Source organism: Eublepharis macularius, chromosome 13 (genome assembly GCF_028583425.1).
Source record: "Eublepharis macularius isolate TG4126 chromosome 13, MPM_Emac_v1.0, whole genome shotgun sequence".
Classification (NCBI taxonomy): domain Eukaryota; kingdom Metazoa; phylum Chordata; class Lepidosauria; order Squamata; family Eublepharidae; genus Eublepharis; species Eublepharis macularius.
The window spans coordinates 56,155,152-56,211,279 of record NC_072802.1 but is presented as its reverse complement, the minus strand read 5'-3'; the positions used below and the strand labels follow the sequence as shown (position 1 = coordinate 56,211,279).

Below are 56,128 nucleotides of genomic sequence, written 5' to 3'. Positions count from 1 at the left end.
CCGGCTCAGTCTCAAACATGCGGGACATATAGTCCGCGTCCACATGCCGTGCTCCCCGGCGGTATTTGATGGTAAATTGGAAGGGTAGAAGGGAGAGGTACCAGCGTAGCATCCTGGGGTTGTGCGCCTTCATGCGATGGAGCCACTGCAGGGGTGCATGGTCCGTCAGCAGTATAAAGGGGTTGTTGGCCAGGTAGTACTGCAGGGCCCCCACCGCCCACTTGACCGCTAGGGCCTCCCGCTCCACTGTGGCATAGCGCTTCTCGGCGGGCTGTAGCTTCCGACTCAGGAAGAGAATCGGGACGTCTGCTCCATCACGTTCCTGGGTCAGCACAGCCCCGAGGCCAGTGTCCGAAGTGTCTGTGGCTAGTGTGAAGGGCCGGTCAAAGTCCGGGTTCCACAGGGCAGTGGCGTTAGAGAGGGCGGACCGCAGGTCTTTGAAAGCTGCCTCTAGTTCTGGGGTCCACCGGACTTGGTTGGGCAGCCCCTTCCTTAAGCTGTCCGTCAGGGGCGCCGCTCGGGAGGCAAAGTGGGGGATGAACCGCCCATAATATCCCAGCAGTCCTAGGAATCGCCGAACCTGCTTCTTGGTCTTGGGCTGTGGGGCATCGGCTATTGAGGCCACCTTGTCCGGTGGTGGCCTGACTTGTCCTCCCCCGACCACGAAGCCCAGGTATTGGAGTTCCTGGAACCCCAGGTGGCTCTTTTTTGGGTTCGCCCTTAGCCCCGCTCGTTCGAGGGCCCTTAAGACGGCTTCCAGGTGTTGGAGGTGGGTGGGCCAGTCGGGGCTGAAGATAATAATATCATCAATGTACGCCATGGCGTACGCCCGGCACTCTCCCAACACCTGGTCCACCAGCTGCTGAAAGGTGGCTGCTGCCCCATGCAGGCCAAACGGCATCTTCTTGAATTGGAAGAGGCCTTGGGGGGTGGCAAAGGCCGTCTTCTCCCAGTCCTCCGGCCGTACGGGCACTTGCCAGTAGCCCTTTGTTAAGTCCAGGGCCGACAGGTAGCGGGCGGACCCCAGGTGGTCCACCAGCACGTGTGCTCGGGGCATGGGGTAGGCGTCGAACTGGGCCACCTTATTCAGTTCGCGATAGTCAATGCAAAACCGGGTGGTCCCATCTGGCTTGGGCACCAGGACTATCGGGCTCCTCCAGGCACTCCGTGAGGGTTCGATTACACCCAGCCGGAGCATCTCGTTTGTCTCCTTCTCCACTGCCTCCCACCGCTTCCTGGGGATGGGGCGCCAGGTAGCCCGGGCTGTCTGCCCCGGGCTGGTTGGGATGGCATGTTAAATCAGGCTGGTGCTGCCCGGCCTGCGGGAGAAGACCCCGGGAACCCGTGCGCAGAGGTCTCGTAGCTGGGCCCGTTGAGCTGGATCAAGCTGGGGGTCCACCTTGGGCGCCTCAAACTCCGGGGCTTCGGAGGTCCACGGCAGCTCACTGTCAGGAAGCTCCAATGGGTCCTCAGCCATGCCACACTCCTCTTCGGGGCGCTCGTGCCACTGCTTCAGGAGGTTCACATGCAGGGTCTTCCGCCGACGTCGGCCGACCCCGCACTGGACTTCATAGGTAGTGGGGCCCAGCACCCTCCGAATCGGGTAGGGGCCCCTCCAAGCGTCCCCTCCCTCTCTGGGAAATACCGAGTGGTGCACCAGGACCTTCTCTCCAGCCTGGAAAGTCCTCATCCGTGCACCCTGGTCATAGGCGGCCTTCTGCTTCGCCTGGGTGCGAGTCAGTCTGCGGTTCGCCTCGGCTTGGGACTGTTGCACCCGATCACGGAGCTGGCTCACGTACTCCTGTGGGGTGGGCGCAGGGCTGCTGGCCTGGGGCCCCCAGCGTTCTGTCAGCCGGGAGAGCATCCCTCGCGGCTTGCGCCCATATAGCAGCTCGAATGGGCTGAAGCCAGTGGAGGCCTGCGGGGTCTCCCTGAGGGAGAACATGAGCGGGTCGATGTACAGGTCCCACTGGTGAGGCTTGTCCCGTGTCATCTTCTTCAGGGCCTCCTTGATGGTCTGGTTCAGCCGCTCTGCCAAACCATCTGTTTGAGGGTGGTAAGCCGAGGTGAACACCTGCCGGATCCCCAAATTCCGGCAGAGTTGGCGCATGGCTGTGGCACGGAACGGGCCCCCTCGATCCGTCAGGATTTCATCTGGCAGCCCCACCATCGTGAAAAACTTGGACAGGGCCCGGACCACCCCCGGGGTCTGCATGGTCTTCAGCGGGATGACCTCGGGGAACCGTGTGGCATAGTCCACAATCACCAGGGCAAAGCGGTGGCCCCGGGGTGTGCGTGGCAGCAGTCCAATGAAGTCCATCGCGATCCGTTGGAAGGGTGTCTCCATGATGGGTAGCGGGGAGAGGGGGGCATTCGGTGGGCGGCAGGCTGCCACCCGCTGGCAGGTGGGACACGAGTGGCAGTGGGCCTTCACATCTGCATTCATGGAGGGCCAGAAGAACTGTTCAAGGATCTTCTTCAGGGTCTTGTGGTGCCCCAGATGCCCGGCCCACGCATGCTCATGGGCCGTGCGGAGGACTTCGGCCCGGTAGGCCGCCGGCACCAATAGCTGGCGAACCTCCCCCTGGCCATTTGGGGCACGAGCTATGCGAACCCAAACCCCTCCTTGCTTCTCGATGCGAGGGAGCCGCTGGGACCTCCGTTCATCCCGCACCTGCTCCTCCTCACGAGCGGCTGTCTCCCGCAAGCGCTGCAAGGACTCATCTGCTCCTTGGGCATCACGGAATGGGCGGTCTGCCAGGGGTCCCGCTGGGTCCTCAGCCTGTGGTTCTGCCCCTGGTCTGACAGAGGGACCCTCGCCCGGGTCGTTGGCCTCCTCCACTTGCAGAGCGGTGGCAACTTGTGGGCCTGCCAATTCCCCTGCCGCCTCCAGCAGCAGCCCAGCATTCCTGGGGGCGTCTCTTCCCAATTTCTCCGCTGCCTGCTTGAGGAGCCTGAAGAACCCCGGGGCATCTCTTCCCAGCAGTATTGGTACGGGTAGGTGAGCTAACTGGGCAACTTCCATCTGGTGGCAGACCCCTAGGTACTCTATCGTGATTAGGGCCATAGGGTACGGCTGGGTGCGGCCCATCACATCCGTCACCAGGATCCAGCGGTACACTGGGGTGGCAGCTGGGAGGAGCTGGGGCCGAATTGCTGAGACTGCACTCCCAGAGTCCAACAGGGCTTGTAGGATCAGCCGGCCTATCTTCACGGTGGCGCATAGACTCTGCACCTGCTTGCCAGGCGGTGGGTTATTTTCCCAAACGAGGGCGCAAACCCTTGGCAAGGCCTCAGTGAGCACGCCGGCTTGCATCTGCAGCTCCGCTGTCTGAGCTAGTTCCACTGGAGCGGCTGGTTAGGCTGCCTCCAGCTTTCCCCACATCCTATCCTGGCGTTCCTCCAGCCACGGTCCGAGCTCCGCTGGGGCGGTGGCCTTGGGAGGCCGCCCCTTGACTGGCGCCTGCGTCGGAACGTCTCTCCCCGTATGGACCACCAACTTGTCAGGGCTTGCCGCCGCTGCCGCTGAGCGTGGCACTGGGCAGTCTGCTCCTGACGTCACAGGGGGGCCAGGGATTCTGCAGAACCCTGCTCTGTGGAAGGAGAGGCGGTATACCTCACCCAGACTCCCTCTCAGTCCACTCGCTGGCCTGCTCAACCTGGCCTGCTTACCCTCTGCATCCTCCTTCATCTCCTCCTTCCAGGACTCTCCTCCAAGCCTCCACCCTTGCATCTTACTGCTCTCACTCCACATCAACACTCCTCACTCACACCCACCACCGCAGAGCTCTTCCCAGCCACCCTTTATAGGGTTTCCTTTCTCCACCCCGCCCTCCTTCCAGGCTTGTTCCCTCTCCTGACTGGGCCCAGCTGTGCATTCCTCCAGGTGTTTCCCTCCAACCACTAATCCCTCCTGGGCTCTTTTGCCTTGCTGGCAGGGTGGGGTTGAGTGCGAGCCATCCCCAGCTGAGGGCTTCTTGGACTTGCTCACGAGGAGCTGCCCCAGCCAGCCTCTGTGCTATTGAGCTTGCCTGGCCTTGCTCACGAGGAGCTGCCCCAGCCAGCCTCTGAGCTACTGAGCTTGCCTGGCCCTGCTCACGAGGAGCTGCCTTAGCCAGCTCCTGCGCTGCCTGCTCAGCAATGCTGGGCGTGGTTACCCATCTCTTCCCCCAGAATGCCTGTGGCAGCCCCCCCTGGAGTGGCTTGGCTTCTAGCAACTCCTGAGCCAGGATGCTGTCTTCTAGCCATGGTGTGGCTCTGGGCTGCAGCAGCGGCGTCCTCTCCCTGCCAGGTAAGGGCTCTGCCTGGGCTGCTGCTGCTGCTGGACCCACCTTCCCCCTGCTGTGGCCCTTTCCCTCCAGCCTGCTTAGCCCCCTCTCTTCCCCCTGGAAGGTGGGGCTGGCTGGTCTCTCCTTGCCCCCTCCACCCCTCTGAGGTCCTGGCCTTTTGCCCCTTCCCCATGGAGTAGGTAGGTTCTGGCCCTGGTTGCCAGCTTGGGGGGTGGAGTTGCTGCCACCCTTTTGTCCCCTGCTGTTCCCTCTTGTCAAGTCTGGGGGCGGGGCTCAGAACCCAGACAGATATCACTCTCTCTTTGCCATAATTTTATAACTTGGGGGGACCATGGCCGTTTCCACACATCTTCTCCCCCTCCCAAAATATGGTGCAAAACTTACAGAATGACATGTCTTCATGTTGCCATTTCCAGACATGACTTTGCTTCATGGTGCGATGATGTCAGAAAACGTGCCACGAAGCGAATTCATGATGGAAAATCGCGCTATGAAGGCGCACCGTTCCATAAGTTTTGCACTATTTTTCAGGAGGGGGGGATGTGTGGAAACGGACCGTGTGAAGTTGTTGGGCAGGACATACAAAAGAAAGTAGTTATTTCAAAACACCTGGAACTCAGAGCCACAAGATTTAGTGATGTTCCCTGGCTTAGACGGCTTGGGAGGAGAGGCTCATCGATAGCTACTAATGACTATTAGCCACAATAACAAAATGGAGCTTCCACGTTCAGAGGCAGTGTACTTCCGATGGTTTAGTTTGTGCAGTTGAACAAAAGATAATGAATTAAAACTAGTCTTAAAAACAAACCCAAAATGATTCCAAGATGATTCATTCAGTTAGATCCCAGGGGTCAGTTTCACTAGCATGGGTGCATTACTCTGGCACAAGGACCTTCCTGTAGCACAAGAGGAGGGTCCTGAATGATGCGACTGCTTCTTGTGCCAGAGCAAACCTTCATTGCCAGCAGACAAATTAAAAAGCCAAGGGAGAGAGTGTGGCTCAGTAAATGAATGTGGTAAACAGGAAACCAGAGAAGACCTCACAATTCTGGGAGACTCAGAGCCAAACTACAAGTGACACCTGACACAGGCTGGACACTTGTCAGCTTCCCTCAAGTTTGATGGGAAATGTAGGATTCCTGGCCTTGCAGCTGTAATGGAGAGCCAGGCTGTAAAACCAGGATGCCTACATTTCCCATCGAAACTTGAGGGAAGCTGACAAGTGTCCAACCTGTGTAAGGCGTCACTTGTAGCTTGGCTCTCAGCCAGTAGTCATTGATGTGAGATTCGGGTACTGGAAATACACAGCAGAGTGTCCCTATTTTCACATGTAATATGTTGAAAGGTATCTAAATGCTGCAACATCTGGGCAGCTGCAGGGACATAAGCCAATCCAGCATGAAGAACCTGAACAGGCTGCAGACAGAAGGAGCTGGGTTTTTTAAGGATGCCCACACTCCTGTAGGTTTGGATCACATTCCATACTATACATCTCAGAGTATTTTAGGAGACAGTGCTAGTCAGTCAGCCTCACCCTTTACCTGAATGCGAGTGCTGGTTAAGCAACCAACTGGAAGACTCTTTAGAGGCAGAGAGATGATCAGGGACCACGCAGCCCTGAGACTCATTGGAGTCTCTGGTTTATCGTGTTAGGTATCTTAGGCTCTGTCTGGTTCTTTGCTGAAACAGAAGTGAGAAGCCAACAGATCTTTCCCCCGTCCCCATCACTGATTTTTCTCATGTCTGCTAAATATGTGTGCATATTGGGTGGAGTCTCTGCTCCTATCCCTCCCCATTCTGTCATGAGTAGAGGAACAAACATAGGATATTGCCACTGCCTAGGAAGCACAGACCCAGACAATGAAATAGCTTCTGCAAAGTCATGCTTTCCTACATCCTTGAGAGAGTGCACTAATTAGCAGAAAGTGTAAATGCAGTCTACAGAAATTCTCAACTGGGTGATCTTGCATGACTGGAAGTTTGGTTAACCATCCTAAATGGAGAATGTCACTGTAATACACCTGCCTCCTCAGTTGCCTCCCCTAGATGCTCCTCTGGCTTCCAGCTCCCTGGGAAACTGAAACCAGATAGAGAGCTAGCTAAACATCGGGCAGATTGGAAGGTTTCTCATAGCTAATAAACATCTGCGATGATTCCGTGTGGATTTAGAGCATCTCTGGTATTTATAAACGGGCATTGTTTGAGCTGGATCTTAATACATTTCGACTGCACAATTTTAGAGCTCCCATCTTCTCAAATGTGATGTGTCTATAGCTCTCATGATGGGCACCCATCAAAGTAAACTTGACATGATTCTTCACTCTGGGGAGGAAGAGCAAAGGTTTTTGTCTCAGTTCCTCATTAGTTTTTACCACTGTGGAACTGGCTAGCACTGCTGTACCACTTGAGACAGTAATAATCTGCCTCATCTTCAGGCTGGATGTTGGTGATGGTTAAATAGCCAGTGCTGCCAGAGACAGAAGCCGTGAATCGATCTTGGATCCCGTCTCCCCTGCTGCCTCCTGGATAATGGACATAGCGAGGGGCCTGTCCGGACTTCTGCTGATGCCAAGAAATGGTGTTACCTTCACTGTTGGTAGTACAGGAGATTTTGGCTGTTTGTCCGACGGAGGCAGATTCTGAGGCAGGCTGACTCCAAGGTGACTGTGAACTGACACCTTGACCAAAAAAGAAGCAAGCAAAATTTAGAATATTTTCTATGCCCTCAAATATCACAGCAGAATTATTTTAGGATACATGTACAAAACAAAGACAGGTTTTTGTTGGTTGGTTGATTGGTCTATGAAAGTTATACCTCCACACCTTTACCTGAGTAGTAACTGAGAACTGTAAGGAGAAGCAGGATCCAGGCCATGGTGAGAGTCAAAAGGAGTTTCTAGGGCAAAAGGAAATCTTCAAGAGACTTTCCCCTTTCCTTTCTTAAATTCCTCCATATCTGAGAAATGGGCCGGCCATGCAAATGTCATCCCACCCCTTGGCCTTGCTAGAAACTGCAGACTTCCCATAAGGAGATGCAGCATTCTCTCTGGACCAATGACTAGAAAACAAATTAACATGAAGGGGAGTTTTTAAAAGGAGGAAGGAAATTTCTTCACTTTGAAAGATGTAGCAGAAGTGATAAAAGGCGAAATGATAAAAGCAAACCAGGAAATGAGGGAAGAATTACATGTTATTTCAGCAAAGAAATCATTGCTGATTAAAAGCAGCATGGAGGAATTAACCAGAGAAAATGAGCAGGTAGGAAGGGAAATGCTTATCCCTTCTCAGATCCAACAGTTTGGAGTGATTGCAAGAGAGACTAAATAGACTGGGGGGGGGGTCCTCAGATGATTTTCTCAAGTTACCCTTCCTCCTGGTCTTTTTTCCACGTAGTCATTTCTGGTTTCATAGATAGCTGGAGATAAAATAGCAGGCTGGAGAATGGCTACAAGGAATATGGGATGAGTGGATAAGGAAGCCTGGGCGTTGCACATCAATATGTAGTATTCGGGGGAAACAGCCACATTTGTATAGTACAGTTTCCTGCTTCCCATCTGCAGGCAAGGGCTTTCTGTGATGATAACCAGTCAAACAAAAGTGGGAAAGAGAGAGACCAACATCTCCCCCTGCAGGCCAAATCTCTATTTCACAGCAAAGCCTTCATTGATTTGCATGTTCTTCCTTTGTCTGATTCTACAACTGAAAATCTTGTCAATCAGACAAAACTTCCGACTCCCCAGTAAAATAAAAGACTCGGGAAGAGATGCAGGTGAGTGCAAAGGGACTTACTCCTAAGTAACTGGGCATGAAATTGCAAGGAGTTTTTTGTTGTGTGGTTATAGAGAAATTCACTGATGGCTAAATATTCAGTTGTATGTTTTTTTCCATTTCTCAGAAGATGTGGAATAGAAATTGTAACGTTCATCAATAAACCTGAACATAAATGTAAGTTATAATAATCTGAATGCAACAAAAAGGGGGTCAAAATCTTTGGAAAAAAATTTTTTTAAAGTATCCCTACGTTGCATTATTACATTATTGCATCAGAAATGAAATGAGAAACTCCATTCCTAAAATGTAGGTACTAAGGAAGTGGGAAATTACATTGTCAAAACTCCCTTCTCAAACAAAGTCCCATATTTCTAATGGTTTTTCTCTTTCTACTATTGTTTTTATCTCAGGCCACAAACACCTTTCAATTCAGTTCAATAAGATGGGTTGGATCTAGCCAGCTTTTTTGCTGGTATAAAGGAAGGAGGGCGTCCCCTTTTGACCACCATAAACAGCTATGCCAGGTATCATGGGAACCACATGGTCAACAGCCACACCGGATGAGGGCTGCAGTAAAGGGGGGAAATGGGTGAGACTGAGTGTAAATGCTGAGTGGATCCAACCTGATATTGCACATGCTTGCCACCGTTCTTTTTCGTTCAGCTCAGCATGATTAGTGTGTCCGGGGTCCAAGGCTTGGCCCCCAGACTTACCAGGAGGAGGGGATGGGAGACAGATGGGAGACAGCTACTCAGCCACCCAGACAGACACCAGGGCCCTGCCCATCCCAGGAACCGTGGAGGGAAAAAAGCACCCAAGCCACAGCGAGCCATGCGAGGCAGGTGGAGGCCAGCCAGCCCCGCCTTTCAGGGGGAGGCTAGAAGCCCAGGTGAGGAAAGAGAAGGCAACCAGGAGAGGGCCCAACCAGGGGAAGAAGGCACAAGAGACAGGGACAGCCAGCCAGCAATAGAGAAAAGGCAGCACTGGGCCACACCCTTACCAGCAGTCAGCCTAAAGGAGGGTAGAAAGGACAAGGGGTGGCTGGGAGCAAAGCGGCCCCAGGTAGGGTTGCCAGCTCCAAATTGGGAAATTCCTGGATATCTGGGTGGTGAAACCTGCAGAAACCTGGAGAAAGTGGGATTTGGGGAGGGAAAGGACCTTGGCATGGCACAATTTCATAGAGTCCACCCTCCAAAGGAGCCATTTTCTCCAGGTGAACTAAGCTCTGTGGCTTGGAGACCAGCTGTAATTCTGGGAGATCTCCAGCCACTACCTGGAGGCTGGCAACTCTACCCCAGAACATTGTCCAGAAGTTTGCACCAAGCCTACAGGAGGCCTCACAGAAGCCCTTGACAGGCGCTAAGGCATCACGAGCAGCTGAGTCCCAACCAGGGTTGGGCAAGGCCACTTATAGGCAGCCCATGTGCAGTGCTGGGGTGCCCAGCACAGCAATGGGCCAGACAGGGCTGGGTGGAGATGACGCCCAAAGGCACTCAACAGGTAGCAGGCCAACAGATGCAGCTACACCCAGGCGCGGATCTGACAAAGTGTTATAATTAGGACAGAATGTGTCAATGAGATAGACCCCATGCAAATACTATGAAAAAAGACTGTGTGTGTTTGCATACAAACATATAGCCTGCTGCCTTGCCAGTGATGCAAGATGCAGACAAAACTTTTTCCCACTTCTAGCTCTACATGCACCCAAATGTGCATACCCATGGTGCTCCAGGGCTGGGCTCTGCGCACTCCCTCTCCTGAACCCAGAATGACCTGGTCCACCAAGACTCTGGACCATCTGTTAATTGTGCCAAGAGATCAACCAAATAGTATGGCTAGTAGCAACAAAAAGCAACTGGACAGCCACCAACCAGTTCATAAGGACTTCGCTCCCATGGAATATGTTACATTCAAGGCATTTTAGCAACTTTTTCAGACGAGAGTTCAAGAAGAAAGATCTTAGAAATGGCCAGACAATAGAACTCACTTACTTATAATGGGTCTTATATTGCTGTCTTTGTTGATCTACCAAAAGAAATCCTCAACAAAAGAAGAGAACTTAAACTGATCACAGGAACTCTTAGAGAAGCAAGAATTGAATACAGATGGTCAAGCTTTACAAAGCTCCGAGTCACACACAAAGGGAACACTTATCTGGCAGAAGACCAAGAATCGGGTTTGACCCTGCTGAAGAATATGGATCTGGAGATACCCATAGACCCAGAGACTATATCTTTTAAAAGGAAAAGATCTCAGCCTCCTACCCCCCCCAAAAGGGTAGTAAAATTCCTATCAGACATACTTAATAGTCATTTTCCTCATTGTATCCTGCTTATAATTCTAACTTTTCTGCATAGAAGCAGCTGTATATATTCTAACAAATACAATGTTCTAGTTTACTAATTAAGGTTCGGAGGTGGGAAAAGTTAAAGCATTATGTTATTTCAGGTTCAGCTCCAGGAAGTATTACGGCTCTTCTACCTTGGTAAGTGATACCAAGTACCTGAGTGGGGTATATACCCACAAGGTATAGAGAGCTGTTTAAATAACATGATCAAGTGATTTAAGTTTAACTGTAATTCTGCTCTTTTTTAGTTTAGTGCATAACACTTGATTAGCGAATCTAGCAATTTATATCGATCTTTGTAGGGGTAGGGGGAGGTTAGGGAGGGAAGGTTTGTTAAGGATGGAGGGAGGGGTGGGCAATTTCAGCAGGAGGGAGGGTAGATAACTGTTTACGTAAATGTTAAGGCATGTTGGTAAAATTTTCCAAATGCTTATTTTTCATAGCTCTAACTATAATCACTTTTAGATGTAGAATCCTTGTGATAATGTAACACTAAAAATCGTTGTACAATATCTTATTTTGCTATTGAATATCTTCCCTTTTGTTGTTATTGAAAAAGTTAAAAATAAATTTTTTTAAAAAAAGAATATGTTATGTTCACCGAACAAGTCCACTCATGCTGAAGTTTGCGCCATCCCAGGCATTTATCCGAGTTCCTCATCTGGCTATCCAGTAATTTTATAACCAAGTAGTAGTCAGTCTCCCCCTCCACCTGGATGCTAGCGAAGGTTAAATAGCCACTTGGAGGAATTTTTAGCACTTGCTGGAGTCTCTGGAATATCTCACTAGGTTTCTTGGGCTCAGTCTGATTCTCTGCTGAAACGGAAGTGAGAAGCCAACAGATCCTTCCCCAATCCCCACTGGTGATTTTTCTCATGTCTGCTAAGTATGGGTGCATGTTGGGTGGTGTCTCTGTTGCTATCCCTCCCCAATCCATGGGACAGGTGGGTTGTCTGTCAGAGGAACAAACACGAGATATTGCCACTGCCAAGCAAGCACAGACCCAGATAATGAAACAGCTTCTGCAAATTCATGCTTCCCCAGAATCAGAGAGCCCTTCCAACATCTCTGAGAGAGTGCAATAATTAGCAGAAGCTGTAAATTCTCAAGTAGTGGTCCTACTTGATTGGAAGTTTGGCTAACTGTGCTAAATGGAGAACGTCACTGTTATATACCTGTCCACTAAGTCACCTCCCCTTGATGCCCCTCCGGCTTCCAACTCCCTGGGAAATTGAAACCAGCTAGAGAGCTAGCTGAATAATGGATGCACTGGAAGGTTTCTCTGCAATAATTCTGTGTGGATTCAGAACACCTCTGGTATCAATGGGCAAAGTTTGAGTTAGATCTTAATACAATTTGACTGCACATTTTTAGAGCTCATAGCCTTTCAAATGAACTTTGTTTATGGCTCTCGTGATGGGCACTCATCAAAGAAAACTTGACATGACTCTGGGGAGGAAGGGTAAAGGTTTTTGTCTCAGTTCCTCATTAGCTTTTACCACTGTGGATCTCGCTACCACTCCTCTCCCACTTAGCACAGTAATAATCTGCCTCATCTTCAGGCTGGATGTTGGTAATGGTTAAATAGCCGGTACTGCCAGAAGCAGAAGCTGTGAATCGTTCAGGGATCCCATCTCCCCTGCTGTAACCTGCACCATGCACATAGCGAGGGGCCTGTCCAGACTTCTGTTGATACCAAAAGATGGTGTCACTTCCACTGTCGGTAGAGCAGGAGATTTTGGCTGTTTGTCCCGGGGACGGAGATGCTGAGGCAGGCTGACTCCAAGGTGATACGGAAGTGATACCTTGACAAAAAAAACAAGCAAGCAAAATTTAGAACATTTTCTATGCCCTCAAATATCACCACAGAATTATTTTTATAGAATTTTCTTTATCTGAACTATAAGCTATAAATAAGTTTTTATGTAATAGCAGAATTATTTTTAGAATACATGGACAAAGCAAATACAGGTTTTTCTGGGTTGGTTGATCTATGAAAGTTAGACAGCCACAACTTTACCTGAGTAGAAATTGAGAACTGTGAGGAGAAATAGGGCCCAAGCCATGGTGAGAGTTAAAAGAAGTTTCTGTGACAAAAGAAAAATCTACAAAGGACCTTCCCCTACCCTCTCTTAAATTCCTCCATATCTGAGAAATGGGCCGGTCGTGCAAATTTCAGCCCACCCCTTGGCTGTGCTACAAACTTCCGACTTCACATAAGAGATGCAGCATTCTCTCTAGACCAATGACTAGAAACAAAATCATATGAAGAGGAGTTTTTAAAAGGGAAAAGGAAATTTCTTCACTTTGAAAGATGTAGCAGAAGTGATAAAAGGCAAAATGATAAAAGCAAATCAGAAAATGAGTGCAGAATTACATGTTATTTCAGCAAAAAGATGTTTGCTGATTAAAAGTAAGATGGAGCTGGAGGAATTTATTGGAGAAGATTAACTGATAGGATGGGAAATGCTCATGTCTTCTCTGACCCAACAATTCAGAGTGATTTGCAAAAGAGAATTATCGGGGGGCAGGGGTGTTCCTCAGTTTATTTTCTCCAGCCATCTCTATAAAGAACAATTACAAACCCTCTCCCTTTTCAAAGTTCCTGCTGGCCCCAAATCTGAATTGCAGCCAAAACAATTCTAGGACTGCACATGGGACACTGCACACTCACACGCTTGCAAGAAAAAAATGCCCCCTTCTGGCTCAGGGTGCACCCAAATGTGCACACCCATGGTGCTTCAGAGTTCCATTCTGCACACACCCACTCCACAATGGCCTGGTTTACCAGGACTCTGGACCCATTTGCTAATTATGACCAGAGAGCAACCAAACAGCACAGCTAATACCAAAACAAAAAATCACCAAACAAACTCAGTCATGGTGAAGATTGTGGAATGCCTAGGTTTTGAGTTCTTTATCCAGCTGTTCCATAGTGTACATCTCAGAATCTTTTAGAGGACAGTGCTAGTCAGTCAGCCTCACCCTCCACCTGAATGCGAGTGCTGGTTAAGCAACCAACTGGAAGACTCTTTAGAGATAGAGAAATTATCAGGGACCTCGCAGCCCTGGCACTTGCTGGGATCTCTGGTGTATCGTGTTAGGTATCTTGGGCTCTGTCTGGTTCTTTAGTGAAACAGAAGTGAGAAGCCAACAGATCTTTCCCCAATCCTCATCCTGATTTTTCTCATGACTGCTAAATATGTGTGCATATTGGGTGGAGTCCCTGCTCCTATCCCTCCCCATTCTGTCATGACTCACGAGTAGAGGAACAAACATGGAATGTTGCCAATGACTAGCAAGCACAGACCCAGATAATGAAAGAGCTTCTGCAAAGTCATGCTTTCCAACATCCTTGAGAGAGTGCACTAATTAGCAGAAAGTGTAAATGCAGTCTACAGAAATTCTCAACTGGGTGATCTTGCATGACTGGAAGTTTGGTTAACCATCCTAAATGGAGAATGTCACTGTAATACACCTGCCTCCTCAGTTGCCTCCCCTTGATGCTCCTCTGGCTTCCAGCTCCCTGGGAAACTGAAACCAGATAGAGAGCTAGCTGAACATCGGGCAGATTGGAAGGTTTCTCATAGCTAATAAACATCTGTGATGATTCCGTGTGGATTTAGAGCATCTCTGGTGTTTATAAATGGGCATAATATGAGTTAGATTATAATACATTTCGACTGCACAGTTTCAGAGCTCCTATCTTGTCAAATGTGACTTGTCTATAGGTCTCATGATGGGCACCCATCAAAGTAAACTTGACATGATTCTTCACTCTGGGGAGGAAGAGCAAAGGTTTTTGTCTCAGTTCCTCATTAGTTTTTACCACTGTGGAACTGGCTAGCACTGCTGTACCACTTGAGACAGTAATAATCTGCCTCATCTTCAGGCTGCATGTTGGTGATGGTTAAATAGCCCATGCTGCCAGAGACAGAAGCCGTGAATCGATCTGGGATCCCGTCTCCCCTGCTGCCTCCTGGATAATGGACGTAGCGAGGGGCCTGTCCAGACTTCTGCTGATACCAATGAATGTTGTAATTTTCACTGTTGGTAGTACAGGAGATTTTGGCTGTTTGTCCCGGGGACACAGATTCTGAAGCAGGCTGACTCCAAGGTGACTGTGAACTGACACCTTGACCAAAAAAGAAGCAAGCAAAATTTAGAATATTTTCTATGCCCTCAAATATCACAGCAGAATTATTTTAGGATACATGTACAAAACAAAGACAGGTTTTTGTTGGTTGGTCTATGAAAGTTAGTCTTCTACACATTTACCTGAGTAGTAACTGAGAACTGTGAGGAGAACCAGTGCCCAGGCCATGGTGAGAGTCAATAGGAGTTTCTGTGGCAAAAAGAAATCTACAAGAGACCTGCCCCTATCCCCACTTAAATCCATTCAAAACTGAAAAATGGACCGGTCATGCAAATTTCATCCCACCCCTTGGTCTTGCTAGAAACTGCAGATTTCCCATAAGGAGATGCCGCATTCTCTCTAGACCAATAACTAGAAAACAAATTAACATGAAGGGGAGTTCTTAAAATGAAGGCAGAATTTTCTTCACTTTGGAAAAGATATAACAAAAGTAATAAAAGTAGAAATGGTAAAAAGAAACCTGGAAATGAGGTCTGTATTGCATGTTAGCAAAGAAATCATTGCTGATTTAAAGCAGCATGGAGGAATTTACTGGAGAAAATGAGCAGGTAGGAAGGGAAATGCTTGTCCCTTCTCGGATCCAACAGTTTGGAGTGATTGCAAGAGAGAATAAATAGACTGTGGGGGGAGGTTCTCAGTTGATTTTCTCAAGTTACCCTTCCTCCTGGTCTTTTCACATAGTCATTTCTGGTTTCATAGATAGCTGGGGATAAAATAGCAGGTTGGAGAATGGCTACAAGGGGCTGGGGGATGAATGGACAAGAAAGGGTTAAGAACCCTTTCCCCTTCCATCATTTTCTCCCCTATAAAAATCCCTGTTGGCCCCATACTTGTATTATGGACAAAAGAATTCTGGGAATGCACATCTTTGTCAATGTAACATGTCATTTTGACCTAGAACAAAGGGCATTTTCATAGCTGACATAACAGAGATGACACTGAAGGTTTCTAAAGGTCAATTGAAGTTTGATATTTACCAGGTGGAGAATATTCATTCAAATGATCTCCATCTCATTCTACCCTTTCTGTGTCTATTAACCCAACCCTTCTGAGGCTGCAGTATCCAATCTGCAGCCTTCTGAAAAAGGGACCTACATATCTCCCAAGCACAGAGAGTATCAACAGAGGTCCTCCTACATGTGCTCCCATCTGCTATATGGGGGTAACTATGAAAGAATTGGGGTGTTTGGGGGCAGCAACTTTCCTAGCCCCAGCCCTTTTGCTGTCCCACCGCTTACTGAAGTGGTCTTTCTTTAACAGGGCCTTTGGCGTGTAAACACAAGTTGTACTTTAGCCACAGAGCAGCTGTTTGCCTTAATGACTGTTTACAATACTTAATGTGTTTTTTTACTTAATGTTTTTTTGTATTTGGTAATGGGAGGCTATTTTGGAATTTGAGTCCAGTGGCACCTTAGAGACCAACAAGATTTTCAGGGTGTAAGCTTTCAAGAGTCAGACTCCCTTCTTTGGACACAAGTAGGAATGGAGAGCCCTACTTGTGTCTGAAGAAGGGAGCTCCAACACTCAAAAGCTCATATCCTGAAAATTTTGTTGGTCTTTAAGGTGCCACTGGACTCAAATACTGCACGACTAACCACCTAAAACTGTTCCTTGTGTTTACAGATTACCAGTGATGTTACATTAATTATGGATTCATTGTAGCAGTAATCTACCCCAGGGGTCCATTGCAGGATGGAAGAGCAAAATAAAAAAAACATTGTGAGTGAATGGGTGGATAGATGGATGATTGAATCAATGAATGTATCTGGATGTATCTGGATCATGCCCTTTTGCCCTGCCCCAGATAGAACCTGGATGTGTTTGAAAACAGTACATGTACATGCTGTGGAACTACAGACTGCAAAAATGCCTGCACTAAAAAAATAGTTATTCCTTGCCCCCCACATACTGCCATAAAAAATTGCTGGCAAGAAACCCAAAAAACTTAATCAGATTGCACCATGTTTTCATTCCAGGTTTATTAGTTAGCAACTGGGCAGCCCTACTTACCTAGACAAAAAGAGGCTGGGTTGAAGCGGGGGTTGGGGGGGGAGAAGAGTAAATGTTTTTGTCTCAGTTCCTCATTAGTTTTTACCACTGTGGAACTGGTTAGCACTGCCATACCACTTGGCACAGTAATAATCTGCCTCATCTTCAGGCTGGATATTGGTGATGGTTAAATAGCCCATACTGCCAGAGACAGAAGCCGTGAATCGGTCCGAGATCCCCTCTCCCCTGCTGTATTCATCACATTGTACATAGCGGGGAACCTGTCCAGGCTTCTGTTGATACCAACAAATGCGCTGTCTTTCACTGTTGGTAGTGCAGGACAGTGTCGCCGTTTGTCCTCGGGACACAGATTCTGAGGCAGGCTGATTCCAAGGTGACAAGGAAGTGACACCTTGACAAAAAAAACAAGCAAGCAAAATTTACAATACTTTTTGTGCCCTCCAATATCACAGCAGAATCATTTTTTAAGATTCATGCACAAAACAAATAGGAGGTTTGTTGGTTGATCTATGAAAAGTTGGTCTTCCACACCTTTACCTGAATTGTAACTGAGAAGTGTGAGGAGAAACAGGGCCCAGACCATGGTGAGGGTCAAAAGGAGTTTCTGTGGCAAAAGAGAATCTACATGGGACCTTCCCCTATCTCTCTTAAATCCCTCCATAACTGAAAAACGGGCGGGTCATGCAAATTTCATCTCATCCATTGGCTTTTTTAGGAAGGGCAGACTTCCAATAAGGAGACACAGCATTTTCTCTAGACCAATGGCCACAAAACAAATTAGCATGAAGGGGAGATCTTAGAAGGAAGAGGAACTCTTTTTCACTTGGCATTCACTTTGAAAAAGATGTAGCATTAGCTTAACTGACAATGATAAAAGCCAACCAGGAACTGAGGGAAGAATAATATATTATTCTTGGAATTCTTATTTCCTGGAATTATTTCCTGGAGATAATTGACGATTAGGAGGGGAAATGCTTAGCCTGTCCCAAAGCTAACAGTTTGGGGGAATTTGAAAGGGAGAGACAGTAGGCAGGAAAGGGATGGCCCTCAGTCGATTTTCTCCAGCCACCTCTCCTCCAGGTTTCATAGGTCTCTGGAGATAACACAGTGGAGGTCTGTGGCAGGGGGAGAAACAACTGATGGGTTAGGGAAGGGTTAAGAGCCCTTTTACCCTCCATCATTTCTCCCCTGCAAAAGCCCCTGCTGGCCCCCAAACAATTCTGGGAATGTACATCTTTGTCATCGAAGTTGCTTGTAGTTTTGACATTAGATAATATTTAATATAATAGGAAAGAGGGAGAAGATTTCTAAATGGTGGTGGAATTCCTTTCAACACACATTTGGTGTTTGCAAAGATAAGAATGATTTCCACCACACCCGACCCCTGTTCAGCATGTATTAATGCTAAAATCCTCTGGGGCCACAGCAGCCCATTGACAACCTTCTCCAAAATGGACCCACAGAACTGCCCAAGCACAGAGGCCTTCACCAGAGTTTCTTGTACATGTCCCTTTTCCCTTTCTGAGGTTTGGGGGTAGAGAAAGAAAGAGCGTGCGGCAAATTCTCACCTGGCTCAGCCCTGTTGGTGCTCTAGTGCCTGCTGAGGATGAGCCTCTTTAACAGGTTCTTTGCTACAAACAAGCTGTGTTTCAGCTGCAATGCTGCCATTTGCCTAGACAAATGCTTAAGTTGTTGTTGGTAAATGTGGAAGAGAAGTACAGAAAAGATTCTAAATAAAGAAACAATGCATGGAAATAGAAATGTTGTCCATTCCAGATGGCCAGACCTCTAAGCCTGTTAAATATCTCATATCGGTATATTTTAAAGCAACCATAAGTACAGTACGTGCAAGTACACTACATCTACACCTCTTTTTGATTGAAAGAATAGATCAATAACGCAGAGGAAAGGACCATAAATACCCAGCCAATGTAGTAAAAGAATTTATAATTTCGAGACATTCCCGTATAGGACACAGTGTTGACGAATTTGTGGATTTGCCCTAGGATTGCATGAATTGTTCAAGAATAAGGCTTAGAGATTGCTGTACAAGGGGTTATAGTTGTTCTTCACATTAAAGTTGTTTTAAGCCATTCACAAGCTGAGAGTCTTTATCTGTTGACCCAAAAATATTACGCCCAAATAAGAAGTTTAAAGGAGATCTTTCCCAGATGGCCAAGTGTCTGACACAACCGCATTTGTGTTAAAATTTGCATCATCCATGAAAGGGCTTCATTTTCATTCTGTCTACCCAGCCACTTTGATAGAAAAGCAAATAATCCAGTAAAACTGAAAATACTGCTTTCTATGCAAAAAAAAAAGAATTAAAATCCACAGCTGTTTAAGAGCCAAGCTACAAGTGACACCGGACACAGGTGGGACACTTGTCAGCTTCCCTCAAGTTTTGAGCTTGGCTCTCCATTTAATAGAAGTTTACAGAGCGGCAGTCTATGGGAGGGAGAACATGTGGTCAGGAGGGTAGTGCAGGCATCGGGGTCTCACTAGGTGCCCCACTTCCCCTCCACTGGGTGTGGGGGGAGGTTTCTATAAACTTCAATTAAACGGAGAGCCAAGCTGTAAGACGAGGATGCCTACATTTCCCATCAAAACTTGAGGGAAGCTGAAAAATGTCCAGCCTGTGTCAGGTGTCACTTGTAGCTTGGCTAGCTGTTTTGCCTAGGTCAGAAGTGAACTTACCTAAGGTCGACTGAATTTGGTTTCTGCACATGAATGAGCAAGGAGGAGGAGGAGGAAAAAGCACATGTTTATATTAAAGGATTTCCTGTTTCTCTTCACCACTACAGGTGCTGGTCAGACTAGGGTTCTATGTGAGGCTAATATTGTAAAAGATTGATAAGGATGGACCAATAGCTCCTCCTGCAGGCAAAAGGCAGAACAACACAGGCTGTGTGCAGCATTTCACACATACACAAACTGACGTAAAGGATAAATTGGTGCTCAAATGAAAGTGGAGTTATGCAAATCCATGACTTGCCTTGCTTTGTGTGAAGCTGCTGGCTCACCCAGAACAGTAAACTATCTAACCCAATGCTGAACAGCTCCAGTGATTGGCAGGGGCTCTCCAAAGTGTCAGGCAAGGTTCTTGCCCAGCTCTGCCACCAAAGAGCCTCTTAATTGTAAATTCCAGGAAGGGATTGAATCTGGGACCTTCTGCATGCACAAAGCCAACATCTTAGTATTTAGCTATGGCACTGTCTGTTAAATTTACAAGTGTATTGTCCAGCAGTAAAGGAGACAGCCACACACAAACCCCCTGTCTAGACGTTTTCTGCACATTAGCAGCCAATCATGTGCAAAAGCCCTTTAAAAAGTTCCTCGAACTGCCTCATAACCTCTGCCTGACAGCTTTTATGTAAAGGGGAGGGAGTACATCCAATACTACAACCATGTATTTCAGAGGACTTAGAACAGTTCGTGCATTGTGATCAGTCACTTCCATGTTCTTCACACCAGTAGTTTTATTAAATAAGCTTTTGATATTTACAGACTTTGATTTTGACTACAGATCATTTTTGGCACTCTTTTGATAGGAAAACTCCCAGAGCAATGAAGCTTATAACAAGACCTCAAGAAGTATACATACAGCATACCCGTCCCTTTTAACTGGAATGTATTTCTGTGCAGCAGGCAAATTACACTGCATGTGCACACAGACAAATCCACAGAGACTTCAAAATCACAATGAGCTTCCAATGGAGGGGACCTCGATTTAAGACTTCTTGTAATCGAGTCTTTCCACCTTCACATCATCTCCGATAAGACGGTACACGTAAGTTACAACTGTGGAAGCCTGGATGTCCATCAGGACAAAAGAGGGAGTGATGTTTCTGTAAAGATTTAGAATTAATGGCAGATATTAAAGTAGTACTCAAATTGACAATCCTAGTATATCTGTAAGCCATTAGCCTTATTGGACTTCCTTTAAGAACTATTCTTACTGGTTCTTAGAACTACACGCCTCTTGCTACAACTATGCTTTTGCCATTGAAGTAGGACGTTTTTGCCTTAAAAACAGGATTTATTTTGTTTTCTGAGTGTCAAAATCAATTAACCACATGCGATCCATGGCTTGCTATCAGTGAACCTGATCCTTAGGGTGTTACTTCTATAGCCCTCATCCGTTTAACCAGACACTTACCAAGTTATTTCATGTGCATGTAGATGGAAGGATTTTTAGATATAAAGGTTTGACAGCTTATGTAACCAAAAATACTATTAAGGCTTTTGTACTCTTATCTTTCAGAGGTGCCAGGATTTGCTTTGTCTCCTCCTAATTTGATTGATGGATTGATCGATTGATCGATCGAATTTATAGCCTGCTCTCCCCACGATCGAGCTCAGGGTGGGTTACAATAAAATGCTCAATAGGCATTAAAACATAAAATACAGTTAAAAACCAGAAGGATCATAAATACAAGCATTCTAAGTTCCCTCCTACAGCTGAAGTTACCTTTCCTTTTCTACTTTAATAAAGTGATTATTGGCAAATCATTTTCCAAAATACAACATGGAGACTTGTTCATCTTCCATGAGAATTGGCAATGCAGTGTCTGGTTGGGTATATGCATTTTAGACGTGGGGGCAAGCAAAGATGAAGATATTCCAGAAGATCCTGTTAGGTACATCACACATGAAACCACCACCATGGAAGACTACAGAAGAACTATCACATTCATCCTCTTGTAACAATGAGGTTTAGAAACATGCCCACTTCCTTCTCCCTGCCCGCAACAGCCCAGAGGACAAAGTTCTCACAATTCTGCTTCCAAGAATATTAGCCTCACCTATCCAGGGCATTGTAGGCTCCTGTGGCAGATCCTGGGTTGATAAAAAACTTGTTTTCATGCTCAACAGCTTCAAATTTGTGTGTGTGCCCTGAAATTAGGATGTCCACATTTAGCTGCCTCTGGAGAATCGACAAGCTGGCCATATCACCCCAAGGGATAATTTGATGGCCGTGAATCAGACCGATTCTAAAATGGCCAACAGTAACAACCTTTTGCTCTGGGTAACTCAGGCCCTAGGGAAGACAAAAAGAATTATTTCATCGTCAGCGCTAGATGCACAACTGCTACCAACATCCATTCAACCACTTCTAATTGCTCCACTCATCATTTGCACTGCCAAGCTTACATTTTGAGAAACATTCTTGTTTGGGTTGCCCAGTTCAGACCTCAAGAAGGCTCCTGTGCCTATAAGAGGTAAATAGGAGACAGAACTCTGCCATCTGCACCTTTATAGTAGACCAGCTCTCCCACACAGCCCCACAGGGAATTGAGCAGGCTTGCAGTAGCCTTTTCATATTGACAGTGTGGAAGTCAACTCACATTCAGTTGTGCCCAGTGCAGAGCTGTCCCCAAGCACAGTATGTCACGGTGTGCTGTCCTTTGGAGATATGTAAACTCTCTCTGGACTGGGCCATTTCACACATGCAAACCACCAGGAAAGGGGGAGGAGAACATAATAGCAGTTTATTAACTTACACATGGTTTGGATAGAGAGAATTAATTCTCTCTTTCCAAAAATATGAGAACTTAGGGTCACTCAATAGGAGACAGAACTCTGCCATCTGCACCTTTATAGTAGACCAGCTCTCCCACACAGCCCCACAGGGAATTGAGCAGGCTTGCAGTAGCCTTTTCATATTGACAGTGTGGAAGTCAACTCACATTCAGTTGTGCCCAGTGCAGAGCTGTCCCCAAGCACAGTATGTCACGGTGTGCTGTCCTTTGGAGATATGTAAACTCTCTCTGGACTGGGCCATTTCACACATGCAAACCACCAGGAAAGGGGGAGGAGAACATAATAGCAGTTTATTAACTTACACATGGTTTGGATAGAGAGAATTAATTCTCTCTTTCCAAAAATATGAGAACTTAGGGTCACTCAATGAAATTCATCATAAGCAGTAGATTCAGGAGACACAGAAAGGACTACTTCACATAAAGACAATTAACTTGTGTAACTTCTTCCACAGGATGTAGCACTGGCCAATAGCTTAAATATCTTTAAAAAGGGGTTAGACAAATTCATGGAAAAGAGGTCCATCTATGGCTGTGTTCAGCAGCAATGTCTCTCTGGCTACCAATTACTGGGAGCAACAACCAGGGTTTGGTATCCCTGTCCTGGTTGAATATCTTTTAGAGGCATGTGGTTGGCCGCTGCGGGAAATAGGAAGCTGGACCACATGGATCTTTGCTCTGCTCTAGCAGGGCTATTCTTATGCTCACCACTTCTGGTTCTACTTCTCAAGTGATGAATCTATGTATGAACCAACCAGCAGCAATTATGGTTCAAATCTCCTTTATGATCACTGAACATATATCAACATATGAAGCCATGTCAAACTATTCATCCACCGCTATCTATCCTAACTTACAGGGGCTCCCTAAGATGGTGATGATGATGATGATGATGATGATGATGATGATGATGATGATGATGATGATGATGACGACGACGACATTTGATTTATATACCCCTCTTCAGGACAACTTAATGCCCACTCAGAGCAATTTACAAAGTATGTTATTTTTATCCCCACAACAAAACACCCTGTGAGGGGGGTGGGGCTGAGAGAGTTCCGAGAGAGCTGTGACTAGCCCAAGGTCACCCAGCTGCCTTCAAGTGGAGAAGTGGGGAATCAAACCCGGCTCTCCAGAGTCCTGTGCTCTTAACCACTACACCAAACTGGATCTCAAGCACAGGATCTTTTCTAGCCCTGCTACCCAAGAATCTTTGGTTCAAGATATCCAGAACTGAACCTGATATCTTCTGCATGCAAACCCTTTGCACTTTCAGCTACAAAAAGCTGATTCAACTCATCAGGGCATCAAGGTCAATATTGTCTACTCAGAGCTGGCAGCAGCTCTCCAGAGTCTTAAGTAGAGGTGTTTCATATCACCTGCAACCTCATTCTTTTAGCTGGAGATGTTGGGACCTTCTGCATACAAAGCAGAGGGTCTTCCGCTGAGCCATAGCCTCTCCCCTCCCTCCTCTTAGCTATGGCTTCAAAGAGCATTCAATAAAGTCTACCATTCCATCACCCTGGAATGCAGCAGGTATAGATAGAAGCAGCTCTACCTCATCAAAGTCTCCTCTGACAACATGAACGTCCCCCGCCAGCGTCTTTAGGTAATCGTAGCTCTCCTTGGTACAGAGATTCCCCGTGCAGAGGATGTGCTGGATCTTCCCTGGGACAAGGAGCTTCTTGAACTTGGCTGGGAGGCTGGTGCATCGGTGAGGGATGTGAAGGTCTCCTATCACGAGTACCAACTTATCATAGTCCAGGGACCAAAGGGAGGGAAAGAATAGATATTAAGAATTAGACGTTCCCAATTGGTTGAGAACCCATCTCCGCTGGATACATATTTCCATTCATTCCCCATTACACTCAATCCCAGAGGTTTTTGAAGTACGTTTACAAAAAATAAATTACATTTTATCTGGCCTGGTGTAAAATGCGACTCTGGTTACCCCATATGAGGTCATAACATAAGCAGCTTTCGTTACTGCTTCATTTCTTTGAAGCTCTACCTGGTAATACAGGGAGAAATAAATTCTTAGAACCAATTTTGGTCTAGCCTAGCTGTAGATGCATATTTTATAATCTTTTGTGCAGGAGCAGGGGGTTGGACTAGACGGACTGTATGGCCCCTTCCAGCTCTGTGATTCTATGATCCCCTAATGCACAGGGATACTGACCTGGCTTCTTAAATTTGCTCTGCTGCAAAACAAACAATTGACAGGGGTCAGGGCATTGTTCTAACACTTCTCTTTTATGGCTCCAGGTCAAACACTTGTGTACTCACAAGAACCGACTTGCTCAGCAGAGCCTATTGCATGAAGATGGAAGGAATGCAGCTGATCTCAACTATGTCTGGAGTGGGGAGCATGCGGAAAATTTCAGGCTCTTATCATTGGCAAACCTTTTCACAGTTGTATAATATTAGAAGCGCTTACAACCCCCCTCCCCTATTCTCTCCTATCCACTTAGTGACTTCACCTCAAACACTGCAGATAAGCAAGGACAAAATTTGTAGGGTGGTCAGGGTCCAGGAGGATGAAATCCTTATCTTTCTCAGTAAAAGCTTAATATTTCAGCCACTACTCCAATGCCTCGTTGATGTTAAGGAACTCTCTCATTCTGATTCCAAATCGATCCACACACCAGCAGTGTAAAGGAGAAGAGGCTGAGAAACTAGGAAATGCTGGTGACCCACAGCATATTCCATGGCTGAGAACCTGCATCATCAATAACCAAATACATAATCTAGTTACTTTATCTATTGTTTGGTTTATTCTAGCTCCCAAGTATTTTTAAGCCTTCTCTATTGGTCCCTTTGCTCTCTTATGACAAGAGCCTAGCCCTCGTCAGCATACCATTCCTGGGATGGTGCATTTTCTGTACAGCCTTTTCAAAGAAAGTTAAGTAAAACTTGCACTCCAATCTAAAAGATATGGATAATTTGGAGAAGGGGCCAAAGAGAGGGGCTTTGCAGCAGCAACCTCCTTACGGTCAGTTTTTAAAAAGAGGCACCAGGGCTCTCAGGCATTCTGGCCTACAGTCCTTGCTCTTTAATCAGGACTTTGTGCATGGCTCCAGATCCAGAATCAATTTGGAACACCAGCCCTAAAATACAGGAACAAGTAATCTCATTCTTAATCCATAGAAGATCTTGGATTCCAGAACAAAAAAGCACATTTCCCGGGCAGGATTAAACCTATATACACACCACCACAAACTTTCTTTTTGAGAAATAAATTCTCTCTTAGGCTCAGATATGCAAAAAGCCAACAGAGATTCTCTTGATGCAAAAGTCTCTGTACATACTCAGAGACACCGCTTGTTACAACAGCACACGCTTGGCAGCCGAGCCACTAGAAACAGATTCCCAGATTGAGCCCTGAAAAGACTGATTATCAATCAAGCCACATCGGCAATTGTGGCAGAGCAACACCTTCCTCTTCTGCAGAAAAGTAGGCCTTTAAACCAGCCCCCTTGCCCCTACTCACCATCCTGCTCCACGTTAACCTCCTTCCTGCAAACTACAAGACACACTCTGTCGTCACACTGCACGCTATTTACACTGGCTGCCAAAGTTAGGAGATTTGTCGAGCTCCAGACACATGAGCAGTGTGAAGCTGAAGCCACCGCCCTTGCCCTGACTTCACACCATTGCAATCATCTCCCTTGTGGTTTTTTCCAGTGTTTTAAACGGGAGGCCCTGTCCTGAAAACACTTTTGCACAAGGCTTCATTCCAATAAAAGCCTCCAAATCTCTTTGTTCCACTATCTTAGGGTCCCTTTTTACTGATTTCCACTTTTCCAGTCCATGTCCTTGGTAAATCATCACTGTCTCGGTATTGACGTTGGAATAGAGAGAGAGTTTGGAGAACTTTTAAAAAATGATCCAGTGGTCACCCTTGACATTTTAGCCTTTGCTCCTGTATCTAAAGAGGTTAACTTTCATGATGGGGGAAGGTAATACATTGTTGCTGAATGCAAACAAATTCTGTTGCAGTAATTCTACAGTTACAACTCCCTCCGTTCTGTTATTAAACTCTCTAAAGCGTTTATGTTAAAGAAAGTCATTATGTTTATTATATAGGCACAGTATAAACCAGTGGGGAAGAATAATTGTAAGAATGTGTTTTTAAAAGCTCCCAAGCTGCACTTATGGAAAGAGAAGATGCTTTGGGGATATAATTGGGAGGGGAGCATTTGGGCATTTAACTACTGAAGCTGTTAAGTGGGGAGTTTATACTGAGTCAATGGGCTGGGATAATTCTTTTTAGGATTACACTGTTGGTCTCTTAAGATCAGTATTGTCTACCCCCCATATTCACCAGGAGAGGTGAACAAGGGTGGCTGCTCCTCCTCTTTGCTTCTGCAGTTGTTCACTTATTTGAAGAGGGAAGACAAACCAACAGCAGTCTCAAAGAGGACAGATAGCATCCAAGGGACTCCAAGAGGTTAATATTGGGCCCTCTTGCTGGTATCTTATAAAGCCAATGGACACTAGCCTTGGCATAAAGTGTCCCTATTTTTATCTGTAAAATGTGGTGTATACTTAGCTAAAAATGACTCCCAATGAACACTGAGAGACTTACTTCTGAGCAAGCCTGTAAGCAATCAGCACAGCAGCTCTCTAATGCATCAGGTCTAAGCCTCATTGAATTCAGTGAGAGTTACTTCCAAGTAACAGCATATAATGGGAGTTACTTCCAAGTAATGTCACATACAGTCAGGATGTGGCTCTGGGCATGTGCTGAGACCCTTTTTTCTCACTATCCAGTAACCATAATCAACCTCTACCTTGTCCACATCTGAGGACTAGAGAAGTATTTTCAAAAGAGGATGTACTTCAAAGAGGCTTGACACAACATGTTGGAAAGAAAGTATTAACAATGTGTGCATATGCTAGCATCAATTCAATACTGCTATATAAGCAATATCATGGATATTTTATCTTCATGCAGTAAAAAGCTGCACACACTGACTTCTTCAGATCAATATGCTATTACAAATTACACTTTTTAAATCTGCCTTCCTCCACTTCATCCACGCAGCCCCACAGAAATTAAACAGATAAAGGAACCAAAGCAAGCAGCAGGAAAAGATACCTCCAGATCTGTATGTGATCAGCTGCTGGGAAAAGGCATAGTTTGAATGTTTGTGCAGGAGGTGGAGGGAAATCCAGTTTTGTTGCATTGTATGCATTATACTGTTCTATGGCATTGTGTTTTATTTTGTTATCCACCTTGAGTCTCAGCAAAAAAGGTGGCCTATAAATGAAGTAATTACATAAATACTACTGGGGGCCCAGCTACAAGTGACAAATGACACTTGAACAGCAAGTGTATTTCTCCCTGTTCACTTGCGCTCCACATGATCCACTTGCCGTTCAAGTGTCATTTGTCACTTGTAGCTTGGCCCTCAGAAAGGTGGCAACTTTACATCCTCCTAGATCCAAAGGTGTGAGAAAAAAATCCTGAGGATCAGGAAGGCCTTTGAGATAAGGAGCATCATTTGCATGTGAAAATGAATGAGGTGTAGGGCTGCCAACAAGCCCAGAGAAAAATGCCCTGTCCCTTTAATAGACACTGTATGCATGGAAAGGGACAGCTGAAGCTTTTCATGACATGGTGGTAGATAGCATCCCATTAAGCCCGTATTAAAGGGGCAGGACATTTTTCTTCCAATCCTAAGAAGGTCATGCAAAGACAGACCCATTCTGAAAAAGAGATGGAATCTCAAATAGGAAGACATGACCTTCACATTCCAAAGAGGCTAACTAGATACCACAGTTGCCAACCTCCAGAAGGTGGCTGGAGATCTCCTGAAATTACAACTGATCTCTAGATGACAGACTCAGTTCCCCTGGAGAAAATGGCTGCCTTGAAAGGTGGACTCTATGGTATTATACCCAGCCAAGCTCCATCCTCTCCCCAAACCCCACTTTGTCCAGGCTCCACCCCCCAAATCTCCAGGAACTTCCCAACCCAGAGTTGGCAACTTTACTAGATCCTGTGTTGGGTTTTTACCAATTGAGATGGGGAGAGAGTTTTAAGTGGGTGGCCATTGGTCTGCAGTAGAACAGCAAGATACGAGTCCAGGAGCATCTTAAAGACCAACTAGATTTCCAGGTTATGTGCTTTTGAGACCCAAAGCTCCAGACTGCTGACTCTGTTCCTTATGTTGTCCCCAGGAGTCTCCCCCCACCCATAGCATTTGGGGGAGCATTTCAGGCAGCAGCAGGTATAGGGGTGATTAAGTCCCCTTCCAGTGATGGACATCCCTCCCATGACTGTGGCAGAAGAGAATAAAATGTGACAAAGTACTAGGAGGGAAGAGGCATGAAACATTTCCCTCTGGCAGGGAAAGGATAAGAAACATTTCTCCCAGGTGCCTCAATTCCCTGCTTCTCACCCCACCAAGAAATGTGAGCATTTTACAAGAAAAACGTGCCAGGAAATGAAAATGATTCGAAAATAAGGAATTGCCAGTTTGATTCTCACCATCAGACTGCAGATTCTTTGATCAAAACTGCAGAAATGAGAAATTCAGAAGCATCACCCTTGCCACCCACTGGAACTAATGCAAACTGAAGCCCATTTCCTGCAAGGAGGTTTTTGTCTCACTTCCCCATGTGGCTGTATCATTGTGCGCTCGTTAGCACTCTCAACATACAAGCAGTAATAATCAGCCTCATCATCGGATCGAACGTTGGAGATGGTCAAAGTGGCAGAGAGAGCCGAGGCGTCAGTGGAACCCGAGAATCGGGTGGAGATGCCTGAGGCTCTGCTGGCATCACGATATATGAGCAGTACTGGGGAACTGCCCGGTTTCTGTTGGTACCAGGAACTGTCATACCGATCTAAACTCCCACCATTTTTTTTACAGGTGATTTCAACTGTTTCTCCAATGGAGGCTGACACAGAGGGTGGCTGGGTCATCATAAATCGGGCATCACAACCTGGAATCAAGATCCATAATAAAAAAGTGTAATTAAACAATGAAGAAAAAGGGACCAAAAATAAGGCATTTTTAAAGCATCTATCCTACCCCAGCAGTATGCAAGAAACATAAAGATCATCAAAGTCCTGGCCATGGTGAAGAATTCACTACTTCCTTGGACAAAGGAAGTTACAGGGGGGAACTTCTTTTAAACTTCTTTTCAGCCCCCCCCCATGTAAAAGTGGGCTGGTATGCAAATGTATTCAAAACTCATTGGTTGCCTCAATCAAATAATTCCTTCCTAAATTACTAAGAGGAGGCTGATAAATTCTGCATGGAAGTGTGCAGTGAGATACTTTAAAGGGTAAAATTCTGCGGATGCAGCACAGTTTGAGAAGAACAGCTTTTAGAGCACAAATCCTGAAACCTCTCATGTTAGACAGGAATGCCAGGAATGTAAGTCCGCTCCAGGTGACTCAGGTTACTAGAGTCTAACCCAGAGATTCCTCCTTTTAAAATCTGCGGCTCCACTGCAAGATGAGAAACTTACCAGTTCTCCCATCTGCTTTTCTCCTCATCCTGTCATTTTCCATTACCTGCCGGCTTTGTGGCACACCTGCAGTCTGTCCCCGGTCTTTCATCTCATGCTCGTCTTCCACTTTCTACCAGCATAAGCAACAAATTCTGCTTGAGCAAGTTTCGGATCCACCTTAAAGACCAACCAGATTTCCAGGGTATGAACTTTCAAGAGTCAGAATTCCCTAGCTCTGACTCTTGACAACTCAGACCCTGGGAATCCGGTTGGTCTCTAAGGTGCTACTGAACCTGAATCTTGCTCTTCCCTTACAGACCGACGCAGCCTCCCACTTGAACCTAAATTCTGCCTGGTAAATGAAACAAATCTGAGGCAACAGCGACGCCTAACGGGCACTACTGTACCTCATTGTGCATATCTCTGGTTTCAGAGTGAGTGCAATATTTATTGACACTTTAGGTGTACCATTTTCCTGCCATTCATCCAAAAAGGAAGGAGTGGGGGAGTTGTGCACACTAGCTATTGTGTTGTATTAAGAGTGAAGCCATAATATGATACTTTGGCATTGCCCAGGTACTGTTTATTTATCAAAACGGTATGGAAGATACTTAAGGAAACAGAGTTGCCAAACTCCAGGTGGGGCCTGGGGATCTCTTGAAATTACAATGAATCTCCAGACTACAGAGATACATTCTTTTAAAGAAAATGGCACGTCTGGTGAGTGAACTCTATGGAATTATACTCTGCTGATGCCTCTCCCCACCCCAAACACAACCCTCTCCAGGCTCCACCTCCCAAATCTCCAGGAATTTACAAACCCACATGTAGCAACCCTAGAAGATAACTCCACATGCACATTGATAATGATAATGATAATCATAATAGTGACCATGTGCTTATATACTGCTCTTCTGGACAGATTAGAGCGGTTAACAAAGTCAGTGTTATTATTATCCCCACAGTCCAGCTGGGGAGCGGGGGCCTGACACTAGTTGGACACTTGTCAGCTTCCCTCAAGTTTTGATGGGAAATGTAGGCAGCTTGGCGGAATGTTGGACAAGTGACAGTTGAAAAGTCCTTTGGACAGCACTCAGAGAGCGAAGCTTCAAGACCAGGACGCCAACATTTCCCATTAAAAATTAAGGGAAGATGACAAGTGTCCAACTAGTGTCAGGCGTCACTTGTAGTTTGACCCTCAGACAGCTCCTTCTGCATCCTTTAAATAAAACAGCAACTGGATACTGCCTGAAAAGCGACCTGTCTTGTCTGCATTTGCATTGCTGCAAAACTGCATATTGCTAGGAAATAGCAAGACACAACAACACTGAGGCAGGTTACTGAGAAAAAGAGCTGGATGTAGAGGGATAGAAAAATACCTTTGTTGTGATGGAAGTATAGCCATAACAGCTTCCTCAAAACACGATTCGTTTTTTTGAAATGAGAAAGAATCATGACAATCAAGGGAAGGACTTGTGATGGCAACATTGACAGAGACATGAATAGAGCCTAAGGATAGATTGGGACCATATGAAAGTGTAATGTCATATATGCCATCCTGCGTATCTGCCATGTATGTATTCTGTGTTATGTGCTGATCCTCTGAGGGCATGGGAAGTTTCTTATTGATGCTAAGCCAGTGGGTTATCTTGCAAGTATTTACTCTTTCCCTGCCGCTTGAACAAGTGTCTTTGAATGCCAGCTGCAGCCAACTCAAGATGTATCCTTCTTGGGAGCTGAGATGATTTCATTCTTTGCTCTGTCTAGCCTAAACCTATTTTGTCCCCTCCAACCCCCACAGCTCCTTCGCACCAGAACTTTAATGGTCCTGAAGGTGGGAATCTTCCCTATAACTAGCACTGCCAACCCCATTTACGTCACTTCTGCCAATCCCGTTGTCTGAGCACCTTGAACTTGATGGATCTCTAATAAAGTTACTTCAACCAATACACCTGTGTGGTTGCTGTGGAGAACTTGGGGGATCTACCTGCTGGGAACTGACATGTAATCTCAACCGTACATATTTACTATGCTGGCCACAGAAAAAACCATGTCAGTGCTGATCAGCTTCAACTCTTCCCGGTGCTCTCTTGTCCCCCATGAGTCTTGGCCCTATGCAAGGGGAAGTTTCTTTTAATGGAAAGGGGGAAAGGTCCGGCTCCGGCTGGTGTCAGCAAGGCGGGTTTACCCCACTACGAACCAGCCAAAATGTGGAAGGTTATATTATGGTGTGGATTGAAAAATGGATCTGTTGATATTCTGCACCCCCTATTCCTAGTTCTGAAATTCACCTTATAATGAGACAGCCGTCAAACCCTGTCATGTTCCTTCAGACAGTTTTCTTCAAGCGGGAAGTTCAAACATGCTGTTCTGTTACATTTTCCACTAGTCACTTGGGATGACTGAACAAAGGCAACGCCTGCTGGCCCTGGCCATCATGTCACGTTGGTGTCACCACCAAATTTGGACTGTCTTTTCCAGTGCCTTCAACATCAATGAGACACACTCAGATCTAGGGGGTTCAACTTCTCTACACATAGAGGGATGTGGTGGAGAAACTTCAACCTGTTTCTTTCCAGTTGCTGTTAAATATGCAGAAGCAAGGCTGGTGAATCAATGCAGCAACCTTACTTCCTTCTCTTTCCTGATGCAAAGGAGCTGGTAATGAGAGCAAAGGAAAAATCCTGGATGGTGACCAAGAAGGCCATGGAGATATTAACACTGGGTTGCACAGGTGAAGCTCTTTCTGATCTGTTAAACTGGACACAATAGGGAGTAAGCTTTGGACATTCTCTGTGCAAAGTAGATGCTCTCCCACTGAGCAACAGCCCTGCCCTGTATGGAAAAGGTCAACCAAAGAGCAATCCATTTCAGAAGTGAGGCAGAATCACTGATGGATCTATATAAACTTCAGGTTCAAGAGAACTCTTTGCAGGTTCACTAGACTGGATGGTGAGAAGCCTGTGTTTTACAATGCAGGTCGCAGCTTAAAGAGATAGGAGGATATAGAGGGGATTCAAAGTGGAGAGGTGGCTGATGGGAAGAAGTTTCGAACACTTGCCCCATCTGCTCTGACCCCTATACAACTGCATGCCACCCAGCCAGAAGTTTGCAAGCAAACAGTAGCAGAGGGCAGGCTGGGCTATGGCTCAACGGTAGAGCTTGTTTACTACAAGGAGGTTTTTCGTCTCACTTCCCTGTAGGTTTGTATCACTGTGAGCTTCAAGCTGCCAAAATGAGATAAACAGTAATAATCAGCCTCATCGCCTGTTTGAACATTGGAGATGGTTAAGATGGCAGCATTGGCAGAGGTGTCGAGGGAACCTGAGAATCGGTCAGAGATGCCTGAGGCTCTGTTGTTATGATGATATATGAGAAGTATCGGAGTGCTGCCAGGCTTCTGCTGGTACCAGGAATTAGAGCTGTCGCTTATGCTCCCGCCACTTCTTGTACAGGAGATCTTGACTGTTCCTCCAACAGGGGCTGACACAGAGGGCGGCTGGTTCATCGTAAATTGTGCGTTGCAACCTGGAACCAGAATCAGCAGCAAAAATTAAGTGGAATGGAAGCATCACCATGAACGGGTCATCAGTGTTTCCATGGCAAATTGAAAACAGAAAGCAAGAAAAGTTTCCCAATTGGGCATTTCAATTAAGCCTCCTCCTTACCCCAAGAGTAAGTGAAAAACACAATGAATAGCAAGGCCTGGGCCATGGTGAGGGATTCCCAGCTTCCTTGCACAAAGAGATTTCGGCTTGGAAGGATCTGAGCCATTCCCTTTTAAATCCCTCAAATGCCAACATGGTCTCAACATGCAAATGTCTTCAGAATTCATTGGCTGCTTCAGATGACTCGTTTCCCTTTCTGAGCCCTTAATTTCATGCCAGCACTAAAGGAAGAGTTTGAAAATCACCAGCCAAGATGGGTAGAGTTACAGTACACAGATTTTGCAACTGGAACATTCCTGAAATCACAGAGGGGGAAGTATGGACCAGGTTACTTTAAGTGCAACGTAAAAGGCTAGATAATGGGGCAAGTTATCTTAAAAGAGGGAGGGGAGATATTAAAGGGATTTGGGGGACACTGAGAAATTAAATACATCAGGAGGTGAAGGAGAAAAGGGAATGGAACTCCAAGTGAAAGCAACTGCTGTTTACTGGGTGCCAAATTCCACGCTTGTAATTCTTGAATATATGTTACTTAACAGCATGAAAATAATTAAAGTATGAGAGCCAGCATGGGGTAGTGGTTAGAGTGCTGGATCTGGGAGACCCAGGTTCAAATTCCAGCTCTGTCATGGAAGCTTACTGGGTAACCTTAGGCCAGTCATACACTTTCAGCCTACCTCACAGGGTGGTTGTTGTGAGAATAAAATACAGGAGAGGAGAATGATGTAAGCCACTCTGGGTCCTCCCTACTGAGCAGAAAAGCGGGGTATAAATGAAGTGTAATAATAAAATTAAGTTGTCGCATTGTACCAAGTTGACAGTGGTGTTCCTAAGGATGCAACTACAAATTGTTTCAGCTGTATATCCTACTATATAATTCTCTAAGTGCGTTTCGGATGATGCACATTTTTTTCCTGTGCACTCACAAGTGCAAGGATAAATAGCGCATCTCGGCAGCACACCCTGCCTTCTGCCACTATTACAGCTTCCTTGGAGGCTGCTCCCTGCGCCGTTCTCCAGCAGCCAGAAGCCGAGCATGCAGAGGGCCCCAAGCAGCAGGCTTCCAGGAGGAGCTGCTGTGCGGGAGCCTCTGGCATGGGCCCTTCAAAAGCCTCACAAGCGGCAGCGCTGCCCTTGCAAGCAAGGAGGCCAGCTGAGACCTCGCGGTGCTGTAGGTTGCTGGGCCTCAGCAGGAGGCCGGGGGAGGCCCGAAGCAACAGGGCTGGGATTTTTCAGTGCCATCACGAGGGCAGTGTGGCCTCTGGAGTGGAGACAGAGTCACAGGCCACCCCTCTCCCAGCAAGCGCTGCCAGGCTCCAGCATGAGAAGCAGGCAGCCTGCAGCAAGCTGAGCCCACTGCACCCTGCAGGTGCTCCAGCAGGCCCTCAGGTTGCCACCTCCAGGTTAGAAAATTCCTGGAGATTTGGGGGGAGGGGCCTGGAGAGGGTGGGGTTTGGGGAGAAGAGGGACTTCAGCTGAGTATAATGCCATAATCTGCCTTATAAAATAGCCATTTTCTCCAGGGAAACAGCTCTCCATGGCCTGGAGATCCACTGTTATTCTGAAAGATCTCCAGCCACCACCTGAAGATTGGCAAGCCTACAGGTTGACGCTTCCCTCCCACACTCACACTCCGCAGGGTTCCAGTCAGCTTATAGATGTAGCCCAGTTCCTGCTCCTTTCTCCAAAGCCCCCCTTGAACTGCACAAACTGGGGATGGGAGTGGGGACAATGTACTAAAAGGAGTGACAGAATTGCCCATTGAAATAATGAGAGTCTTGAACGTCCATTGGAGAGAATGGGAGCCAGAAATGCCAATTTACTTGCATGAACTCCATTGAAATACATTACAAGCTGGAGTCTGTTATTCCTGTCAAAGAATGCTTCTGCTACTTCCAGGCACTGTCATTCCACTCTGGGGGCTTTCATTCCAGTCAAAGAATGCTCCTGCTAATCCCAGAGACTGCCATTCCTCTTAGTAGCCTGTCATTCCAGACCCAGAATCCTTCTGCTACTCCCAGGGTCTGCCATTCCACTCTGGGGGCTGCCAGAGACTTTAATGGAAAATCCATTCCACATTTTCTTTGTAACTTTTACTGTGCTGTAATATATTTCAGTGGAACCTGTGCAAGTAAATTGGCATTTGTTGCTCCCATTATCTCCAATGGGACTTCAAGCCTCTCCTGTTAATTCTGATGTAATTCCTTTTAGCATATCCCCATACAGGGACCCAATGACAGCTCAGCTGCAGAAGGGCCAGGCCGAAGGGGCTGCTTCCCTCCCCGACTCTGGGGCAGCCAGAGCTTGAGACTTGCATGGAGTCAAGCAAAGCGGCTCTGGGTAAAGGGGCCAAGAGGGACCACAAAACTCATTAAAAACTGAGGGGCCATAGACTCCGCTACTATTGCTATTCAGTATGATCCTATTGGGTAGTTCCTGTATTGTTTAATACATAGAATTAGTTCTGCTCTGTTTCAGCATTTCTTCAGCAATTTTGTGGATCCCTGTGGGGTTTTTAAACCTGCCCAAACTTGCATGTGATACATGCATTACATGTTTTATTGAAATGGTCTTTGATATTGACTGTATTGACCCACACTGTGTAATCTGCCTTGACTCCCAGTGAGAAAGGTGGACTACAAATATCCTACTATATAGGGTTTTTTAATGGGAAAAGTGGAACTCTCAAGAGGGAAATGAGGAAGAAACACACAGGATTCTTTGAAATAATATTATTTTCATGCACTATTTCTGAGTATTTTCAAGAGGTGCCGGAACTCCGTTCCACCACGTTCCCACTGAAAAAAAGCCCTGCTACTATATAAAAGGCAAGCTGTATCAGGCCAGTATAAGGCGCAGGAACACTGCTGGGGCCCTGGAGTGCTCCTGTGCTCTGTACCAGTCTGATTTCCACCTGTATGAAGCCAAATCAGGCTGGTGCAGGACCGCATGCCCTCACAGGCCCAACTAGAGCCTGTTGTATTGTCAAACACGATGGGCTTTGTTGCTAGTTATTTAATACGTTTTTAAAAGTCTCTTTTATGGCTGAGTAGTTTTCAGCTTCTAGATTGCCTTCTAGCCTGCCCAACTTATTTCTCTTCCACTCTGTCTCCAAGTGACTCAGAAGTGGCCTGCATAGTTCTCCCTCCTCCTCCCCTCACATTTTATCCTCTCAGCAGTCCTGATACTGAAAAGGAAAAAAAAAGAGCTCATTGAGGATTCAAAGATTGTTTGGAAGGGCAGCAGGAACTGGCAGAGAGGGCTGGCTGCCGACAGCAGTGAGAGCACATTACCATAAAAATCAGGCTTAAATTCAGAGCACATTACCAGAATTAGGCCTAAATTCACATAGTATCTTCCATCAGAAAAGAGATTCCAAGGTCATATATCTTCAGGGCTGATGCTACCATTGAGACAGTGAGGCGGGCACCCCAGGCACTGGGGTACCTGAGGGGATGCCGGAGGGGGTGCCAGGGGCAGAGGCACACGCCACAGAGCTGGCATGCCTGGCCTGCAGCTGCTGCAGCCTGCCAGCCCTGCTCCGCCGCTGCTGCCACATGCCCCCGGCCGGGCATAGCAGCCGCAGACCAGGCATGGCAGGCATCCGGGGCGGTATGTGGAGCGCGGGCAGCCTCCATGTGCCATCCCAGCCACCTGCTGGCCAATGGGGCTGGCTTTGCTGCATCATGGTGACATCATCACACAGGCCGGGGGCACCTGAAACTCTGGCATCGCCCCTGTATATCCTACTGGTCTCAGCTCAAACTGAATCCTGCAAATTACTGTTTTTGCTGTTTTAAATCAGTTACCTAGGGTTGTTATTGTGATACAAATAATGAGGAGGGAATTGGCAAGAGACACTCTACAGCTCCAAACCTTGCAGTCAATCAACTGTAACCCACAGATGACTGCTATAAGGAAATTTCGGTCTCACTTCTACTTGTGGTTGTATCAGTGTGTGCTGCCAGCTACCGTCATAAGATAAACAGTAATAAGTGGCCTCATCCTCTGCTTGAACGTTGGAGATAGTTAAGGTGGCAGAGTTGGTAGAGGTGTCTGAGGACCCGGAGAATCGGTCTGGGACCCCTGTGTATCTGTTGCTGATGTGATAGACCATCAATCTGGGGGGGCTGTCAGGTTTTTGTTGGTACCACGACACTTGGAAGCTTGTAATGGAACCAGTGTTCCTGACACAAGAGATTTTCGCTATTTCTCCAGCAGATGCAGATGTGGAAGGAGGCTGAGTCAGTACAAGCTGGGCGAAAGCACCTAGAAAAAAGCCCCAAACAGAAAGAGACTCTTGTCAAAGAGACCTGCATTCCTTTAAGCTGAGAAACAACAGAGGGAAATCAAGGAGAGCAATATTGTCAGATAAATAAATAGTTTATCAGTTATCACTATGAGAAAGAGGATAGAACATGGATACAAATGCTGTACAGTACCAGTGCGATAAGTGAGAAAGAGGAGGAGGAGGAAAGAAGGTTTAGCCATGGCCAAGGATGGAAATTTGACTTCCTGAGGTAAAAAGGATTCACTGAACGAGGCCTTCCTCATCAGTCTTAAGCTCACAAGAGGAGAAGATGCAAATGTATACAAATGTGCTTCCTATTTATTGGCTGCAAACAAACACCCTTGCATAGCTGCAGATGCTCGAGAGATGCTGTGGATCAGGGATGGGGCTCCTTTTTTGCATGCTGGAGGCCCCAGAGTCACTTGTTGACTTTTCCAGTTTGATCTCTGCCTTTAAAGGTCAGGAAATCTTTCTCAGCCTCAGGCGTTGGAGAGTGCTGTGGGTCAGGCAGTGCCAAGCTACAGGTGATGCAAAGGAGACCCTGCAGACACCCACTTTTGTACCACAGCAATTTACTTAGCTGGTCCAAGTTTCAGGTTGTAAGACTGCACTGAGGTTGTGTTCAACCATTTCTGCCATTTCTAAAGTGTACTCTCCACTGCCACTAGCAGGCAAGTATAGGTATCTCCGTCTGGTGATGTGTAACGAGACCCTCTACTCTAAATTAAAAATCACTTCTCTAACATCATATCCAACTAGGATAGAGGGAAACCTGTGAAATCTCACTTGTGAGAGATACTCAGTGTTTAGCAGGCATATCCCTCCTTGACACATGTGAAACAAGTTTGGGATTTATATAAGTCCCAAGGTGGGGGGAACCCACCATTTGGCAGGGATTTTTTTTTAAGTTGTACAATCTGTTGTTGGTTACAAAAAACAAAAAGTAAACACTTGAACAGTAGCTCACAACTGCTGAGCAAAGGAAAATAGCCAGCATGACTGACACACACACTTAGGTCTAGAACTTCTTCCCTATGATGGAACTTTAGGAAGTAGTAAGATTATTCATAATGATTCCAGAGCTCTGATTTGCTGTGTCTGGTGTTCCTTCCACTGTCCACTGATTAGAAGACAAGAGGGCAGGGTGAGGAAGGGTTCTGGAAAATGTCCAGCTTCATCTTCCCCAGGAGAAACCTTGGCAGTCACCCAGGCCTCCATTGCTGAACTGGACCTCAACCCTGCCTGAAATCCTCAGCTTCTGAGCTGGAATCTTTGTTTCAAGCTGCAATGTGGTCTGAACAGTCATCCAATTAATACCCCTGTTGAGGGCTTTTTCTGGGAAAAGAGGTGGTGGTGGAACTCAGTGGTGGAACTCAGGACTGCACAATGACAGCACTTTGGGTCAGCTGGAACAAGGGGGGAGTGTTTTTAAAGTTTAAATCGCCCTCAGCGAAAATGGCCACATGGCCGGTGGCCCCGCCCCCTGATCTCCAGACAGAGAGGAATTTAGATTGCCCTCCACGCTGCTCTAGCCCCTGTCTATACTTTCCTGACCATCCTAGATCCCTATCTGTCCAGAAACGTGTTCTTTTTAATCCATAAATAATGCCTACTTTTAGCAAGCAGATCTTCCAACATTCCTCTCCCACCTTATTAGTTTTGGGAAATGAGCTTGCATTCCTGGGGAACAAGAGATGTCCAGGGGCAGCTTGGGTGAGTTTGTGTTATCATTCACCTAGTTCTGCTTCATCTAGTCCATTCACCTAGTTCTGCTTCATTCACCTAGTTCACGCTGTGCTGTGCCATATCTGGGCATGAGCACAGATTAGAAGGTTTCCAAACATTCAGCTGTGGTTGTCCTTGGCACCGCTACTGACCAAAACCAGAGATTCCCTTGAGTTATAGTCCAGAATGACATTCCAAAATCTGCTTCTAGGGGAACAAGGTGTGCCCAGGGACAGCCTGGGGGAGTCAGTGGTCAACAGTGAGAATGGGATTTGTCAACCCCCCTGTTTGCTCTAAGGCATGGTGCACAGAAGAGGAAGGGAGATCTAGCCAGATTGCTGAATATCGCGGAGGAAGGGTCTGCCTCTTTTCCCTGGTTATAGTTTTAATGTCTGTGAAAAAATCAGGCAATCTTATTACACTGCTTATTGTATTAGACTGGAGTAACTCTGCTTAGGATGGCACTGTGAGCAAGACTTGGAGTGAAAGCAAACAGACAGCAGGATTAGGGTAACAGTTGCAATGAATATTTAAAAAGATTAGAAAGACGCCAAAAAAAATTAATACAGTCATGTTCAGCTTGTACTAATGTACAGCATGAGGAGGAGGGAAGAGAGTTTTTGTCTCACTTCCCCATCTGAATGCACGGCTGTGCCACGCACTGCCAGTCCACGAACCACAGTAATAATCAGCTTCATCTTCCGCCATGGCCCCAGTGATGGTCAGGGACATCGTGTCCCCTGACCTCGATCCACTGAAACGGTCTGGGACCCCAGATGCTCTGTTGCTAGTTTGGTATATCAATGCACGGGGACGATTCCCCTCTCTCTGCTGGGCCCACCAAGGGTAGTTGTTATCAGTGATGGTTCCACTGCTCTGTCTGCAAGAGATGGTGACTGTCCCATCTAGAGACACAACCTCTGAGGACTTCAGGGACTGCAGTTGCTGGAGACTGGGACCTAGAAGAACAAAGCAGGGAATGGGAAAGCTTATTCAACTATCTCAGAGTGAAGAAAAAACCAAAAATTTGCAATGCTTGGGGTGGTTGGAGGACATTTTCCTCACCAGCAGAGATTAGGATGGTGAAGAGAAGCAGGGTGTGAGCCATTGTGGGGAAACTAGATTTTCTGAAGGCCAAGGGATCTCTGACCAGCATCCTCCCAGTCGCTTTTAAACCCCCAGGGATCCAGACATCGGTCCCTTCATGCAAATGAAATGCTCTTTAAGTTCTGCTCAAGGTGCAGGAGGGAGAGTAGGATGTCATGTGGATAAGCAGCTGTATCCTGTTCGTCAAAGCACCATGGCCCTGATTTCCAGGTCTTACAGGCCAGCAAGGTCTGCTTCGCTTACAAATACACAGATTCAAGGGGAGCAGTATTTAAAATGGTCCAGTCAAAGACTGAGCCCCAGAACCTGATTTCAGTCCCTGGCATCAATCCAGAGAGGCACAAAGCCATAAAGGCAGAAGTGTGCACTTCCAAACGTCTGCAGAACTTCTTTCCTGCATTATTCCACCGACACATATAATCCAATATACTTCCAGATGAAGAATCTGGAGTTCAATTCTCTGATTCAGCTGCTGATCCACTCATTTTAAAAGTTTGGCAGCACCTGAGAAGGACAAAGAAAACCCAGGAAGTTGGCATCTTGAACCCAAAGATTCCTTCCTTATTTTCAAAGCTACAAAGAGAACAAGGAAGCTACGGATTTTCCCACCTGCTTTCTTTTGGTACTGTCAGTGCCATCCACATGGCGCACACAGAGTTCTTTTTGTTTCTGTAATTTGCCATCATGTACATTTTCAGTTCACCTATTTCCGTTGTTTCCATTGGCGATTCTCCCATTTCTTGCTCACCTTTACTATCCAATTTATATGTACAATATATGTGTTCCATATCTTTCTAATGTATAGTGCCTATTTTCTGATGTGCAAAGAACAATCCCAAATGCATACATTTTACCTGAAAAAAATCAGCATGATACAACCCAGAAAGTAGCACAAAAGATAAAGTCTCTGGCATGGGAGATCTTAGCCAAAGGGCAACAGGGGTAGCTGCCCTGGACCTTGCCTTCGAGGGGCCCCAACCACCCACAGCCACACCGCACTGAAGGAGGGGGGAAAGAAGGGGATCCTGCTGCTGCTTCCACCTGCCCAGTCTGGGGCTCGAGAAGCTGGCTTGCAGCAACAGTGGTGGCTCTCGCCCACCCTGCACAGGGCAAGGGCCACCTCTTTCTTGGCCCTGGTGATGGGGGGGGGAGGCTGGCAGTGGAGTGGCAGTGATTCTGGGGCCCCATCTGGGACATTTGCCCACATCCCCAGAATCAGTAAGGCTGCCCTTGGTCTCGGGGGGGGGGGGGGGGTTGATCCTCCAAAAGGAAAATCAAAACTGAGACGTATTTGAATTGAACCAGGTAAGCTTGCAAAATTCAGTAGCATCCCTAGTAATTGGGGTTTCCTTCAGTTCACCATGTTCCTTGAACTGATGTGTAGCTGAGAGCCAAGCTACAAGTGATGCCTGACACAGGTTGGACACTTGTCAGCTTCCCTCAAGTTTTGATGGGAAATGTAGGCATCCTGGTCTTGCAGCTGTAATGGAGAGCCAAGCTGTAAAACCAGGATGCCTACATTTCCCATCACAACTTGAGGTAAGCTGACAAGTGTCCAACCTGTGTAAGGCGTCACTTGTAGCTTGGCTCAGAGTGACAGATGTTTACAGAGGAAAACTAATGGCAATTGTGAGCCAACAGCACCACCTCCTGGCCACTGATGTGCTACAGCATGTTTACCTGCATTTCTGCAGAGGGAACCAAGTTGGTAGAGTTTATCAAGGGTACCAGCCTCCTCCTCTTAGAGAAAAAAAGGGAGGGGAAGGAAAGCACGAAAACACCAGGTCATGAAGATGCTGAGACCATCTGGATCTTCTGATATAGTAAAATAAAATGTTTTATTATTAACCTGCAGTTACAAGAACTTGCTCAAAGAGGAACCCATCAGATGACCTTTCATCGTGCATAGTTATCTCCAGCAAGCTGTCCCCACCACTGTTTTGTCCACCTGTTCACAAGAGTATGCTTGTTGAGAAAGGAGATATTAATAGGCAAGGGAGGGGTCCTAGTAAGAGCAGGACCAAATAAGAATGAGTGGGGACAAAATTATGAGGGATTTGTGCATAGCTCACATTGACACTTAGATATCCAATCAGTGGCCGCTCATATTCTGCACTGGCCAGTTCTGCCACTGGGTCCAATCGCTAGCAAGGAGAAGCATTATATCCTGTACTTGCAAGAAACTTTCAGTGCCATCCTAAGCATCCATCTAAGACCATTGAAGTCAATGGGCTTAGCCGGGGGAGGGGGGAAGTAACTCTGCTCAAATGGCACTGTGTGATTCTGTAGCTAACCCTAACCTTTGCCTTAACAAGGGAGCAGATTCAGCCCTTGACATCTCCAGTTAAAGGAGCTCTAGAGATGGTAGCTAGAAAAGCCTTCTCTCGGCCTGGCACCACGGACAGCAGCTACCCAAAGAGAACAAATTATACTTAAAACATGTCTCCCCCTTGTCTCTCAAGTCACCCTCTCTCCCTGCTCATACAACTAGCCAGCAAGCATGCGGACAAGGTGCTTAAACAAGATCCAATCAGAAGAGAAGCCATCGTCTCAGAGTAATTCATCCACTCACTATTGCCCTACAAATGAACCGAAAAGGGAGACTCCAACACAAAACTGCTGGATTAGAATTCCTCAAGAAGTTTAACACCAACTCCCCCCAGGTCCTAACAATGTCTTGGGATTTCTCACTCGCTATAAGTTCTTACACAAACTTTGTTCCTGGGTATTAAGTCGCTGAGTTATAATTCTGTAGCTTTTTAACTGGACCTGCTTTTCAAGTTTTATCCTGTACCTTCCAAGAGCTCATATTTTACGTTAATCCTTCTTTGCCTGCCCTATCAAAAGCTAGGCATGGTCCTCATCCACTCTGAGTACATTGATGATTGTTCTTTTGATTGGATATTGTTTTAAACTGAGCTTTCTTTGTAACTTCTTCCCCGTTCCCTCTCACCTTTTTGCAGTTTGCAGTTTTTCATATAAGTTCACCATCCTTATGTACGTACATCTGTATGGATGTTCAGTTCATGCATCTGATGAAGCTAGCTCTGTCTGATGAAAGCTTATCAAGGAACAAAGTTTATTAGTCACTGAAGGGATATTGGACTCCTGTTTTATATTTACTTGTTTATTAAAACATCTTACCTTGCCTTTCCTTGTGGTTCAAGGTGGCTTACAATAGTAGATAGTAGAGAGAGTCAGTGTGGTATAGTGGTTAGTGTGTCTGATTAAGATCTGGAAGAACCAGGTTCGAATCCCCCACTCTGTCCTGGAAAGTTGCTGGGTACCCTTGGGCCAGTCACACACTCTCAGCCCAACCTACCTCATAGGGTTGTTGTGAGGATAAAGTGGAGGAATTGTGTAAGCCACTTTGAGTCCCCATAGAGGAGAAAGGTGGGGTATAAGTAAAGTAAAAATATTTTTTAAAAAGATTAAAAGCAATTACGGTTAAAAACCAAAATAAAGTAACAACCCCCCAATCCCTCCCTCTCCTTCTTAAAAGATGCCTGCCATTCAAGCCCCGTCAAAAGCCCAGGCAAACAGACATTTTGCAGGGCAACTGACTGCTGCAAGGTTTTTGTCTCACTTCCCCATACAGTTTTCTCACTGTGTACTGGTCAACATAACTAAAACAATAATAATCAGCCTCATCCTCTGCCTGAATGTTGGAGATGGTTAGGATGGCAGAGTTGGCAGAGCCAGTGAGCCGTAGAGCCAGTGAACCGGTCTGGGATTCCGGTGGGTCTCTTGCTGAACTCATATATCAGTAGTTTGGGGGCACTGCCAGCTTTCTGTTGATACCAGGATACGTAGTTGCCTGTAATGCTGCCACTGCTTCTGGCACAGGAGATCCTCACTGTTTCTCGGAGGGATGCAGATAAGGAGAGTGGTTGAGTCAGTGCACTCTGGGCGAAAGCACCTGAAAGAAAGCCCAAAATAGAGAGGCTCTTGTGAATAGGACTTGCATTCCCTTTAGTAGAGAAAAGGGAAGGAAACCCAGAAAAGAAGCATGTGGTCAGATGAATAAGGAAAGCAAATTTATATTAGAAAAATAAGTTTTCTCCCATTACCAGAACAGTAGGTGAACAGGAGGCATATTATAGGAAACTGAGCCATCATAGAAAGAAGAGGCAACACTTATTTCCCCAGCCAAAGGTATTTTCTGAATGGAGCCCTCCTTGTTTCTCTTAAAGGGTCATGAGAAGAAGAAAGCCAATGTATGCAAATATGGTTTCTGTTCATTGGCTGATGGTTAGACAGCCTTCATGACTTCTCAAATAAAAGAGCTTCCCTTGAAATTATTCAATCTCAGATATAAAGGGAAAGAAATCCATAGCTCCGGATTTCATGTGGAGCTTTTCAGTTTCTTACTAAAGGATAAAGTTGCTTTATCCAGAGCCAAACCACTGGGGCATTTAGCTCAACCCCAAACTTAAGTGGCTCTCCAGAGTCTTTGGCAGAAGCTTTCCCTCAGGACTCATTTAATCCTGAAAATCAGCATTGTTGTAGCACTTAGAGGGTCAGAGTAATATCTGGGAGACCCAGGTTCGAATCTCTGTAAAATCTGCCATGGAAGTTCACTAGGAGAATTTGGGGCAGTCACCTGCTCTCAGCCCAACCTACCTCACAGGGTTGTTGGAGGAGAGAAGAACAATGTAAGCCACTTTGGTTCCCCATTGGAGGATAAGTGGGGTATTAAATGAAGTAAATCGTTAAGTACAAATGCCACATTCTAACCTGGGACCTTCTGCACTGTATTCCCTATGACTACATTATAAATCCTCGTGGATAACAATCAACAAGTAGAAACGGATAGATGAATCTCCCAGGGGAGAGAGTAACAGTTATTGTTGTTGTTGTTGTTGTTTGTTGTTGTTGTTATTGTTGTTGTTACAACATTTTCTTTTCTCTTGTGTTTTGTCACACAAACCAGATTCGTCTGCTGATGCATCACACAGTGTGACACAGGAAAGATTTTTGTCTCAGTTCCCCATTAAGATGAATCACTGTGATAGACCTTGTGCTTACTATCCCAAGTACAACAGTAATAAGTGGCATCATCTTCAGCTTGAGCTCCTGTGATGACTAAATTCCAGAGGTTTCTGGAGGCATCAGGGGAGACGGAGAATCTCTCGGGGATCCCGCAGCCCCTGCCTTGGTCACTGCTGGTATAATAGTGGTATAGAAACAGTGGAGCACCCCCTGGTTTCTGCTGGAACCATCGTACCCTGTCACTGCTGATGCTGTAATCGCTGTTCAATGCACAAGCAATGTTAACTGTCGATCCTAGAGCTATGGCCACTGAGGCTGGTTGGGTCACCACTAGTTGGGACCTGGAACCTAAAACAAAATCAAGGACAGTTAAATTTTATTTATTTATATGCTGCTTGTCTGTCCAATGGAGACCCAAAGCAGCTTATAACAGCTCTTTCCTCTTCTCCATGTTAGCCTCCCAACAACCCTGCAATGTAGGTTAGACAAAGAGAAGTCACCCAATGAGCTTGATTTGAACCCAGTTCTCCCAGATCTTAATCTGACACTCTAACCACTAGACACCATGCTGGCTGTCAGACTGCTTTAGCACTTATGCTTCACAAACTTGAATCAGTCTTTCACTGGAGTTTCCTTACCTGAGCAAAACACCCCCAGGAAAAAAAACAAAGGAATCCGCATCATTGTTAAAAACAATCACACACCCCTTTTCTCTGGGATGCCTTTGCACAGCTCTTCTCTTAAATGCCCTCCCAGGAAGCAAATGTCCACTGCTTCTATGCAAATACAGCAATCTGCTATTGGCTTTCCATAACAGGGCTGTGTGACCTCATCCAATAACCTCAAGTTAAAAGTGTTCTATGGCAAAGGTTCTCAAAATGTGAGTCAGGATTCTCAGGACCCACAAAGTAGATCATAACTTCCTTGCTGGTGGGTCACAAGGCAGAAGGCAAAACAGGCTGAGCACGGTTAGGTGGATTGGGGAGTCTCAATGGCAAATCTGGGTTTGCCTCAGCACATAATGTGAAGGATGGCTATGAAATACAGCCTGGTGCTCCAAGTTGCTATATGTTTAGAAATCCTAAAAGGGAGAAATAAACTGTATTGTTCATTATTTTAAAAAAAACAGTTCAATAAACATACGCACACCCAAACAAACAACACAGAGAGCATAGCAGAGAGCCAATAAAAATTACTGGGGTGGTGGTGAATTTCTTCAAGTAACAATGCTAAAATTAGACTTCTAAAAATTCTTCTCATCATCCAGTCTCTTTCAACTCTTTATTTTTTACCTCACAAAATCTCAGTTCTACAGCCAATGTGATGGTAAGGCAGTGTTAGTTTAGCCTTTGAATCCCTGTGGTGTAAACTTGCAGGGAATTTTAACATGTGATACCTTATGAAGGGGTACACATAACTTGGTTGTCTTACGCTGATCACCTGGTGTCCCTTTGGCCAAAGATTCCATTACAGATACTCAGTCGCAGTACTACACTTAGGTCAGTAGAATGAAGAATTCCCTAGAGATACTTAATGAACTAAGAAAATCCAAAAGAGCTGCTAAAGAAGCCAAGACTTCCTTGGTCACGCAGCAACATGGGATGTTCATTTAGAATTAAACCCCAAGTCTATGGCCTCTAAAACTATCCATGAGCTGTCAATCAAGGGAGGGTACTCTTAACTGAGTATTTATCCAAGTTCTCTCACACAACAGATATTAAGCATCATTTCTCTTTCATTTGTGTATAAATGGATAAATATTGACTCTAGTGGACTATGAAATCGTGGTATGACCAGTGTGGTGCAGTGGTTAATGGGACAGATTAAACCCTGGGGGTAGAGTTACCAGGCCCCCTCAACCTCCCGCCAGGGGGCTTTGGGCTTGGATCGGGGCCGCTGTGGAGAGCAGGAGCACTCCTGCCCTCCACAGCAGCCCCAAACGGGCCTGATCCATGCCAAAATGGGCCTGAAATGAGCCCATTTTGGCACAGATCGGGCCTGTTTTGAGCCGCTGCGGAACGCAGGAGTGCTCCCACTCTCCACAGCGGCCCCGATCCAGGCCAAACTGGGCTGATTCAAGCGGCTGCTGCGCACGGGAGCATGCAGCACCACAAGGAAGTGCACACAGAAGGTGCGCTTCCCCCCCCCCCGCTGGCCAGGTAAGTGGGGGCAGGGTGTGAGGGGCAGGGTGGGGAATTCCCCGCCCCCACCGGGGGGTATGGTATCCCTACCTGGGGGACATGAATTCAAATCTCTGGTCAGTGCAAGACCTTGGCCAGTCAGTCTCTCAGCCTAACCTTCATTTCAATGTGGTTGTGAGGATAAATTCAGGGGAGACAACTATAAATGCTGCCTTGAGTGCCTGCTAGGAAGGGCTGGATGAAAATGTATAGGCAGGGATCTGATGTTAAACATGCAACAATTTCATTGGGAAACAATAGCCTGAAACATATTTTAAAAAGTTTCACTGCTCTTTTTTTAAAAAAAAAGGAGAAAAAAGGAGGGAGAGGTGAAGTGCTGACGTAGAGAAAAGACAAGGAAAAAGACAGGAGAGAAAAACACTCTCTGATGGTACCCTCTTTTGATTATTTTATATTGTGTTGCTACTGTATTTACATTATTTTTAAATTTTGCTACAAGCTTCCCTGTGTGTACGTGGCAGGCAGAAAATAAAAGTATTTAATAACCAATAAGGAAACAACTGTGTATATGTGTGCATGATTTTCCCCAGAAGCCCCATATAGACCTCAACAATATTTCTTGCATGTGTCCCATTTGTTTGCGTAGGAAATGGGGAAGAATCCCAACAGATTGGGGTCATCATGGCTTGCTGTCCACATAAGTTTGTACTTTTGACTCAATGACATCAAAGCAAATTTGTTCTGATTAGGCAACTCAATGAAATCTCGGATTGTTGAGGCATAAGATCATCATGCAAATATTTAGCCAGAGTCATTCAGCAGCTCTCTATTCTTAGCAGCTGCATGCCTGTGTATCCTCTGGGGATGAGATGAGGTTTTGGTTTCAGTCCTCCAGTAAGCCGAAGCACTGTGCTACTCTCCCCCTTTCGACATCATACAGTAATAGTCAGCATCATCTTCTGCTTGGACCCCAGAGATGGTCAGATAACTGGTGCTGCTGGTGGAGTCTTTGGAAGCAGAAAACCTATCAGGGATCCCAGCCGCTTTACCTTGGCTTGATGCATCTTTGTAAGACAGCAGCCGTTTTGGAGGGCTCTGAAGTTTGTGCTGAAACCAGCTTACAGTGTAGGCTGTGATGCTGTCGCTCGTCAAGGTACAGGAGAGTTGAGTAATGTTTCCTGGAGATGCCAAGAAGGAGCTGGGCTGGGTCAGTGTTGCTTCTGTATGGCCTGCAGTTGGAACACACAAACAAACCATGGACATAAACCGGCTACTATCTTATGACTGGGACTTATGGGCATGGGTCATGGTGATGACTCCCTAGATCCACAACTCACAGCTTGGCCACAAACCTGAAGCTTTTCACAATCTCTCCAAGGGCATAACACTTAAATGATTGCAGAGAGAGTTCTCTCTACCTAGGCCAAAGTGGGGAATTTGCAGTAATGTGGATGTCATTTAACTAGGTTTATCTGGCAAGGCAGAAGAGCTAGATGTTCCTCAGGGGCTATTCCAGTGCTCCGAAAGATTGCTCATACCTCCTAAGAAAAGCCACAAGAGCCAAAGAGGTGGTATTAGAAGAGCCATGATTTGAAAAGTTTAAGGAGAAGCCAGGCCTGCAGGAGGGGTGTTCTTGATTTCTGGTCTACCTTTTGAACATTAAGGAAAACGTTTGGCACATTTAAATCAATAGAACATAATGGGGGGGTTGCAAAAGCAGGATGCAAATCCCTCCACCTACCCCACTCTAGGGACATAGCGGAAGTCAGAGGATGTGAACTTCCTGAATTCAAAAAAGGTTGACAAAGCAAAACCCGTTGAATGGAAATACTCTTATGCTCCCCAACTGGCTAGAGCCAGTTTGGTGTAGTGGTTAAGAGTGCGAGACTCTAATCTGGAGAGCCGGGTTTGATTCCCTACTCCTCCACTTGAAGCCAGCTGGGTGACCTTGGGCAAGTCACAGCTCTCTGGAGCTCTCTCAGCCCCACCCACCTCACAGGTTGTTTTGTTGTGGGGATAATAGTGACATACTTTGTAAACTGCTCTGAGTGGGCGTTAAGTTGTCCTGAAGGACGGTATATAAATCAAATATTATTCTTATAAGTGAATTTTCTTAATACACAGAGACATTGTTTTAGTTGAATCTTTGATTTGTCTTCACAATTAAATTTTTATTTATTAGGCTTAGAGGGACCTAGCAACCCTACTCTTGTTGGTCTAGAGATTCTCCAGTAGAAAACTAGGCAGGCTTGCTTTGCAGAATTGCCTTGGATTCCTTTTCAGTTCCTCTCAAAGTGCAAATTCAACCACCCTCAACTATAGATTATGCCCTTTCATAAGTTTGCATTCTCTTGCTCTAAAGTAATATGAGCTATAAGTTGTCCCAAAGTTGGACTAATGATATTTCATTTCAGCATTTGATATGTGACTGTCAATATTTAATGGTAATCGATAGCTATTGTGCAAACAGTATTTGATATTTAATTAGATTTTCATTTACCCAATAAAATTTGCCTATGAATGATGTGAGCATTTGACAGAAAAGCTACAAGGGCAGTTTCTTTAGTGCACAATGCTTACCTAGGGCACCAGGAAAATGGCAGCCTCCATTGCCAAGGCAACCAATCTAGCCATGACAAAGCCCCACATTTCTGACTGAGGAGAAAATGCCAGGCCCGTTGTCATGGCAACACAAGTGGATGTGATGGCTAGGAGAATCAGATGTTCTATGGGAAGCCAAGGAGTCGAAGTAGGGCTGCATAGCTTGCTCACAGGTATATAAATCCCAGTAGAGAAGGGTTGAGAAGGACTTCCTGGACTGCCCCAAAGGTGCCCAGAAAGAGAGGCAACAATGGACAAAGGAAGCAACCATAGGTGAAGCTTTGGCTAAATAGGCACTAAGGTAAAGTCTGGGCGAGACTGAGAAACGGCTGGAGGCTAGCTAGCCAGGCACACATTTGATGCCTGACAAAATTGTTTACATCTTACTTTTCTCCCCTGTGGGGATCCTGAAGTGGCTTACAGCATCCTCCTCGCCTCCATTTTATCCTCACAACAACCCTATGAGGTAGGGTAGAGGCTGAGAGTATGTGACTGGTGCCAAGGTCACCTAGCAAACTTCCGTGGCAGAGTGGGGATTCAAATCTGGGTCTCCCAGATCCTAACCACTCTGACCTCTAATCACTACAAAACGCTGGTTGTCAGTGAGAGTCACCACATATCTTGTTATTTCAGAGTTGTAAATTTTATATGAAAAATACTCCAAATAGTATTTGGAGCCGCTTTCTAAATATTCACTGCAGCTCAAATCCCAGCCCTTGTGGGTGGTTGCCAGCTTTCTCTGAGGATCTGGTCCATTACACTAAGAGCAGAGGCTGATTTGGGCTTCTTTTCAAGCAAAGAGACAGAGGGAAGGTTTTTGTCTCACTTCCCCATCTGAATGCATGGCTGTGCCACACACTCCCAGTCCATACAGCACAGTAATAATCTGCTTCGTCTTCCACAGGACCCCCGTGATGGTCAGGGACATCGTGTTCCCTGACCTCGACCCACTGAAACGGTCTGGGACCCCAGATGCTCTGCTGCTGGTGTAGTAAATCATCAGCCTCGGAGTGTTGCTCTGCTTCTGCTGCACCCAGACAGGGTAGTTGCTGTCAGAGATGGTTCCACTGCTCAGCCTGCAAGAGAAGATGACGGTCCCACCTATCGAAACGGCCTCCGTGGGCTTCAAGGACTGCAGTTGCTGGAAACTTGGACCTGACAGAACAAAGCAGAATAGGGGGAAATGGCGATTAAAGTATTTCACAGTGTCTCAAAAGCATTGGCAAGGTTAAAGATTACAAGTATAAGGAACTTCTGGATGTTCTTCACTAAAGGAACTTTTCTCACCAATGGAGACTAGGATTGTAAAGAGAAGCAAGAGCCAAGCCATTGTGAGGAAACCAGATCAGCCACAACTCTGATTGGATCTTTCCAGTCTCTTTTAAAGCTCCAGGGGCCAGGAGAGCAGCCCCTAAATGCAAATGGGTTGCTCTCTTTATCTAAAGTCCCTCTTGTCGACTCTAGAAAAGCAATGGGTATTGTGTCAATGCAAACACTTCCTCTCTGAACTCAGAATCTTAAGGGCTAGCAAATTCTGTGTCACTTAACAAATCCACTAGTCAAGGTTGACAGCTGCGCTCAGAACAACTGAGTGTTATCCGGGATGCACTCCAGAACTTGTTTTCAATCCTAAGGATGCCAAAATGCAGATCAGTGTGCTCCTGAACATATGCAGAGTGCCTTCCCCTTACCACTAAGCACCTGTGTCTAGCCTAATTTATTGCAAGGACTGGTGCCATCTAGGGCATAATTGGCCATTTTCTCACTGCCCTATTTTAGCACTTTTTTTTGCACCTCGAAGCTAGGGTTAGTCAAACCCCTGGGAGTTTGTCCGCCACCAGTGGGCACCTAGGAACCCTATTTTTAAGTCACATCAATAGGAAGGATTCCTATGAAAAATATGCAAGCAGCATTTATTCCCACAATGCCTGCCACCTTTCTTCTGGCATAGCAGAAATTGCACAGTCAGTGCTTCTTCTGGCAGCGGGGGGGAAGGTATATTGAAGAAGGCTGTTTTCCTATAAAATTTCTGCCTGGAGCTCTACAATAAAAGAATCAGTAGCCTGACCAAAGGAAAAGTGGTGACTATCTAAATCTAGGCCAGCCCTCTGTTTGGACACCATGGTTTGGGAACCAGAGTTCCATTCCCATATCAAGAACACTATGCTGCCATCTTGTGGCAGGAGTAATGCATGTTTCCTTTTGTTATCTAAAGGTGGTTAACTTAAGTGCAGCTTTACTTTTTGAGCCTAGGTTCAAAGTCCTTGAAGAATAAAGTACAAAGTCCTTGGGAGGAAACAACAGCAGAAATAGTGTATGCTAGCTTCAATGTGCGTGAATAAGGCTCCACCCAACAAAATCTCTAGAAGTCTCCCAAGTTGAAGTTGGCAAAATTAGCAGTCACGGCAGACTGTTGTGGCAACAGAAATTAGTCTTGTGGCACATTCGAACTAACACTTCTTTCATGGTCTGCACCCAAAGAATGAAGAAAAAGAGAGAGAGTTATTTCTCTTCTTCATCTGGCTGTTCACACAACACAGTCCCAATCAGTTTCATCTTCTGCCAGGGGCTCTGGGGTATTATCTGACATACAGCAGCATTTGGAGCTGACAGGTGACAGTTTAAGACATCTCAGCTCTGATGCCTGCAGAAATCAAACCAATTAAGAGGTTCCCAACAGGTCTAATGCAATCATGTCTTTTTATTCTAAGGGTAAATTTGACATTCAGAATTCCAGATAATAATTAGAATTTGTCATAGCTTTTCTAATATTCCTCTGAATATCCACTGGCCCTAATTGCAGCCCTCCCTATCTCTCAGGCTTAACACGAGATCTCATTCACTGCAAGGGGAACAGATGCTAATATAGGAGATTCACGTTCTATTAATGCACAAGAACAGTGAAAGAAACAGTGGAGGGTTTTGGTCTCACTTCCCCACCTGAATGCACAGCTGTGCCACCCGCTCCCAGTCCACACAGCGCAGTAATAATCAGCTTCATCTTCTCCCAGGGCCCCGGTGATTGCCAGGGACATCGTGTCCCCAGATCTCGACCCACTGAAACGGTCTGGCATGCCAGGTACTCTGTTGCTGGTGCTGTGTATAAGAGCTCGTGGAGTTTTCCCGAGCCTCTGTTGAGCCCACCGAGGATAATTGCCATCAGAGATGGTTCCACTACTAAATTTGCAAGACAGGGTGATAGTCCCCCCTAGAGACACAGTCTCTGAAGGCTTCAGGGACTGCAGTTGCTGGAAACTTGGACCTGACAGAGCAAAGCAGAATAAAGGGGAAACGGTGATTAAAGTATTTCACAGTATTGCAAATGCCAGACATATGCAAGGTTAGAAATTACTAGTACGAAGGACTTCTGGTGGTTCTTCACCAAAGGAACTTCTCTCACCAGTGGAGACAAGGATTGTAAAGAGAAGCAAGAGCCAAGCCATTGTGTGGAAACCTGATCAGCCACATCTCTGATTGGCAGCCTTCCATTCTCTTTTAAACGCCAGAGGTCAGTAGAACAGCCCTTCTATGCAAATTGCTTTCTCTGAATCCCCCTCCTAGGAGCTCTAGAAAAGCAAGGGGAGTTGTGTCAATGCACAGCACTTCACCTATGAACTCAGAATCTTAAGGGCTAGCAATAAAGCCACTGTCCCTGAGCCATGGCTGGCAGCTGTGCTCAGAACGAGCAAATGTTATCCAGGGCTGCACTGCAGAACTTGTTTTCCATCCCAAGGATGCCAAAATACAGATCAATGTGCTTCTGAACATGTGCACAGTGCCTTTCCCTTACTACTAATTATCCATAACTAGCCAAATCTATTGCAAGTTGGTGCCCCCCAGGGATAAAACATCAATCCTGGGCTTAAGGGAGAGGCTGTGGCTCAGTGGCAGAGCACCTGCTTTGCATGCAAAAGGTCCCACAGATCCTTAAAGATGCCCAGCATCTTCTGAATGTAAGATCAGCTGGGAAGTGATGTGGAAGACCTCAGCCTGAGGCTCTGGAGAGATTCTGCTGCCTGATAGTCACCAAGGGTCTGAATAAGGCAGCTTCATGTGTGTGCAGTGCATGTGGGGGGGGGGAGGTGTTCAAGCCTCATCCCCTGAATTTCTGAGTTCCAGCGTTAAGCGCTTCCAAGAAAATCAGAATGCATCCTATTGGTATGGTTTCAGGTTGCAGACTGGACACTCTGCTGCCGAACTGGGAGAAGTTTGCCATCAGCTTCTCTGCAGGTCTCCTTGTTCTTCACACATACACCCTTGTCTGCTGCCTGGTCCCTTCTTTGACCTTTCTTCAACCCTTTTGCTCCCTGGTGTGAATCACAGCTGCACCCTCTGCTTAAGTAAAAAATGGCAAATGTGGGGCAAGAGCGACACCTACAGCTCATCACAAGTACCACACCATGCATTCCTCCAGTCCAGCAGAAGGAATCCAGTTGAGTAGATCCTTCTCATGAATAGGGCTCACTTCACTTTACATACAAAAGAGAGGGGGAACACTAGTGAATGGCCCAGAAAAGACAGAGATGGCATCCTCACCTGGATGTATTTATCTGCCTGCATATCCCAAGACTACTAAGAGATTGTGGGTGCTCCGTAACTGTTTCATGTATTCATTTGACTGTACTGTGTATTCATTTGTACTCTGCAGCATTCTGTGATTTGCCTGTAGCTGTCTCTTGCATTATTTGATCGCTTGGCCTCTTGCAATGTTTGATCCATTTTTCAGACAGTAAATGCAATCTTAGGTAGTTCTTTATAGGGGTACAACAGCAATCCTGCCCTCTAGCAAGATATCATGCCTAACTGTTGTATTTAAAGGAGTGGTAAAATGGATAAAATAGATGCCACTTAGACATGAGTGGTAGGTGCAAGACAGAATACCATTCTGCAAATGTGTAGCAGCACTCCCAACATCAGTGATAGGCAGGAAGCAGATCCTAGACCATTGGTGGACAAAGGCCAATTTCTGGCATATAACAGAGCATCTGCTAGCTCCAGGATGCTGGATGAGATAGATCTTCAAGTGTGTATATTCAGAATAACTTACGACAGATTTCTGTGGATGGATTGCTGGATTCAACCCACTATTTGTGGCTTGTCACCTTAAATTGCACAATAATTATTTCTAGTTATAGCCCAACCTTTTCCCTTAAAATCAAGACGAGTTCCAAAAAAGTAAAAAACAATGCAATAAAAACATTATAAGGCATGACATACCATAACCTATGCAATAACTGGATTCCAAAAATCAGAAAAGAGGGGCATAAAACAAGATAATTGTGTACAAGAAGCAGGGCCATAAACTACAGCCCTATGATTTTCATACTCTATCAGTATAACTCACGGTAAAATGTCTGATCTGAAACTGATGACGCTATTGCTTCTTCCTCTGTCAACCAAATGCAACCCATTGCAGACTACTGTAAGGAGGTTTTTGTCTCACTTCTCCATGCAGCTGTATCATCGTGCGCTGGACACCGCTAGCATAAGATAAACAGTAATAATCTGCCTCATCTTCTGCTTGAACATTGGCGATGGTTAAGGCGGCAGAGTTGGCAGAGGTGTCCGTAGAGCCAGAGAATCGATCCGAGATTCCTGTGTATCTGCTGTCAAATTGATATATCAGCAGTTTGGGGGCACTGCCAGGTTTCTGCTGATACCAGGATACATAGTTGTCTCTGATGCCACCACTGCTCCTGGCACAGGGGATCTTCACTGTTCCTCTTGGGGGTGCAGATGCAGAGGACGGCTGAGTCAGTACAAACTGGCCAAAGGCCCCTGGAACAAAATGAGAAATTAAAAAGAGGTCCTCCTCATGGATGCGTTTATTCCATCAAGCTGAGAAAAGGGGGAAGGAAATCAGTAAAGGAATAGTATTGTCAGAGGAATTGTAAGGAAAAGGAAACATAAACAAGAGGATGGGGTTCACATGAGCAAAACCAATGTTCTCCATTACCAGCGCAGTAAGTGAAGAGGAGGAGAGGGAGGAATGGTGCTTGAGCCATAGTCAGGGACTG

General features: G+C 46.1%; 2 protein-coding genes, 1 pseudogene and 4 gene segments (V, D, J or C); all 7 read right to left on the bottom strand.

The window, feature by feature from the left end:
• Nucleotides 1-6,650: 6,650 nt before the first annotated feature.
• On the bottom strand, nt 6,651-7,196 carry LOC129340976 (immunoglobulin lambda variable 2-23-like). The segment is given in 2 exon segments: nt 6,651-6,967; nt 7,119-7,196. Coding segments are annotated over 2 exon segments (363 nt in total).
• Nucleotides 7,197-8,513: 1,317 nt separating this feature from the next.
• On the bottom strand, nt 8,514-14,756 carry LOC129340975 (uncharacterized). Its single transcript, XM_054995864.1, has 7 exons — nt 14,686-14,756; nt 14,237-14,542; nt 13,082-13,215; nt 12,428-12,512; nt 11,907-12,212; nt 11,009-11,223; nt 8,514-8,627 (listed from the first exon to the last, which is right to left on the bottom strand). The coding sequence occupies exons 1-7, from the start codon at nt 14,729-14,731 to the stop codon at nt 8,514-8,516; spliced, it is 1,206 nt and encodes a 401-aa protein (XP_054851839.1). The 5' UTR covers nt 14,732-14,756.
• A 1,891-nt stretch (nt 14,757-16,647) lies between these two features.
• On the bottom strand, nt 16,648-17,183 carry LOC129340974 (immunoglobulin lambda variable 2-23-like). The segment is given in 2 exon segments: nt 16,648-16,964; nt 17,111-17,183. Coding segments are annotated over 2 exon segments (363 nt in total).
• Nucleotides 17,184-20,301: 3,118 nt separating this feature from the next.
• Nucleotides 20,302-25,631, bottom strand: LOC129341644 (vacuolar protein sorting-associated protein 29-like). The gene is made up of 4 exons (XM_054996928.1): nt 25,610-25,631; nt 23,678-23,869; nt 21,379-21,614; nt 20,302-20,421 (listed from the first exon to the last, which is right to left on the bottom strand). The coding sequence occupies exons 1-4, from the start codon at nt 25,610-25,612 to the stop codon at nt 20,304-20,306; spliced, it is 549 nt and encodes a 182-aa protein (XP_054852903.1). The 5' UTR covers nt 25,613-25,631; the 3' UTR covers nt 20,302-20,303.
• Nucleotides 25,632-36,418: 10,787 nt separating this feature from the next.
• LOC129340972 (uncharacterized) lies at nt 36,419-44,527 on the bottom strand (annotated as a pseudogene).
• A 3,895-nt stretch (nt 44,528-48,422) lies between these two features.
• On the bottom strand, nt 48,423-51,463 carry LOC129340971 (Ig lambda-2 chain V region MOPC 315-like). The segment is given in 3 exon segments: nt 48,423-48,739; nt 50,938-51,266; nt 51,399-51,463. Coding segments are annotated over 3 exon segments (689 nt in total).
• Nucleotides 51,464-55,503: 4,040 nt separating this feature from the next.
• The window catches only part of LOC129340970 (immunoglobulin lambda variable 6-57-like), a 642-nt gene continuing 17 nt past the window's right edge, over nt 55,504-56,128 (bottom strand). The window contains 2 exon segments of the V gene segment in view: nt 55,504-55,889; nt 56,068-56,128. The exon segment at nt 56,068-56,128 is cut by the window's right edge and continues 17 nt beyond it. Of these exon segments, the coding sequence occupies nt 55,504-55,889; nt 56,068-56,116 (435 nt within the window).

Coding starts and splice junctions, on each gene's coding strand:
- LOC129341644 (XM_054996928.1), bottom strand. Junction 21,615..23,677: donor TCAGAGGAGACTTTGATGAG/GTAGAGCTGCTT, acceptor TGTCTTCCCTAG/GGCCTGAGTTACCCAGAGCA. Junction 20,422..21,378: donor GCCTACAATGCCCTGGATAG/GTGAGGCTAATA, acceptor AAATCTTTACAG/AAACATCACTCCCTCTTTTG.
- LOC129340975 (XM_054995864.1), bottom strand. CDS start 14,731: ATGGCCTGGGCACTGGTTCTCCTCACAGTTCTCAGTTACTACTCAG. Junction 13,216..14,236: donor TGCTAGCCAGTTCCACAGTG/GTAAAAACTAAT, acceptor GGTCATAATTAG/CAAATGGGTCCAGAGTCCTG. Junction 8,628..11,008: donor AGCATGAGTGGACTTGTTCG/GTGAACATAACA, acceptor CCTTTACTGCAG/CCCTCATCCGGTGTGGCTGT.